We start from the raw sequence: 72,089 nt of genomic DNA on the forward strand, positions 1-72,089 counted from the left end.
ACATCCTGCTATATCTCCCACATGGAAAGTGCCAGGAGGGAGAAGTGGGGATTATGTTTAGACTTTCTCGGAACTGCTTCAAATCAACTAGATATCTTTGTGCTGTAAATCTCCCAACAGCCAAACGCAAAAGCAGCAAACATCTCGCTGTATGTCCCACATCCAAAGTGCCAAGAGAGAGCTTGCTCTCCCTGTCTTTGAGTACTGTTTTCACTGTCCCGGTTACCTCTTTGCTAACGTTCTCTTCAGAGCCGCAGTGAAACCAGGAACCACGTGGAGAAGGCACCCACACTGAAAGTGCCTGGAGGGAACATTGGGGCTTCTTCTCAGTGTCTCTGACATAGGGTTTCACTGTCCCGGGAAAGTCTCTGCTAACACCGTGCAGAGCGCTGTGCCCAATGTACAGAAACGTCTTGCGGTATCTCCTACAGGGAAAGTGCCAGGAGGGAATTGTGGAGCTTGTTCTCAGTGTCTCTGAGAATTGCTCTGATTATCCCTGTGACCTCTTTGCTAAGACTCTCCAGAGAGACGTCCTCAAAACAAACACACATCTTGACATATCTCCCACATTGATCGCAGTGTCTCCAGAAACGGCATTCAAGGAGCCAGGACCTTTTCTCCCTACACTGTCCATTGAGTTGTCCTCAAAACCAATATACATCCTGCTATATCTCCCACATGGAAAGTGCCAGGAGGGAGAAGTGGGGATTATGTTTAGACTTTCTGGGAACTGCTTCAAATCAACTAGATATCTTTGTGCTGTAAATCTCCCAACAGCCAAACGCAAAAGCAGCAAACATCTCGCTGTATGTCCCACATCCAAAGTGCCAAGAGAGACCTTGCTCTCCCTGTCTTTGAGTACTGTTTTCACTGTCCTGGTTACCTCTTTGCTAACGTTCTCTTCAGAGCCGCAGTGAAACCAGGAACCACGTGGAGAAGGCACCCACACTGAAAGTGCCTGGAGGGAACATTGGGGCTTCTTCTCAGTGTCTCTGACATAGGGTTTCACTGTCCCGGGAAAGTCTCTGCTAACACCGTGCAGAGCGCTGTGCCCAATGTACAGAAACGTCTTGCGGTATCTCCTACAGGGAAAGTGCCAGGAGGGAATTGTGGAGCTTGTTCTCAGTGTCTCTGAGAATTGCTCTGATTATCTGTGTGACCTCTTTGCTAAGACTCTCCAGAGAGCCGTCCTCAAAACAAACACACATCTTGACATATCTCCCACATTGATCGCAGTGTCTCCAGAAACGGCATTCAAGGAGCCAGGACCTTTTCTCCCTACACTGTCCATTGAGTTGTCCTCAAAACCAATATACATCCTGCTATATCTCCCACATGGAAAGTGCCAGGAGGGAGAAGTGGGGATTATGTTTAGACTTTCTCGGAACTGCTTCAAATCAACTAGATATCTTTGTGCTGTAAATCTCCCAACAGCCAAACGCAAAAGCAGCAAACATCTCGCTGTATGTCCCACATCCAAAGTGCCAAGAGAGAGCTTGCTCTCCCTGTCTTTGAGTACTGTTTTCACTGTCCCGGTTACCTCTTTGCTAACGTTCTCTTCAGAGCCGCAGTGAAACCAGGAACCACGTGGAGAAGGCACCCACACTGAAAGTGCCTGGAGGGAACATTGGGGCTTCTTCTCAGTGTCTCTGACATAGGGTTTCACTGTCCCGGGAAAGTCTCTGCTAACACCGTGCAGAGCGCTGTGCCCAATGTACAGAAACGTCTTGCGGTATCTCCTACAGGGAAAGTGCCAGGAGGGAATTGTGGAGCTTGTTCTCAGTGTCTCTGAGAATTGCTCTGATTATCTGTGTGACCTCTTTGCTAAGACTCTCCAGAGAGCCGTCCTCAAAACAAACACACATCTTGACATATCTCCCACATTGATCGCAGTGTCTCCAGAAACGGCATTCAAGGAGCCAGGACCTTTTCTCCCTACACTGTCCATTGAGTTGTCCTCAAAACCAATATACATCCTGCTATATCTCCCACATGGAAAGTGCCAGGAGGGAGAAGTGGGGATTATGTTTAGACTTTCTCGGAACTGCTTCAAATCAACTAGATATCTTTGTGCTGTAAATCTCCCAACAGCCAAACGCAAAAGCAGCAAACATCTCGCTGTATGTCCCACATCCAAAGTGCCAAGAGAGAGCTTGCTCTCCCTGTCTTTGAGTACTGTTTTCACTGTCCCGGTTACCTCTTTGCTAACGTTCTCTTCAGAGCCGCAGTGAAACCAGGAACCACGTGGAGAAGGCACCCACACTGAAAGTGCCTGGAGGGAACATTGGGGCTTCTTCTCAGTGTCTCTGACATAGGGTTTCACTGTCCCGGGAAAGTCTCTGCTAACACCGTGCAGAGCGCTGTGCCCAATGTACAGAAACGTCTTGCGGTATCTCCTACAGGGAAAGTGCCAGGAGGGAATTGTGGAGCTTGTTCTCAGTGTCTCTGAGAATTGCTCTGATTATCTGTGTGACCTCTTTGCTAAGACTCTCCAGAGAGCCGTCCTCAAAACAAACACACATCTTGACGTATGTCCCACATTGATCGCAGTGTCTCCAGAAACGGCATTCAAGGAGCCAGGACCTTTTCTCCCTACACTGTCCATTGAGTTGTCCTCAAAACCAATATACATCCTGCTATATCTCCCACATGGAAAGTGCCAGGAGGGAGAAGTGGGGATTATGTTTAGACTTTCTCGGAACTGCTTCAAATCAACTAGATACCTTTGTGCTGTAAATCTCCCAACAGCCAAACGCAAAAGCAGCAAACATCTCGCTGTATGTCCCACATCCAAAGTGCCAAGAGAGAGCTTGCTCTCCCTGTCTTTGAGTACTGTTTTCACTGTCCCGGTTACCTCTTTGCTAACGTTCTCTTCAGAGCCGCAGTGAAACCAGGAACCACGTGGAGAAGGCACCCACACTGAAAGTGCCTGGAGGGAACATTGGGGCTTCTTCTCAGTGTCTCTGACATAGGGTTTCACTGTCCCGGGAAAGTCTCTGCTAACACCGTGCAGAGCGCTGTGCCCAATGTACAGAAACGTCTTGCGGTATCTCCTACAGGGAAAGTGCCAGGAGGGAATTGTGGAGCTTGTTCTCAGTGTCTCTGAGAATTGCTCTGATTATCTGTGTGACCTCTTTGCTAAGACTCTCCAGAGAGCCGTCCTCAAAACAAACACACATCTTGACATATCTCCCACATTGATCGCAGTGTCTCCAGAAACGGCATTCAAGGAGCCAGGACCTTTTCTCCCTACACTGTCCATTGAGTTGTCCTCAAAACCAATATACATCCTGCTATATCTCCCACATGGAAAGTGCCAGGAGGGAGAAGTGGGGATTATGTTTAGACTTTCTCGGAACTGCTTCAAATCAACTAGATATCTTTGTGCTGTAAATCTCCCAACAGCCAAACGCAAAAGCAGCAAACATCTCGCTGTATGTCCCACATCCAAAGTGCCAAGAGAGACCTTGCTCTCCCTGTCTTTGAGTACTGTTTTCACTGTCCCGGTTACCTCTTTGCTAACGTTCTCTTCAGAGCCGCAGTGAAACCAGGAACCACGTGGAGAAGGCACCCACACTGAAAGTGCCTGGAGGGAACATTGGGGCTTCTTCTCAGTGTCTCTGACATAGGGTTTCACTGTCCCGGGAAAGTCTCTGCTAACACCGTGCAGAGCGCTGTGCCCAATGTACAGAAACGTCTTGCGGTATCTCCTACAGGGAAAGTGCCAGGAGGGAATTGTGGAGCTTGTTCTCAGTGTCTCTGAGAATTGCTCTGATTATCTGTGTGACCTCTTTGCTAAGACTCTCCAGAGAGCCGTCCTCAAAACAAACACACATCTTGACATATCTCCCACATTGATCGCAGTGTCTCCAGAAACGGCATTCAAGGAGCCAGGACCTTTTCTCCCTACACTGTCCATTGAGTTGTCCTCAAAACCAATATACATCCTGCTATATCTCCCACATGGAAAGTGCCAGGAGGGAGAAGTGGGGATTATGTTTAGACTTTCTCGGAACTGCTTCAAATCAACTAGATACCTTTGTGCTGTAAATCTCCCAACAGCCAAACGCAAAAGCAGCAAACATCTCGCTGTATGTCCCACATCCAAAGTGCCAAGAGAGAGCTTGCTCTCCCTGTCTTTGAGTACTGTTTTCACTGTCCCGGTTACCTCTTTGCTAACGTTCTCTTCAGAGCCGCAGTGAAACCAGGAACCACGTGGAGAAGGCACCCACACTGAAAGTGCCTGGAGGGAACATTGGGGCTTCTTCTCAGTGTCTCTGACATAGGGTTTCACTGTCCCGGGAAAGTCTCTGCTAACACCGTGCAGAGCGCTGTGCCCAATGTACAGAAACGTCTTGCGGTATCTCCTACAGGGAAAGTGCCAGGAGGGAATTGTGGAGCTTGTTCTCAGTGTCTCTGAGAATTGCTCTGATTATCTGTGTGACCTCTTTGCTAAGACTCTCCAGAGAGCCGTCCTCAAAACAAACACACATCTTGACGTATGTCCCACATTGATCGCAGTGTCTCCAGAATCGGCATTCAAGGAGCCAGGACCTTTTCTCCCTACACTGTCCATTGAGTTGTCCTCAAAACCAATATACATCCTGCTATATCTCCCACATGGAAAGTGCCAGGAGGGAGAAGTGGGGATTATGTTTAGACTTTCTCGGAACTGCTTCAAATCAACTAGATATCTTTGTGCTGTAAATCTCCCAACAGCCAAACGCAAAAGCAGCAAACATCTCGCTGTATGTCCCACATCCAAAGTGCCAAGAGAGAGCTTGCTCTCCCTGTCTTTGAGTACTGTTTTCACTGTCCCGGTTACCTCTTTGCTAACATTCTCTTCAGAGCCGCAGTGAAACCAGGAACCACGTGGAGAAGGCACCCACACTGAAAGTGCCTGGAGGGAACATTGGGGCTTCTTCTCAGTGTCTCTGACATAGGGTTTCACTGTCCCGGGAAAGTCTCTGCTAACACCGTGCAGAGCGCTGTGCCCAATGTACAGAAACGTCTTGAGGTATCTCCTACAGGGAAAGTGCCAGGAGGGAATTGTGGAGCTTGTTCTCAGTGTCTCTGAGAATTGCTCTGATTATCTGTGTGACCTCTTTGCTAAGACTCTCCAGAGAGCCGTCCTCAAAACAAACACACATCTTGACATATCTCCCACATTGATCGCAGTGTCTCCAGAAACGGCATTCAAGGAGCCAGGACCTTTTCTCCCTACACTGTCCATTGAGTTGTCCTCAAAACCAATATACATCCTGCTATATCTCCCACATGGAAAGTGCCAGGAGGGAGAAGTGGGGATTATGTTTAGACTTTCTCGGAACTGCTTCAAATCAACTAGATATCTTTGTGCTGTAAATCTCCCAACAGCCAAACGCAAAAGCAGCAAACATCTCGCTGTATGTCCCACATCCAAAGTGCCGAGAGAGCTTGCTCTCCCTGTCTTTGAGTACTGTTTTCACTGTCCCGGTTACCTCTTTGCTAACATTCTCTTCAGAGCCGCAGTGAAACCAGGAACCACGTGGAGAAGGCACCCACACTGAAAGTGCCTGGAGGGAACATTGGGGCTTCTTCTCAGTGTCTCTGACATAGGGTTTCACTGTCCCGGGAAAGTCTCTGCTAACACCGTGCAGAGCGCTGTGCCCAATGTACAGAAACGTCTTGCGGTATCTCCTACAGGGAAAGTGCCAGGAGGGAATTGTGGAGCTTGTTCTCAGTGTCTCTGAGAATTGCTCTGATTATCTGTGTGACCTCTTTGCTAAGACTCTCCAGAGAGCCGTCCTCAAAACAAACACACATCTTGACATATCTCCCACATTGATCGCAGTGTCTCCAGAAACGGCATTCAAGGAGCCAGGACCTTTTCTCCCTACACTGTCCATTGAGTTGTCCTCAAAACCAATATACATCCTGCTATATCTCCCACATGGAAAGTGCCAGGAGGGAGAAGTGGGGATTATGTTTAGACTTTCTCGGAACTGCTTCAAATCAACTAGATATCTTTGTGCTGTAAATCTCCCAACAGCCAAACGCAAAAGCAGCAAACATCTCGCTGTATGTCCCACATCCAAAGTGCCAAGAGAGAGCTTGCTCTCCCTGTCTTTGAGTACTGTTTTCACTGTCCCGGTTACCTCTTTGCTAACGTTCTCTTCAGAGCCGCAGTGAAACCAGGAACCACGTGGAGAAGGCACCCACACTGAAAGTGCCTGGAGGGAACATTGGGGCTTCTTCTCAGTGTCTCTGACATAGGGTTTCACTGTCCCGGGAAAGTCTCTGCTAACACCGTGCAGAGCGCTGTGCCCAATGTACAGAAACGTCTTGCGGTATCTCCTACAGGGAAAGTGCCAGGAGGGAATTGTGGAGCTTGTTCTCAGTGTCTCTGAGAATTGCTCTGATTATCTGTGTGACCTCTTTGCTAAGACTCTCCAGAGAGCCGTCCTCAAAACAAACACACATCTTGACATATCTCCCACATTGATCGCAGTGTCTCCAGAAACGGCATTCAAGGAGCCAGGACCTTTTCTCCCTACACTGTCCATTGAGTTGTCCTCAAAACCAATATACATCCTGCTATATCTCCCACATGGAAAGTGCCAGGAGGGAGAAGTGGGGATTATGTTTAGACTTTCTCGGAACTGCTTCAAATCAACTAGATATCTTTGTGCTGTAAATCTCCCAACAGCCAAACGCAAAAGCAGCAAACATCTCGCTGTATGTCCCACATCCAAAGTGCCAAGAGAGAGCTTGCTCTCCCTGTCTTTGAGTACTGTTTTCACTGTCCCGGTTACCTCTTTGCTAACGTTCTCTTCAGAGCCGCAGTGAAACCAGGAACCACGTGGAGAAGGCACCCACACTGAAAGTGCCTGGAGGGAACATTGGGGCTTCTTCTCAGTGTCTCTGACATAGGGTTTCACTGTCCCGGGAAAGTCTCTGCTAACACCGTGCAGAGCGCTGTGCCCAATGTACAGAAACGTCTTGCGGTATCTCCTACAGGGAAAGTGCCAGGAGGGAATTGTGGAGCTTGTTCTCAGTGTCTCTGAGAATTGCTCTGATTATCTGTGTGACCTCTTTGCTAAGACTCTCCAGAGAGCCGTCCTCAAAACAAACACACATCTTGACATATCTCCCACATTGATCGCAGTGTCTCCAGAAACGGCATTCAAGGAGCCAGGACCTTTTCTCCCTACACTGTCCATTGAGTTGTCCTCAAAACCAATATACATCCTGCTATATCTCCCACATGGAAAGTGCCAGGAGGGAGAAGTGGGGATTATGTTTAGACTTTCTCGGAACTGCTTCAAATCAACTAGATATCTTTGTGCTGTAAATCTCCCAACAGCCAAACGCAAAAGCAGCAAACATCTCGCTGTATGTCCCACATCCAAAGTGCCAAGAGAGAGCTTGCTCTCCCTGTCTTTGAGTACTGTTTTCACTGTCCCGGTTACCTCTTTGCTAACGTTCTCTTCAGAGCCGCAGTGAAACCAGGAACCACGTGGAGAAGGCACCCACACTGAAAGTGCCTGGAGGGAACATTGGGGCTTCTTCTCAGTGTCTCTGACATAGGGTTTCACTGTCCCGGGAAAGTCTCTGCTAACACCGTGCAGAGCGCTGTGCCCAATGTACAGAAACGTCTTGCGGTATCTCCTACAGGGAAAGTGCCAGGAGGGAATTGTGGAGCTTGTTCTCAGTGTCTCTGAGAATTGCTCTGATTATCTGTGTGACCTCTTTGCTAAGACTCTCCAGAGAGCCGTCCTCAAAACAAACACACATCTTGACATATCTCCCACATTGATCGCAGTGTCTCCAGAAACGGCATTCAAGGAGCCAGGACCTTTTCTCCCTACACTGTCCATTGAGTTGTCCTCAAAACCAATATACATCCTGCTATATCTCCCACATGGAAAGTGCCAGGAGGGAGAAGTGGGGATTATGTTTAGACTTTCTCGGAACTGCTTCAAATCAACTAGATATCTTTGTGCTGTAAATCTCCCAACAGCCAAACGCAAAAGCAGCAAACATCTCGCTGTATGTCCCACATCCAAAGTGCCAAGAGAGAGCTTGCTCTCCCTGTCTTTGAGTACTGTTTTCACTGTCCCGGTTACCTCTTTGCTAACGTTCTCTTCAGAGCCGCAGTGAAACCAGGAACCACGTGGAGAAGGCACCCACACTGAAAGTGCCTGGAGGGAACATTGGGGCTTCTTCTCAGTGTCTCTGACATAGGGTTTCACTGTCCCGGGAAAGTCTCTGCTAACACCGTGCAGAGCGCTGTGCCCAATGTACAGAAACGTCTTGCGGTATCTCCTACAGGGAAAGTGCCAGGAGGGAATTGTGGAGCTTGTTCTCAGTGTCTCTGAGAATTGCTCTGATTATCTGTGTGACCTCTTTGCTAAGACTCTCCAGAGAGCCGTCCTCAAAACAAACACACATCTTGACATATCTCCCACATTGATCGCAGTGTCTCCAGAAACGGCATTCAAGGAGCCAGGACCTTTTCTCCCTACACTGTCCATTGAGTTGTCCTCAAAACCAATATACATCCTGCTATATCTCCCACATGGAAAGTGCCAGGAGGGAGAAGTGGGGATTATGTTTAGACTTTCTCGGAACTGCTTCAAATCAACTAGATACCTTTGTGCTGTAAATCTCCCAACAGCCAAACGCAAAAGCAGCAAACATCTCGCTGTATGTCCCACATCCAAAGTGCCAAGAGAGAGCTTGCTCTCCCTGTCTTTGAGTACTGTTTTCACTGTCCCGGTTACCTCTTTGCTAACGTTCTCTTCAGAGCCGCAGTGAAACCAGGAACCACGTGGAGAAGGCACCCACACTGAAAGTGCCTGGAGGGAACATTGGGGCTTCTTCTCAGTGTCTCTGACATAGGGTTTCACTGTCCCGGGAAAGTCTCTGCTAACACCGTGCAGAGCGCTGTGCCCAATGTACAGAAACGTCTTGCGGTATCTCCTACAGGGAAAGTGCCAGGAGGGAATTGTGGAGCTTGTTCTCAGTGTCTCTGAGAATTGCTCTGATTATCCCTGTGACCTCTTTGCTAAGACTCTCCAGAGAGCCGTCCTCAAAACAAACACACATCTTGACGTATGTCCCACATTGATCGCAGTGTCTCCAGAATCGGCATTCAAGGAGCCAGGACCTTTTCTCCCTACACTGTCCATTGAGTTGTCCTCAAAACCAATATACATCCTGCTATATCTCCCACATGGAAAGTGCCAGGAGGGAGAAGTGGGGATTATGTTTAGACTTTCTCGGAACTGCTTCAAATCAACTAGATATCTTTGTGCTGTAAATCTCCCAACAGCCAAACGCAAAAGCAGCAAACATCTCGCTGTATGTCCCACATCCAAAGTGCCAAGAGAGAGCTTGCTCTCCCTGTCTTTGAGTACTGTTTTCACTGTCCCGGTTACCTCTTTGCTAACATTCTCTTCAGAGCCGCAGTGAAACCAGGAACCACGTGGAGAAGGCACCCACACTGAAAGTGCCTGGAGGGAACATTGGGGCTTCTTCTCAGTGTCTCTGACATAGGGTTTCACTGTCCCGGGAAAGTCTCTGCTAACACCGTGCAGAGCGCTGTGCCCAATGTACAGAAACGTCTTGAGGTATCTCCTACAGGGAAAGTGCCAGGAGGGAATTGTGGAGCTTGTTCTCAGTGTCTCTGAGAATTGCTCTGATTATCTGTGTGACCTCTTTGCTAAGACTCTCCAGAGAGCCGTCCTCAAAACAAACACACATCTTGACATATCTCCCACATTGATCGCAGTGTCTCCAGAAACGGCATTCAAGGAGCCAGGACCTTTTCTCCCTACACTGTCCATTGAGTTGTCCTCAAAACCAATATACATCCTGCTATATCTCCCACATGGAAAGTGCCAGGAGGGAGAAGTGGGGATTATGTTTAGACTTTCTCGGAACTGCTTCAAATCAACTAGATATCTTTGTGCTGTAAATCTCCCAACAGCCAAACGCAAAAGCAGCAAACATCTCGCTGTATGTCCCACATCCAAAGTGCCGAGAGAGCTTGCTCTCCCTGTCTTTGAGTACTGTTTTCACTGTCCCGGTTACCTCTTTGCTAACATTCTCTTCAGAGCCGCAGTGAAACCAGGAACCACGTGGAGAAGGCACCCACACTGAAAGTGCCTGGAGGGAACATTGGGGCTTCTTCTCAGTGTCTCTGACATAGGGTTTCACTGTCCCGGGAAAGTCTCTGCTAACACCGTGCAGAGCGCTGTGCCCAATGTACAGAAACGTCTTGCGGTATCTCCTACAGGGAAAGTGCCAGGAGGGAATTGTGGAGCTTGTTCTCAGTGTCTCTGAGAATTGCTCTGATTATCTGTGTGACCTCTTTGCTAAGACTCTCCAGAGAGCCGTCCTCAAAACAAACACACATCTTGACATATCTCCCACATTGATCGCAGTGTCTCCAGAAACGGCATTCAAGGAGCCAGGACCTTTTCTCCCTACACTGTCCATTGAGTTGTCCTCAAAACCAATATACATCCTGCTATATCTCCCACATGGAAAGTGCCAGGAGGGAGAAGTGGGGATTATGTTTAGACTTTCTCGGAACTGCTTCAAATCAACTAGATATCTTTGTGCTGTAAATCTCCCAACAGCCAAACGCAAAAGCAGCAAACATCTCGCTGTATGTCCCACATCCAAAGTGCCAAGAGAGAGCTTGCTCTCCCTGTCTTTGAGTACTGTTTTCACTGTCCCGGTTACCTCTTTGCTAACATTCTCTTCAGAGCCGCAGTGAAACCAGGAACCACGTGGAGAAGGCACCCACACTGAAAGTGCCTGGAGGGAACATTGGGGCTTCTTCTCAGTGTCTCTGACATAGGGTTTCACTGTCCCGGGAAAGTCTCTGCTAACACCGTGCAGAGCGCTGTGCCCAATGTACAGAAACGTCTTGCGGTATCTCCTACAGGGAAAGTGCCAGGAGGGAATTGTGGAGCTTGTTCTCAGTGTCTCTGAGAATTGCTCTGATTATCTGTGTGACCTCTTTGCTAAGACTCTCCAGAGAGCCGTCCTCAAAACAAACACACATCTTGACATATCTCCCACATTGATCGCAGTGTCTCCAGAAACGGCATTCAAGGAGCCAGGACCTTTTCTCCCTACACTGTCCATTGAGTTGTCCTCAAAACCAATATACATCCTGCTATATCTCCCACATGGAAAGTGCCAGGAGGGAGAAGTGGGGATTATGTTTAGACTTTCTCGGAACTGCTTCAAATCAACTAGATATCTTTGTGCTGTAAATCTCCCAACAGCCAAACGCAAAAGCAGCAAACATCTCGCTGTATGTCCCACATCCAAAGTGCCAAGAGAGAGCTTGCTCTCCCTGTCTTTGAGTACTGTTTTCACTGTCCCGGTTACCTCTTTGCTAACGTTCTCTTCAGAGCCGCAGTGAAACCAGGAACCACGTGGAGAAGGCACCCACACTGAAAGTGCCTGGAGGGAACATTGGGGCTTCTTCTCAGTGTCTCTGACATAGGGTTTCACTGTCCCGGGAAAGTCTCTGCTAACACCGTGCAGAGCGCTGTGCCCAATGTACAGAAACGTCTTGCGGTATCTCCTACAGGGAAAGTGCCAGGAGGGAATTGTGGAGCTTGTTCTCAGTGTCTCTGAGAATTGCTCTGATTATCTGTGTGACCTCTTTGCTAAGACTCTCCAGAGAGCCGTCCTCAAAACAAACACACATCTTGACATATCTCCCACATTGATCGCAGTGTCTCCAGAAACGGCATTCAAGGAGCCAGGACCTTTTCTCCCTACACTGTCCATTGAGTTGTCCTCAAAACCAATATACATCCTGCTATATCTCCCACATGGAAAGTGCCAGGAGGGAGAAGTGGGGATTATGTTTAGACTTTCTCGGAACTGCTTCAAATCAACTAGATATCTTTGTGCTGTAAATCTCCCAACAGCCAAACGCAAAAGCAGCAAACATCTCGCTGTATGTCCCACATCCAAAGTGCCAAGAGAGAGCTTGCTCTCCCTGTCTTTGAGTACTGTTTTCACTGTCCCGGTTACCTCTTTGCTAACGTTCTCTTCAGAGCCGCAGTGAAACCAGGAACCACGTGGAGAAGGCACCCACACTGAAAGTGCCTGGAGGGAACATTGGGGCTTCTTCTCAGTGTCTCTGACATAGGGTTTCACTGTCCCGGGAAAGTCTCTGCTAACACCGTGCAGAGCGCTGTGCCCAATGTACAGAAACGTCTTGCGGTATCTCCTACAGGGAAAGTGCCAGGAGGGAATTGTGGAGCTTGTTCTCAGTGTCTCTGAGAATTGCTCTGATTATCTGTGTGACCTCTTTGCTAAGACTCTCCAGAGAGCCGTCCTCAAAACAAACACACATCTTGACATATCTCCCACATTGATCGCAGTGTCTCCAGAAACGGCATTCAAGGAGCCAGGACCTTTTCTCCCTACACTGTCCATTGAGTTGTCCTCAAAACCAATATACATCCTGCTATATCTCCCACATGGAAAGTGCCAGGAGGGAGAAGTGGGGATTATGTTTAGACTTTCTCGGAACTGCTTCAAATCAACTAGATATCTTTGTGCTGTAAATCTCCCAACAGCCAAACGCAAAAGCAGCAAACATCTCGCTGTATGTCCCACATCCAAAGTGCCAAGAGAGAGCTTGCTCTCCCTGTCTTTGAGTACTGTTTTCACTGTCCCGGTTACCTCTTTGCTAACGTTCTCTTCAGAGCCGCAGTGAAACCAGGAACCACGTGGAGAAGGCACCCACACTGAAAGTGCCTGGAGGGAACATTGGGGCTTCTTCTCAGTGTCTCTGACATAGGGTTTCACTGTCCCGGGAAAGTCTCTGCTAACACCGTGCAGAGCGCTGTGCCCAATGTACAGAAACGTCTTGCGGTATCTCCTACAGGGAAAGTGCCAGGAGGGAATTGTGGAGCTTGTTCTCAGTGTCTCTGAGAATTGCTCTGATTATCTGTGTGACCTCTTTGCTAAGACTCTCCAGAGAGCCGTCCTCAAAACAAACACACATCTTGACATATCTCCCACATTGATCGCAGTGTCTCCAGAAACGGCATTCAAGGAGCCAGGACCTTTTCTCCCTACACTGTCCATTGAGTTGTCCTCAAAACCAATATACATCCTGCTATATCTCCCACATGGAAAGTGCCAGGAGGGAGAAGTGGGGATTATGTTTAGACTTTCTCGGAACTGCTTCAAATCAACTAGATATCTTTGTGCTGTAAATCTCCCAACAGCCAAACGCAAAAGCAGCAAACATCTCGCTGTATGTCCCACATCCAAAGTGCCAAGAGAGACCTTGCTCTCCCTGTCTTTGAGTACTGTTTTCACTGTCCCGGTTACCTCTTTGCTAACGTTCTCTTCAGAGCCGCAGTGAAACCAGGAACCACGTGGAGAAGGCACCCACACTGAAAGTGCCTGGAGGGAACATTGGGGCTTCTTCTCAGTGTCTCTGACATAGGGTTTCACTGTCCCGGGAAAGTCTCTGCTAACACCGTGCAGAGCGCTGTGCCCAATGTACAGAAACGTCTTGCGGTATCTCCTACAGGGAAAGTGCCAGGAGGGAATTGTGGAGCTTGTTCTCAGTGTCTCTGAGAATTGCTCTGATTATCCCTGTGACCTCTTTGCTAAGACTCTCCAGAGAGCCGTCCTCAAAACAAACACACATCTTGACATATCTCCCACATTGATCGCAGTGTCTCCAGAAACGGCATTCAAGGAGCCAGGACCTTTTCTCCCTACACTGTCCATTGAGTTGTCCTCAAAACCAATATACATCCTGCTATATCTCCCACATGGAAAGTGCCAGGAGGGAGAAGTGGGGATTATGTTTAGACTTTCTCGGAACTGCTTCAAATCAACTAGATACCTTTGTGCTGTAAATCTCCCAACAGCCAAACGCAAAAGCAGCAAACATCTCGCTGTATGTCCCACATCCAAAGTGCCAAGAGAGAGCTTGCTCTCCCTGTCTTTGAGTACTGTTTTCACTGTCCCGGTTACCTCTTTGCTAACGTTCTCTTCAGAGCCGCAGTGAAACCAGGAACCACGTGGAGAAGGCACCACACTGAAAGTGCCTGGAGGGAACATTGGGGCTTCTTCTCAGTGTCTCTGACATAGGGTTTCACTGTCCCGGGAAAGTCTCTGCTAACACCGTGCAGAGCGCTGTGCCCAATGTACAGAAACGTCTTGCGGTATCTCCTACAGGGAAAGTGCCAGGAGGGAATTGTGGAGCTTGTTCTCAGTGTCTCTGAGAATTGCTCTGATTATCTGTGTGACCTCTTTGCTAAGACTCTCCAGAGAGACGTCCTCAAAACAAACACACATCTTGACATATCTCCCACATTGATCGCAGTGTCTCCAGAAACGGCATTCAAGGAGCCAGGACCTTTTCTCCCTACACTGTCCATTGAGTTGTCCTCAAAACCAATATACATCCTGCTATATCTCCCACATGGAAAGTGCCAGGAGGGAGAAGTGGGGATTATGTTTAGACTTTCTCGGAACTGCTTCAAATCAACTAGATATCTTTGTGCTGTAAATCTCCCAACAGCCAAACGCAAAAGCAGCAAACATCTCGCTGTATGTCCCACATCCAAAGTGCCAAGAGAGAGCTTGCTCTCCCTGTCTTTGAGTACTGTTTTCACTGTCCCGGTTACCTCTTTGCTAACGTTCTCTTCAGAGCCGCAGTGAAACCAGGAACCACGTGGAGAAGGCACCCACACTGAAAGTGCCTGGAGGGAACATTGGGGCTTCTTCTCAGTGTCTCTGACATAGGGTTTCACTGTCCCGGGAAAGTCTCTGCTAACACCGTGCAGAGCGCTGTGCCCAATGTACAGAAACGTCTTGCGGTATCTCCTACAGGGAAAGTGCCAGGAGGGAATTGTGGAGCTTGTTCTCAGTGTCTCTGAGAATTGCTCTGATTATCTGTGTGACCTCTTTGCTAAGACTCTCCAGAGAGCCGTCCTCAAAACAAACACACATCTTGACATATCTCCCACATTGATCGCAGTGTCTCCAGAAACGGCATTCAAGGAGCCAGGACCTTTTCTCCCTACACTGTCCATTGAGTTGTCCTCAAAACCAATATACATCCTGCTATATCTCCCACATGGAAAGTGCCAGGAGGGAGAAGTGGGGATTATGTTTAGACTTTCTCGGAACTGCTTCAAATCAACTAGATATCTTTGTGCTGTAAATCTCCCAACAGCCAAACGCAAAAGCAGCAAACATCTCGCTGTATGTCCCACATCCAAAGTGCCAAGAGAGAGCTTGCTCTCCCTGTCTTTGAGTACTGTTTTCACTGTCCCGGTTACCTCTTTGCTAACGTTCTCTTCAGAGCCGCAGTGAAACCAGGAACCACGTGGAGAAGGCACCCACACTGAAAGTGCCTGGAGGGAACATTGGGGCTTCTTCTCAGTGTCTCTGACATAGGGTTTCACTGTCCCGGGAAAGTCTCTGCTAACACCGTGCAGAGCGCTGTGCCCAATGTACAGAAACGTCTTGCGGTATCTCCTACAGGGAAAGTGCCAGGAGGGAATTGTGGAGCTTGTTCTCAGTGTCTCTGAGAATTGCTCTGATTATCTGTGTGACCTCTTTGCTAAGACTCTCCAGAGAGCCGTCCTCAAAACAAACACACATCTTGACATATCTCCCACATTGATCGCAGTGTCTCCAGAAACGGCATTCAAGGAGCCAGGACCTTTTCTCCCTACACTGTCCATTGAGTTGTCCTCAAAACCAATATACATCCTGCTATATCTCCCACATGGAAAGTGCCAGGAGGGAGAAGTGGGGATTATGTTTAGACTTTCTCGGAACTGCTTCAAATCAACTAGATATCTTTGTGCTGTAAATCTCCCAACAGCCAAACGCAAAAGCAGCAAACATCTCGCTGTATGTCCCACATCCAAAGTGCCAAGAGAGAGCTTGCTCTCCCTGTCTTTGAGTACTGTTTTCACTGTCCCGGTTACCTCTTTGCTAACGTTCTCTTCAGAGCCGCAGTGAAACCAGGAACCACGTGGAGAAGGCACCCACACTGAAAGTGCCTGGAGGGAACATTGGGGCTTCTTCTCAGTGTCTCTGACATAGGGTTTCACTGTCCCGGGAAAGTCTCTGCTAACACCGTGCAGAGCGCTGTGCCCAATGTACAGAAACGTCTTGCGGTATCTCCTACAGGGAAAGTGCCAGGAGGGAATTGTGGAGCTTGTTCTCAGTGTCTCTGAGAATTGCTCTGATTATCTGTGTGACCTCTTTGCTAAGACTCTCCAGAGAGCCGTCCTCAAAACAAACACACATCTTGACATATCTCCCACATTGATCGCAGTGTCTCCAGAAACGGCATTCAAGGAGCCAGGACCTTTTCTCCCTACACTGTCCATTGAGTTGTCCTCAAAACCAATATACATCCTGCTATATCTCCCACATGGAAAGTGCCAGGAGGGAGAAGTGGGGATTATGTTTAGACTTTCTCGGAACTGCTTCAAATCAACTAGATATCTTTGTGCTGTAAATCTCCCAACAGCCAAACGCAAAAGCAGCAAACATCTCGCTGTATGTCCCACATCCAAAGTGCCAAGAGAGACCTTGCTCTCCCTGTCTTTGAGTACTGTTTTCACTGTCCCGGTTACCTCTTTGCTAACGTTCTCTTCAGAGCCGCAGTGAAACCAGGAACCACGTGGAGAAGGCACCCACACTGAAAGTGCCTGGAGGGAACATTGGGGCTTCTTCTCAGTGTCTCTGACATAGGGTTTCACTGTCCCGGGAAAGTCTCTGCTAACACCGTGCAGAGCGCTGTGCCCAATGTACAGAAACGTCTTGCGGTATCTCCTACAGGGAAAGTGCCAGGAGGGAATTGTGGAGCTTGTTCTCAGTGTCTCTGAGAATTGCTCTGATTATCTGTGTGACCTCTTTGCTAAGACTCTCCAGAGAGCCGTCCTCAAAACAAACACACATCTTGACATATCTCCCACATTGATCGCAGTGTCTCCAGAAACGGCATTCAAGGAGCCAGGACCTTTTCTCCCTACACTGTCCATTGAGTTGTCCTCAAAACCAATATACATCCTGCTATATCTCCCACATGGAAAGTGCCAGGAGGGAGAAGTGGGGATTATGTTTAGACTTTCTCGGAACTGCTTCAAATCAACTAGATATCTTTGTGCTGTAAATCTCCCAACAGCCAAACGCAAAAGCAGCAAACATCTCGCTGTATGTCCCACATCCAAAGTGCCAAGAGAGAGCTTGCTCTCCCTGTCTTTGAGTACTGTTTTCACTGTCCCGGTTACCTCTTTGCTAACGTTCTCTTCAGAGCCGCAGTGAAACCAGGAACCACGTGGAGAAGGCACCCACACTGAAAGTGCCTGGAGGGAACATTGGGGCTTCTTCTCAGTGTCTCTGACATAGGGTTTCACTGTCCCGGGAAAGTCTCTGCTAACACCGTGCAGAGCGCTGTGCCCAATGTACAGAAACGTCTTGCGGTATCTCCTACAGGGAAAGTGCCAGGAGGGAATTGTGGAGCTTGTTCTCAGTGTCTCTGAGAATTGCTCTGATTATCTGTGTGACCTCTTTGCTAAGACTCTCCAGAGAGCCGTCCTCAAAACAAACACACATCTTGACATATCTCCCACATTGATCGCAGTGTCTCCAGAAACGGCATTCAAGGAGCCAGGACCTTTTCTCCCTACACTGTCCATTGAGTTGTCCTCAAAACCAATATACATCCTGCTATATCTCCCACATGGAAAGTGCCAGGAGGGAGAAGTGGGGATTATGTTTAGACTTTCTCGGAACTGCTTCAAATCAACTAGATATCTTTGTGCTGTAAATCTCCCAACAGCCAAACGCAAAAGCAGCAAACATCTCGCTGTATGTCCCACATCCAAAGTGCCAAGAGAGAGCTTGCTCTCCCTGTCTTTGAGTACTGTTTTCACTGTCCCGGTTACCTCTTTGCTAACGTTCTCTTCAGAGCCGCAGTGAAACCAGGAACCACGTGGAGAAGGCACCCACACTGAAAGTGCCTGGAGGGAACATTGGGGCTTCTTCTCAGTGTCTCTGACATAGGGTTTCACTGTCCCGGGAAAGTCTCTGCTAACACCGTGCAGAGCGCTGTGCCCAATGTACAGAAACGTCTTGCGGTATCTCCTACAGGGAAAGTGCCAGGAGGGAATTGTGGAGCTTGTTCTCAGTGTCTCTGAGAATTGCTCTGATTATCTGTGTGACCTCTTTGCTAAGACTCTCCAGAGAGCCGTCCTCAAAACAAACACACATCTTGACATATCTCCCACATTGATCGCAGTGTCTCCAGAAACGGCATTCAAGGAGCCAGGACCTTTTCTCCCTACACTGTCCATTGAGTTGTCCTCAAAACCAATATACATCCTGCTATATCTCCCACATGGAAAGTGCCAGGAGGGAGAAGTGGGGATTATGTTTAGACTTTCTCGGAACTGCTTCAAATCAACTAGATACCTTTGTGCTGTAAATCTCCCAACAGCCAAACGCAAAAGCAGCAAACATCTCGCTGTATGTCCCACATCCAAAGTGCCAAGAGAGAGCTTGCTCTCCCTGTCTTTGAGTACTGTTTTCACTGTCCCGGTTACCTCTTTGCTAACGTTCTCTTCAGAGCCGCAGTGAAACCAGGAACCACGTGGAGAAGGCACCCACACTGAAAGTGCCTGGAGGGAACATTGGGGCTTCTTCTCAGTGTCTCTGACATAGGGTTTCACTGTCCCGGGAAAGTCTCTGCTAACACCGTGCAGAGCGCTGTGCCCAATGTACAGAAACGTCTTGCGGTATCTCCTACAGGGAAAGTGCCAGGAGGGAATTGTGGAGCTTGTTCTCAGTGTCTCTGAGAATTGCTCTGATTATCCCTGTGACCTCTTTGCTAAGACTCTCCAGAGAGCCGTCCTCAAAACAAACACACATCTTGACATATCTCCCACATTGATCGCAGTGTCTCCAGAAACGGCATTCAAGGAGCCAGGACCTTTTCTCCCTACACTGTCCATTGAGTTGTCCTCAAAACCAATATACATCCTGCTATATCTCCCACATGGAAAGTGCCAGGAGGGAGAAGTGGGGATTATGTTTAGACTTTCTCGGAACTGCTTCAAATCAACTAGATACCTTTGTGCTGTAAATCTCCCAACAGCCAAACGCAAAAGCAGCAAACATCTCGCTGTATGTCCCACATCCAAAGTGCCAAGAGAGAGCTTGCTCTCCCTGTCTTTGAGTACTGTTTTCACTGTCCCGGTTACCTCTTTGCTAACGTTCTCTTCAGAGCCGCAGTGAAACCAGGAACCACGTGGAGAAGGCACCACACTGAAAGTGCCTGGAGGGAACATTGGGGCTTCTTCTCAGTGTCTCTGACATAGGGTTTCACTGTCCCGGGAAAGTCTCTGCTAACACCGTGCAGAGCGCTGTGCCCAATGTACAGAAACGTCTTGCGGTATCTCCTACAGGGAAAGTGCCAGGAGGGAATTGTGGAGCTTGTTCTCAGTGTCTCTGAGAATTGCTCTGATTATCTGTGTGACCTCTTTGCTAAGACTCTCCAGAGAGCCGTCCTCAAAACAAACACACATCTTGACATATCTCCCACATTGATCGCAGTGTCTCCAGAAACGGCATTCAAGGAGCCAGGACCTTTTCTCCCTACACTGTCCATTGAGTTGTCCTCAAAACCAATATACATCCTGCTATATCTCCCACATGGAAAGTGCCAGGAGGGAGAAGTGGGGATTATGTTTAGACTTTCTCGGAACTGCTTCAAATCAACTAGATATCTTTGTGCTGTAAATCTCCCAACAGCCAAACGCAAAAGCAGCAAACATCTCGCTGTATGTCCCACATCCAAAGTGCCAAGAGAGAGCTTGCTCTCCCTGTCTTTGAGTACTGTTTTCACTGTCCCGGTTACCTCTTTGCTAACGTTCTCTTCAGAGCCGCAGTGAAACCAGGAACCACGTGGAGAAGGCACCCACACTGAAAGTGCCTGGAGGGAACATTGGGGCTTCTTCTCAGTGTCTCTGACATAGGGTTTCACTGTCCCGGGAAAGTCTCTGCTAACACCGTGCAGAGCGCTGTGCCCAATGTACAGAAACGTCTTGCGGTATCTCCTACAGGGAAAGTGCCAGGAGGGAATTGTGGAGCTTGTTCTCAGTGTCTCTGAGAATTGCTCTGATTATCCCTGTGACCTCTTTGCTAAGACTCTCCAGAGAGCCGTCCTCAAAACAAACACACATCTTGACATATCTCCCACATTGATCGCAGTGTCTCCAGAAACGGCATTCAAGGAGCCAGGACCTTTTCTCCCTACACTGTCCATTGAGTTGTCCTCAAAACCAATATACATCCTGCTATATCTCCCACATGGAAAGTGCCAGGAGGGAGAAGTGGGGATTATGTTTAGACTTTCTCGGAACTGCTTCAAATCAACTAGATATCTTTGTGCTGTAAATCTCCCAACAGCCAAACGCAAAAGCAGCAAACATCTCGCTGTATGTCCCACATCCAAAGTGCCAAGAGAGAGCTTGCTCTCCCTGTCTTTGAGTACTGTTTTCACTGTCCCGGTTACCTCTTTGCTAACGTTCTCTTCAGAGCCGCAGTGAAACCAGGAACCACGTGGAGAAGGCACCCACACTGAAAGTGCCTGGAGGGAACATTGGGGCTTCTTCTCAGTGTCTCTGACATAGGGTTTCACTGTCCCGGGAAAGTCTCTGCTAACACCGTGCAGAGCGCTGTGCCCAATGTACAGAAACGTCTTGCGGTATCTCCTACAGGGAAAGTGCCAGGAGGGAATTGTGGAGCTTGTTCTCAGTGTCTCTGAGAATTGCTCTGATTATCTGTGTGACCTCTTTGCTAAGACTCTCCAGAGAGCCGTCCTCAAAACAAACACACATCTTGACATATCTCCCACATTGATCGCAGTGTCTCCAGAAACGGCATTCAAGGAGCCAGGACCTTTTCTCCCTACACTGTCCATTGAGTTGTCCTCAAAACCAATATACATCCTGCTATATCTCCCACATGGAAAGTGCCAGGAGGGAGAAGTGGGGATTATGTTTAGACTTTCTCGGAACTGCTTCAAATCAACTAGATACCTTTGTGCTGTAAATCTCCCAACAGCCAAACGCAAAAGCAGCAAACATCTCGCTGTATGTCCCACATCCAAAGTGCCAAGAGAGAGCTTGCTCTCCCTGTCTTTGAGTACTGTTTTCACTGTCCCGGTTACCTCTTTGCTAACGTTCTCTTCAGAGCCGCAGTGAAACCAGGAACCACGTGGAGAAGGCACCCACACTGAAAGTGCCTGGAGGGAACATTGGGGCTTCTTCTCAGTGTCTCTGACATAGGGTTTCACTGTCCCGGGAAAGTCTCTGCTAACACCGTGCAGAGCGCTGTGCCCAATGTACAGAAACGTCTTGCGGTATCTCCTACAGGGAAAGTGCCAGGAGGGAATTGTGGAGCTTGTTCTCAGTGTCTCTGAGAATTGCTCTGATTATCTGTGTGACCTCTTTGCTAAGACTCTCCAGAGAGCCGTCCTCAAAACAAACACACATCTTGACATATCTCCCACATTGATCGCAGTGTCTCCAGAAACGGCATTCAAGGAGCCAGGACCTTTTCTCCCTACACTGTCCATTGAGTTGTCCTCAAAACCAATATACATCCTGCTATATCTCCCACATGGAAAGTGCCAGGAGGGAGAAGTGGGGATTATGTTTAGACTTTCTCGGAACTGCTTCAAATCAACTAGATACCTTTGTGCTGTAAATCTCCCAACAGCCAAACGCAAAAGCAGCAAACATCTCGCTGTATGTCCCACATCCAAAGTGCCAAGAGAGAGCTTGCTCTCCCTGTCTTTGAGTACTGTTTTCACTGTCCCGGTTACCTCTTTGCTAACGTTCTCTTCAGAGCCGCAGTGAAACCAGGAACCACGTGGAGAAGGCACCCACACTGAAAGTGCCTGGAGGGAACATTGGGGCTTCTTCTCAGTGTCTCTGACATAGGGTTTCACTGTCCCGGGAAAGTCTCTGCTAACACCGTGCAGAGCGCTGTGCCCAATGTACAGAAACGTCTTGCGGTATCTCCTACAGGGAAAGTGCCAGGAGGGAATTGTGGAGCTTGTTCTCAGTGTCTCTGAGAATTGCTCTGATTATCTGTGTGACCTCTTTGCTAAGACTCTCCAGAGAGACGTCCTCAAAACAAACACACATCTTGACATATCTCCCACATTGATCGCAGTGTCTCCAGAAACGGCATTCAAGGAGCCAGGACCTTTTCTCCCTACACTGTCCATTGAGTTGTCCTCAAAACCAATATACATCCTGCTATATCTCCCACATGGAAAGTGCCAGGAGGGAGAAGTGGGGATTATGTTTAGACTTTCTCGGAACTGCTTCAAATCAACTAGATACCTTTGTGCTGTAAATCTCCCAACAGCCAAACGCAAAAGCAGCAAACATCTCGCTGTATGTCCCACATCCAAAGTGCCAAGAGAGAGCTTGCTCTCCCTGTCTTTGAGTACTGTTTTCACTGTCCCGGTTACCTCTTTGCTAACGTTCTCTTCAGAGCCGCAGTGAAACCAGGAACCACGTGGAGAAGGCACCCACACTGAAAGTGCCTGGAGGGAACATTGGGGCTTCTTCTCAGTGTCTCTGACATAGGGTTTCACTGTCCCGGGAAAGTCTCTGCTAACACCGTGCAGAGCGCTGTGCCCAATGTACAGAAACGTCTTGCGGTATCTCCTACAGGGAAAGTGCCAGGAGGGAATTGTGGAGCTTGTTCTCAGTGTCTCTGAGAATTGCTCTGATTATCTGTGTGACCTCTTTGCTAAGACTCTCCAGAGAGCCGTCCTCAAAACAAACACACATCTTGACATATCTCCCACATTGATCGCAGTGTCTCCAGAAACGGCATTCAAGGAGCCAGGACCTTTTCTCCCTACACTGTCCATTGAGTTGTCCTCAAAACCAATATACATCCTGCTATATCTCCCACATGGAAAGTGCCAGGAGGGAGAAGTGGGGATTATGTTTAGACTTTCTCGGAACTGCTTCAAATCAACTAGATATCTTTGTGCTGTAAATCTCCCAACAGCCAAACGCAAAAGCAGCAAACATCTCGCTGTATGTCCCACATCCAAAGTGCCAAGAGAGAGCTTGCTCTCCCTGTCTTTGAGTACTGTTTTCACTGTCCCGGTTACCTCTTTGCTAACGTTCTCTTCAGAGCCGCAGTGAAACCAGGAACCACGTGGAGAAGGCACCCACACTGAAAGTGCCTGGAGGGAACATTGGGGCTTCTTCTCAGTGTCTCTGACATAGGGTTTCACTGTCCCGGGAAAGTCTCTGCTAACACCGTGCAGAGCGCTGTGCCCAATGTACAGAAACGTCTTGCGGTATCTCCTACAGGGAAAGTGCCAGGAGGGAATTGTGGAGCTTGTTCTCAGTGTCTCTGAGAATTGCTCTGATTATCTGTGTGACCTCTTTGCTAAGACTCTCCAGAGAGCCGTCCTCAAAACAAACACACATCTTGACATATCTCCCACATTGATCGCAGTGTCTCCAGAAACGGCATTCAAGGAGCCAGGACCTTTTCTCCCTACACTGTCCATTGAGTTGTCCTCAAAACCAATATACATCCTGCTATATCTCCCACATGGAAAGTGCCAGGAGGGAGAAGTGGGGATTATGTTTAGACTTTCTCGGAACTGCTTCAAATCAACTAGATATCTTTGTGCTGTAAATCTCCCAACAGCCAAACGCAAAAGCAGCAAACATCTCGCTGTATGTCCCACATCCAAAGTGCCAAGAGAGAGCTTGCTCTCCCTGTCTTTGAGTACTGTTTTCACTGTCCCGGTTACCTCTTTGCTAACGTTCTCTTCAGAGCCGCAGTGAAACCAGGAACCACGTGGAGAAGGCACCCACACTGAAAGTGCCTGGAGGGAACATTGGGGCTTCTTCTCAGTGTCTCTGACATAGGGTTTCACTGTCCCGGGAAAGTCTCTGCTAACACCGTGCAGAGCGCTGTGCCCAATGTACAGAAACGTCTTGCGGTATCTCCTACAGGGAAAGTGCCAGGAGGGAATTGTGGAGCTTGTTCTCAGTGTCTCTGAGAATTGCTCTGATTATCTGTGTGACCTCTTTGCTAAGACTCTCCAGAGAGCCGTCCTCAAAACAAACACACATCTTGACATATCTCCCACATTGATCGCAGTGTCTCCAGAAACGGCATTCAAGGAGCCAGGACCTTTTCTCCCTACACTGTCCATTGAGTTGTCCTCAAAACCAATATACATCCTGCTATATCTCCCACATGGAAAGTGCCAGGAGGGAGAAGTGGGGATTATGTTTAGACTTTCTCGGAACTGCTTCAAATCAACTAGATACCTTTGTGCTGTAAATCTCCCAACAGCCAAACGCAAAAGCAGCAAACATCTCGCTGTATGTCCCACATCCAAAGTGCCAAGAGAGAGCTTGCTCTCCCTGTCTTTGAGTACTGTTTTCACTGTCCCGGTTACCTCTTTGCTAACGTTCTCTTCAGAGCCGCAGTGAAACCAGGAACCACGTGGAGAAGGCACCACACTGAAAGTGCCTGGAGGGAACATTGGGGCTTCTTCTCAGTGTCTCTGACATAGGGTTTCACTGTCCCGGGAAAGTCTCTGCTAACACCGTGCAGAGCGCTGTGCCCAATGTACAGAAACGTCTTGCGGTATCTCCTACAGGGAAAGTGCCAGGAGGGAATTGTGGAGCTTGTTCTCAGTGTCTCTGAGAATTGCTCTGATTATCTGTGTGACCTCTTTGCTAAGACTCTCCAGAGAGCCGTCCTCAAAACAAACACACATCTTGACATATCTCCCACATTGATCGCAGTGTCTCCAGAATCGGCATTCAAGGAGCCAGGACCTTTTCTCCCTACACTGTCCATTGAGTTGTCCTCAAAACCAATATACATCCTGCTATATCTCCCACATGGAAAGTGCCAGGAGGGAGAAGTGGGGATTATGTTTAGACTTTCTCGGAACTGCTTCAAATCAACTAGATATCTTTGTGCTGTAAATCTCCCAACAGCCAAACGCAAAAGCAGCAAACATCTCGCTGTATGTCCCACATCCAAAGTGCCGAGAGAGCTTGCTCTCCCTGTCTTTGAGTACTGTTTTCACTGTCCCGGTTACCTCTTTGCTAACGTTCTCTTCAGAGCCGCAGTGAAACCAGGAACCACGTGGAGAAGGCACCCACACTGAAAGTGCCTGGAGGGAACATTGGGGCTTCTTCTCAGTGTCTCTGACATAGGGTTTCACTGTCCCGGGAAAGTCTCTGCTAACACCGTGCAGAGCGCTGTGCCCAATGTACAGAAACGTCTTGCGGTATCTCCTACAGGGAAAGTGCCAGGAGGGAATTGTGGAGCTTGTTCTCAGTGTCTCTGAGAATTGCTCTGATTATCTGTGTGACCTCTTTGCTAAGACTCTCCAGAGAGACGTCCTCAAAACAAACACACATCTTGACATATCTCCCACATTGATCGCAGTGTCTCCAGAAACGGCATTCAAGGAGCCAGGACCTTTTCTCCCTACACTGTCCATTGAGTTGTCCTCAAAACCAATATACATCCTGCTATATCTCCCACATGGAAAGTGCCAGGAGGGAGAAGTGGGGATTATGTTTAGACTTTCTCGGAACTGCTTCAAATCAACTAGATATCTTTGTGCTGTAAATCTCCCAACAGCCAAACGCAAAAGCAGCAAACATCTCGCTGTATGTCCCACATCCAAAGTGCCGAGAGAGCTTGCTCTCCCTGTCTTTGAGTACTGTTTTCACTGTCCCGGTTACCTCTTTGCTAACATTCTCTTCAGAGCCGCAGTGAAACCAGGAACCACGTGGAGAAGGCACCCACACTGAAAGTGCCTGGAGGGAACATTGGGGCTTCTTCTCAGTGTCTCTGCCATAGGGTTTCACTGTCCCGGGAAAGTCTCTGCTAACACCGTGCAGAGCGCTGTGCCCAATGTACAGAAACGTCTTGCGGTATCTCCTACAGGGAAAGTGCCAGGAGGGAATTGTGGAGCTTGTTCTCAGTGTCTCTGAGAATTGCTCTGATTATCTGTGTGACCTCTTTGCTAAGACTCTCCAGAGAGCCGTCCTCAAAACAAACACACATCTTGACATATCTCCCACATTGATCGCAGTGTCTCCAGAAACGGCATTCAAGGAGCCAGGACCTTTTCTCCCTACACTGTCCATTGAGTTGTCCTCAAAACCAATATACATCCTGCTATATCTCCCACATGGAAAGTGCCAGGAGGGAGAAGTGGGGATTATGTTTAGACTTTCTCGGAACTGCTTCAAATCAACTAGATATCTTTGTGCTGTAAATCTCCCAACAGCCAAACGCAAAAGCAGCAAACATCTCGCTGTATGTCCCACATCCAAAGTGCCAAGAGAGAGCTTGCTCTCCCTGTCTTTGAGTACTGTTTTCACTGTCCCGGTTACCTCTTTGCTAACGTTCTCTTCAGAGCCGCAGTGAAACCAGGAACCACGTGGAGAAGGCACCCACACTGAAAGTGCCTGGAGGGAACATTGGGGCTTCTTCTCAGTGTCTCTGACATAGGGTTTCACTGTCCCGGGAAAGTCTCTGCTAACACCGTGCAGAGCGCTGTGCCCAATGTACAGAAACGTCTTGCGGTATCTCCTACAGGGAAAGTGCCAGGAGGGAATTGTGGAGCTTGTTCTCAGTGTCTCTGAGAATTGCTCTGATTATCTGTGTGACCTCTTTGCTAAGACTCTCCAGAGAGCCGTCCTCAAAACAAACACACATCTTGACATATCTCCCACATTGATCGCAGTGTCTCCAGAAACGGCATTCAAGGAGCCAGGACCTTTTCTCCCTACACTGTCCATTGAGTTGTCCTCAAAACCAATATACATCCTGCTATATCTCCCACATGGAAAGTGCCAGGAGGGAGAAGTGGGGATTATGTTTAGACTTTCTCGGAACTGCTTCAAATCAACTAGATATCTTTGTGCTGTAAATCTCCCAACAGCCAAACGCAAAAGCAGCAAACATCTCGCTGTATGTCCCACATCCAAAGTGCCAAGAGAGAGCTTGCTCTCCCTGTCTTTGAGTACTGTTTTCACTGTCCCGGTTACCTCTTTGCTAACGTTCTCTTCAGAGCCGCAGTGAAACCAGGAACCACGTGGAGAAGGCACCCACACTGAAAGTGCCTGGAGGGAACATTGGGGCTTCTTCTCAGTGTCTCTGACATAGGGTTTCACTGTCCCGGGAAAGTCTCTGCTAACACCGTGCAGAGCGCTGTGCCCAATGTACAGAAACGTCTTGCGGTATCTCCTACAGGGAAAGTGCCAGGAGGGAATTGTGGAGCTTGTTCTCAGTGTCTCTGAGAATTGCTCTGATTATCTGTGTGACCTCTTTGCTAAGACTCTCCAGAGAGACGTCCTCAAAACAAACACACATCTTGACATATCTCCCACATTGATCGCAGTGTCTCCAGAAACGGCATTCAAGGAGCCAGGACCTTTTCTCCCTACACTGTCCATTGAGTTGTCCTCAAAACCAATATACATCCTGCTATATCTCCCACATGGAAAGTGCCAGGAGGGAGAAGTGGGGATTATGTTTAGACTTTCTCGGAACTGCTTCAAATCAACTAGATACCTTTGTGCTGTAAATCTCCCAACAGCCAAACGCAAAAGCAGCAAACATCTCGCTGTATGTCCCACATCCAAAGTGCCAAGAGAGAGCTTGCTCTCCCTGTCTTTGAGTACTGTTTTCACTGTCCCGGTTACCTCTTTGCTAACGTTCTCTTCAGAGCCGCAGTGAAACCAGGAACCACGTGGAGAAGGCACCCACACTGAAAGTGCCTGGAGGGAACATTGGGGCTTCTTCTCAGTGTCTCTGACATAGGGTTTCACTGTCCCGGGAAAGTCTCTGCTAACACCGTGCAGAGCGCTGTGCCCAATGTACAGAAACGTCTTGCGGTATCTCCTACAGGGAAAGTGCCAGGAGGGAATTGTGGAGCTTGTTCTCAGTGTCTCTGAGAATTGCTCTGATTATCTGTGTGACCTCTTTGCTAAGACTCTCCAGAGAGCCGTCCTCAAAACAAACACACATCTTGACATATCTCCCACATTGATCGCAGTGTCTCCAGAAACGGCATTCAAGGAGCCAGGACCTTTTCTCCCTACACTGTCCATTGAGTTGTCCTCAAAACCAATATACATCCTGCTATATCTCCCACATGGAAAGTGCCAGGAGGGAGAAGTGGGGATTATGTTTAGACTTTCTCGGAACTGCTTCAAATCAACTAGATACCTTTGTGCTGTAAATCTCCCAACAGCCAAACGCAAAAGCAGCAAACATCTCGCTGTATGTCCCACATCCAAAGTGCCAAGAGAGAGCTTGCTCTCCCTGTCTTTGAGTACTGTTTTCACTGTCCCGGTTACCTCTTTGCTAACGTTCTCTTCAGAGCCGCAGTGAAACCAGGAACCACGTGGAGAAGGCACCCACACTGAAAGTGCCTGGAGGGAACATTGGGGCTTCTTCTCAGTGTCTCTGACATAGGGTTTCACTGTCCCGGGAAAGTCTCTGCTAACACCGTGCAGAGCGCTGTGCCCAATGTACAGAAACGTCTTGCGGTATCTCCTACAGGGAAAGTGCCAGGAGGGAATTGTGGAGCTTGTTCTCAGTGTCTCTGAGAATTGCTCTGATTATCCCTGTGACCTCTTTGCTAAGACTCTCCAGAGAGCCGTCCTCAAAACAAACACACATCTTGACATATCTCCCACATTGATCGCAGTGTCTCCAGAAACGGCATTCAAGGAGCCAGGACCTTTTCTCCCTACACTGTCCATTGAGTTGTCCTCAAAACCAATATACATCCTGCTATATCTCCCACATGGAAAGTGCCAGGAGGGAGAAGTGGGGATTATGTTTAGACTTTCTCGGAACTGCTTCAAATCAACTAGATATCTTTGTGCTGTAAATCTCCCAACAGCCAAACGCAAAAGCAGCAAACATCTCGCTGTATGGTCCCACATCCAAAGTGCCAAGAGAGAGCTTGCTCTCCCTGTCTTTGAGTACTGTTTTCACTGTCCCGGTTACCTCTTTGCTAACGTTCTCTTCGGAGCCGCAGTGAAACCAGGAACCACGTGGAGAAGGCACCCACACTGAAAGTGCCTGGAGGGAACATTGGGGCTTCTTCTCAGTGTCTCTGACATAGGGTTTCACTGTCCCGGGAAAGTCTCTGCTAACACCGTGCAGAGCGCTGTGCCCAATGTACAGAAACATCTTGCGGTATCTCCTACAGGGAAAGTGCCAGGAGGGAATTGTGGAGCTTGTTCTCAGTGTCTCTGAGAATTGCTCTGATTATCTGTGTGACCTCTTTGCTAAGACTCTCCAGAGAGCCGTCCTCAAAACAAACACACATCTTGACATATCTCCCACATTGATCGCAGTGTCTCCAGAAACGGCATTCAAGGAGCCAGGACCTTTTCTCCCTACACTGTCCATTGAGTTGTCCTCAAAACCAATATACATCCTGCTATATCTCCCACATGGAAAGTGCCAGGAGGGAGAAGTGGGGATTATGTTTAGACTTTCTCGGAACTGCTTCAAATCAACTAGATATCTTTGTGCTGTAAATCTCCCAACAGCCAAATGCAAAAGCAGCAAACATCTCGCTGTATGTCCCACATCCAAAGTGCCAAGAGAGAGCTTGCTCTCCCTGTCTTTGAGTACTGTTTTCACTGTCCCGGTTACCTCTTTGCTAACGTTCTCTTCAGAGCCGCAGTGAAACCAGGAACCACGTGGAGAAGGCACCCACACTGAAAGTGCCTGGAGGGAACATTGGGGCTTCTTCTCAGTGTCTCTGACATAGGGTTTCACTGTCCCGGGAAAGTCTCTGCTAACACCCTGCAGAGCGCTGTGCCCAATGTACAGAAACGTCTTGCGGTATCTCCTACAGGGAAAGTGCCAGGAGGGAATTGTCGAGCTTGTTCTCAGTGTCTCTGAGAATTGCTCTGATTATCCGTGTGACCTCTTTGCTAAGACTCTCCAGAGAGACGTCCTCAAAACAAACACACATCTTGACATATCTCCCACATTGATCGCAGTGTCTCCAGAAACGGCATTCAAGGAGCCAGGACCTTTTCTCCCTACACTGTCCATTGAGTTGTCCTCAAAACCAATATACATCCTGCTATATCTCCCACATGGAAAGTGCCAGGAGGGAGAAGTGGGGATTATGTTTAGACTTTCTCGGAACTGCTTCAAATCAACTAGATATCTTTGTGCTGTAAATCTCCCAACAGCCAAACGCAAAAGCAGCAAACATCTCGCTGTATGTCCCACATCCAAAGTGCCAAGAGAGAGCTTGCTCTCCCTGTCTTTGAGTACTGTTTTCACTGTCCCGGTTACCTCTTTGCTAACGTTCTCTTCAGAGCCGCAGTGAAACCAGGAACCACGTGGAGAAGGCACCCACACTGAAAGTGCCTGGAGGGAACATTGGGGCTTCTTCTCAGTGTCTCTGACATAGGGTTTCACTGTCCCGGGAAAGTCTCTGCTAACACCCTGCAGAGCGCTGTGCCCAATATACAGAAACGTCTTGCGGTATCTCCTACAGGGAAAGTGCCAGGAGGGAATTGTCGAGCTTGTTCTCAGTGTCTCTGAGAATTGCTCTGATTATCCCTGTGACCTCTTTGCTAAGACTCTCCAGAGAGCCGTCCTCAAAACAAACACACATCTTGACATATCTCCCACATTGATCGCAGTGTCTCCAGAAACGGCATTCAAGGAGCCAGGACCTTTTCTCCCTACACTGTCCATTGAGTTGTCCTCAAAACCAATATACATCCTGCTATATCTCCCACATGGAAAGTGCCAGGAGGGAGAAGTGGGGATTATGTTTAGACTTTCTCGGAACTGCTTCAAATCAACTAGATATCTTTGTGCTGTAAATCTCCCAACAGCCAAACGCAAAAGCAGCAAACATCTCGCTGTATGTCCCACATCCAAAGTGCCAAGAGAGAGCTTGCTCTCCCTGTCTTTGAGTACTGTTTTCACTGTCCCGGTTACCTCTTTGCTAACGTTCTCTTCAGAGCCGCAGTGAAACCAGGAACCACATGGAGAAGGCACCCACACTGAAAGTGCCTGGAGGGAACACTGGGGCTTCTTCTCAGTGTCTCTGACATAGGGTTTCACTGTCCCGGGAAAGTCTCTGCTAACACCGTGCAGAGCGCTGTGCCCAATGTACAGAAACGTCTTGCGGTATCTCCTACAGGGAAAGTGCCAGGAGGGAATTGTCGAGCTTGTTCTCAGTGTCTCTGAGAATTGCTCTGATTATCTGTGTGACCTCTTTGCTAAGACTCTCCAGAGAGACGTCCTCAAAACAAACACACATCTTGACATATCTCCCACATTGATCGCAGTGTCTCCAGAAACGGCATTCAAGGAGCCAGGACCTTTTCTCCCTACACTGTCCATTGAGTTGTCCTCAAAACCAATATACATCCTGCTATATCTCCCACATGGAAAGTGCCAGGAGGGAGAAGTGGGGATTATGTTTAGACTTTCTCGGAACTGCTTCAAATCAACTAGATATCTTTGTGCTGTAAATCTCCCAACAGCCAAACGCAAAAGCAGCAAACATCTCGCTGTATGTCCCACATCCAAAGTGCCAAGAGAGAGCTTGCTCTCCCTGTCTTTGAGTACTGTTTTCACTGTCCCGGTTACCTCTTTGCTAACGTTCTCTTCAGAGCCGCAGTGAAACCAGGAACCACGTGGAGAAGGCACCCACACTGAAAGTGCCTGGAGGGAACATTGGGGCTTCTTCTCAGTGTCTCTGACATAGGGTTTCACTGTCCCGGGAAAGTCTCTGCTAACACCGTGCAGAGCGCTGTGCCCAATGTACAGAAACATCTTGCGGTATCTCCTACAGGGAAAGTGCCAGGAGGGAATTGTGGAGCTTGTTCTCAGTGTCTCTGAGAATTGCTCTGATTATCTGTGTGACCTCTTTGCTAAGACTCTCCAGAGAGCCGTCCTCAAAACAAACACACATCTTGACATATCTCCCACATTGATCGCAGTGTCTCCAGAAACGGCATTCAAGGAGCCAGGACCTTTTCTCCCTACACTGTCCATTGAGTTGTCCTCAAAACCAATATACATCCTGCTATATCTCCCACATGGAAAGTGCCAGGAGGGAGAAGTGGGGATTATGTTTAGACTTTCTCGGAACTGCTTCAAATCAACTAGATATCTTTGTGCTGTAAATCTCCCAACAGCCAAACGCAAAAGCAGCAAACATCTCGCTGTATGTCCCACATCCAAAGTGCCAAGAGAGAGCTTGCTCTCCCTGTCTTTGAGTACTGTTTTCACTGTCCCGGTTACCTCTTTGCTAACGTTCTCTTCAGAGCCGCAGTGAAACCAGGAACCACGTGGAGAAGGCACCCACACTGAAAGTGCCTGGAGGGAACATTGGGGCTTCTTCTCAGTGTCTCTGACATAGGGTTTCACTGTCCCGGGAAAGTCTCTGCTAACACCGTGCAGAGCGCTGTGCCCAATGTACAGAAACGTCTTGCGGTATCTCCTACAGGGAAAGTGCCAGGAGGGAATTGTGGAGCTTGTTCTCAGTGTCTCTGAGAATTGCTCTGATTATCTGTGTGACCTCTTTGCTAAGACTCTCCAGAGAGCCGTCCTCAAAACAAACACACATCTTGACATATCTCCCACATTGATCGCAGTGTCTCCAGAAACGGCATTCAAGGAGCCAGGACCTTTTCTCCCTACACTGTCCATTGAGTTGTCCTCAAAACCAATATACATCCTGCTATATCTCCCACATGGAAAGTGCCAGGAGGGAGAAGTGGGGATTATGTTTAGACTTTCTCGGAACTGCTTCAAATCAACTAGATATCTTTGTGCTGTAAATCTCCCAACAGCCAAACGCAAAAGCAGCAAACATCTCGCTGTATGTCCCACATCCAAAGTGCCAAGAGAGAGCTTGCTCTCCCTGTCTTTGAGTACTGTTTTCACTGTCCCGGTTACCTCTTTGCTAACGTTCTCTTCAGAGCCGCAGTGAAACCAGGAACCACGTGGAGAAGGCACCCACACTGAAAGTGCCTGGAGGGAACATTGGGGCTTCTTCTCAGTGTCTCTGACATAGGGTTTCACTGTCCCGGGAAAGTCTCTGCTAACACCCTGCAGAGCGCTGTGCCCAATGTACAGAAACGTCTTGCGGTATCTCCTACAGGGAAAGTGCCAGGAGGGAATTGTCGAGCTTGTTCTCAGTGTCTCTGAGAATTGCTCTGATTATCCGTGTGACCTCTTTGCTAAGACTCTCCAGAGAGACGTCCTCAAAACAAACACACATCTTGACATATCTCCCACATTGATCGCAGTGTCTCCAGAAACGGCATTCAAGGAGCCAGGACCTTTTCTCCCTACACTGTCCATTGAGTTGTCCTCAAAACCAATATACATCCTGCTATATCTCCCACATGGAAAGTGCCAGGAGGGAGAAGTGGGGATTATGTTTAGACTTTCTCGGAACTGCTTCAAATCAACTAGATATCTTTGTGCTGTAAATCTCCCAACAGCCAAACGCAAAAGCAGCAAACATCTCGCTGTATGTCCCACATCCAAAGTGCCAAGAGAGAGCTTGCTCTCCCTGTCTTTGAGTACTGTTTTCACTGTCCCGGTTACCTCTTTGCTAACGTTCTCTTCAGAGCCGCAGTGAAACCAGGAACCACGTGGAGAAGGCACCCACACTGAAAGTGCCTGGAGGGAACATTGGGGCTTCTTCTCAGTGTCTCTGACATAGGGTTTCACTGTCCCGGGAAAGTCTCTGCTAACACCCTGCAGAGCGCTGTGCCCAATGTACAGAAACGTCTTGCGGTATCTCCTACAGGGAAAGTGCCAGGAGGGAATTGTCGAGCTTGTTCTCAGTGTCTCTGAGAATTGCTCTGATTATCCCTGTGACCTCTTTGCTAAGACTCTCCAGAGAGCCGTCCTCAAAACAAACACACATCTTGACATATCTCCCACATTGATCGCAGTGTCTCCAGAAACGGCATTCAAGGAGCCAGGACCTTTTCTCCCTACACTGTCCATTGAGTTGTCCTCAAAACCAATATACATCCTGCTATATCTCCCACATGGAAAGTGCCAGGAGGGAGAAGTGGGGATTATGTTTAGACTTTCTCGGAACTGCTTCAAATCAACTAGATATCTTTGTGCTGTAAATCTCCCAACAGCCAAACGCAAAAGCAGCAAACATCTCGCTGTATGTCCCACATCCAAAGTGCCAAGAGAGAGCTTGCTCTCCCTGTCTTTGAGTACTGTTTTCACTGTCCCGGTTACCTCTTTGCTAACGTTCTCTTCAGAGCCGCAGTGAAACCAGGAACCACGTGGAGAAGGCACCCACACTGAAAGTGCCTGGAGGGAACATTGGGGCTTCTTCTCAGTGTCTCTGACATAGGGTTTCACTGTCCCGGGAAAGTCTCTGCTAACACCGTGCAGAGCGCTGTGCCCAATGTACAGAAACGTCTTGCGGTATCTCCTACAGGGAAAGTGCCAGGAGGGAATTGTGGAGCTTGTTCTCAGTGTCTCTGAGAATTGCTCTGATTATCTGTGTGACCTCTTTGCTAAGACTCTCCAGAGAGACGTCCTCAAAACAAACACACATCTTGACATATCTCCCACATTGATCGCAGTGTCTCCAGAAACGGCATTCAAGGAGCCAGGACCTTTTCTCCCTACACTGTCCATTGAGTTGTCCTCAAAACCAATATACATCCTGCTATATCTCCCACATGGAAAGTGCCAGGAGGGAGAAGTGGGGATTATGTTTAGACTTTCTCGGAACTGCTTCAAATCAACTAGATATCTTTGTGCTGTAAATCTCCCAACAGCCAAACGCAAAAGCAGCAAACATCTCGCTGTATGTCCCACATCCAAAGTGCCAAGAGAGAGCTTGCTCTCCCTGTCTTTGAGTACTGTTTTCACTGTCCCGGTTACCTCTTTGCTAACGTTCTCTTCAGAGCCGCAGTGAAACCAGGAACCACGTGGAGAAGGCACCCACACTGAAAGTGCCTGGAGGGAACATTGGGGCTTCTTCTCAGTGTCTCTGACATAGGGTTTCACTGTCCCGGGAAAGTCTCTGCTAACACCGTGCAGAGCGCTGTGCCCAATGTACAGAAACATCTTGCGGTATCTCCTACAGGGAAAGTGCCAGGAGGGAATTGTGGAGCTTGTTCTCAGTGTCTCTGAGAATTGCTCTGATTATCTGTGTGACCTCTTTGCTAAGACTCTCCAGAGAGCCGTCCTCAAAACAAACACACATCTTGACATATCTCCCACATTGATCGCAGTGTCTCCAGAAACGGCATTCAAGGAGCCAGGACCTTTTCTCCCTACACTGTCCATTGAGTTGTCCTCAAAACCAATATACATCCTGCTATATCTCCCACATGGAAAGTGCCAGGAGGGAGAAGTGGGGATTATGTTTAGACTTTCTCGGAACTGCTTCAAATCAACTAGATATCTTTGTGCTGTAAATCTCCCAACAGCCAAACGCAAAAGCAGCAAACATCTCGCTGTATGTCCCACATCCAAAGTGCCAAGAGAGAGCTTGCTCTCCCTGTCTTTGAGTACTGTTTTCACTGTCCCGGTTACCTCTTTGCTAACATTCTCTTCAGAGCCGCAGTGAAACCAGGAACCACGTGGAGAAGGCACCCACACTGAAAGTGCCTGGAGGGAACATTGGGGCTTCTTCTCAGTGTCTCTGACATAGGGTTTCACTGTCCCGGGAAAGTCTCTGCTAACACCGTGCAGAGCGCTGTGCCCAATGTACAGAAACGTCTTGCGGTATCTCCTACAGGGAAAGTGCCAGGAGGGAATTGTCGAGCTTGTTCTCAGTGTCTCTGAGAATTGCTCTGATTATCCGTGTGACCTCTTTGCTAAGACCTCCAGAGAGCCGTCCTCAAAACAAACACACATCTTGACATATCTCCCACATTGATCGCAGTGTCTCCAGAAACGGCATTCAAGGAGCCAGGACCTTTTCTCCCTACACTGTCCATTGAGTTGTCCTCAAAACCAATATACATCCTGCTATATCTCCCACATGGAAAGTGCCAGGAGGGAGAAGTGGGGATTATGTTTAGACTTTCTCGGAACTGCTTCAAATCAACTAGATATCTTTGTGCTGTAAATCTCCCAACAGCCAAACGCAAAAGCAGCAAACATCTCGCTGTATGTCCCACATCCAAAGTGCCGAGAGAGCTTGCTCTCCCTGTCTTTGAGTACTGTTTTCACTGTCCCGGTTACCTCTTTGCTAACGTTCTCTTCAGAGCCGCAGTGAAACCAGGAACCACGTGGAGAAGGCACCCACACTGAAAGTGCCTGGAGGGAACATTGGGGCTTCTTCTCAGTGTCTCTGACATAGGGTTTCACTGTCCCGGGAAAGTCTCTGCTAACACCCTGCAGAGCGCTGTGCCCAATGTACAGAAACGTCTTGCGGTATCTCCTACAGGGAAAGTGCCAGGAGGGAATTGTGGAGCTTGTTCTCAGTGTCTCTGAGAATTGCTCTGATTATCCCTGTGACCTCTTTGCTAAGACTCTCCAGAGAGACGTCCTCAAAACAAACACACATCTTGACATATCTCCCACATTGATCGCAGTGTCTCCAGAAACGGCATTCAAGGAGCCAGGACCTTTTCTCCCTACACTGTCCATTGAGTTGTCCTCAAAACCAATATACATCCTGCTATATCTCCCACATGGAAAGTGCCAGGAGGGAGAAGTGGGGATTATGTTTAGACTTTCTCGGAACTGCTTCAAATCAACTAGATATCTTTGTGCTGTAAATCTCCCAACAGCCAAACGCAAAAGCAGCAAACATCTCGCTGTATGTCCCACATCCAAAGTGCCAAGAGAGAGCTTGCTCTCCCTGTCTTTGAGTACTGTTTTCACTGTCCCGGTTACCTCTTTGCTAACGTTCTCTTCAGAGCCGCAGTGAAACCAGGAACCACGTGGAGAAGGCACCCACACTGAAAGTGCCTGGAGGGAACATTGGGGCTTCTTCTCAGTGTCTCTGACATAGGGTTTCACTGTCCCGGGAAAGTCTCTGCTAACACCGTGCAGAGCGCTGTGCCCAATGTACAGAAACATCTTGCGGTATCTCCTACAGGGAAAGTGCCAGGAGGGAATTGTGGAGCTTGTTCTCAGTGTCTCTGAGAATTGCTCTGATTATCTGTGTGACCTCTTTGCTAAGACTCTCCAGAGAGCCGTCCTCAAAACAAACACACATCTTGACATATCTCCCACATTGATCGCAGTGTCTCCAGAAACGGCATTCAAGGAGCCAGGACCTTTTCTCCCTACACTGTCCATTGAGTTGTCCTCAAAACCAATATACATCCTGCTATATCTCCCACATGGAAAGTGCCAGGAGGGAGAAGTGGGGATTATGTTTAGACTTTCTCGGAACTGCTTCAAATCAACTAGATATCTTTGTGCTGTAAATCTCCCAACAGCCAAACGCAAAAGCAGCAAACATCTCGCTGTATGTCCCACATCCAAAGTGCCAAGAGAGAGCTTGCTCTCCCTGTCTTTGAGTACTGTTTTCACTGTCCCGGTTACCTCTTTGCTAACGTTCTCTTCAGAGCCGCAGTGAAACCAGGAACCACGTGGAGAAGGCACCCACACTGAAAGTGCCTGGAGGGAACATTGGGGCTTCTTCTCAGTGTCTCTGACATAGGGTTTCACTGTCCCGGGAAAGTCTCTGCTAACACCGTGCAGAGCGCTGTGCCCAATGTACAGAAACGTCTTGCGGTATCTCCTACAGGGAAAGTGCCAGGAGGGAATTGTCGAGCTTGTTCTCAGTGTCTCTGAGAATTGCTCTGATTATCCGTGTGACCTCTTTGCTAAGACTCTCCAGAGAGACGTCCTCAAAACAAACACACATCTTGACATATCTCCCACATTGATCGCAGTGTCTCCAGAAACGGCATTCAAGGAGCCAGGACCTTTTCTCCCTACACTGTCCATTGAGTTGTCCTCAAAACCAATATACATCCTGCTATATCTCCCACATGGAAAGTGCCAGGAGGGAGAAGTGGGGATTATGTTTAGACTTTCTCGGAACTGCTTCAAATCAACTAGATATCTTTGTGCTGTAAATCTCCCAACAGCCAAACGCAAAAGCAGCAAACATCTCGCTGTATGTCCCACATCCAAAGTGCCAAGAGAGAGCTTGCTCTCCCTGTCTTTGAGTACTGTTTTCACTGTCCCGGTTACCTCTTTGCTAACGTTCTCTTCAGAGCCGCAGTGAAACCAGGAACCACGTGGAGAAGGCACCCACACTGAAAGTGCCTGGAGGGAACATTGGGGCTTCTTCTCAGTGTCTCTGACATAGGGTTTCACTGTCCCGGGAAAGTCTCTGCTAACACCCTGCAGAGCGCTGTGCCCAATGTACAGAAACGTCTTGCGGTATCTCCTACAGGGAAAGTGCCAGGAGGGAATTGTGGAGCTTGTTCTCAGTGTCTCTGAGAATTGCTCTGATTATCCCTGTGACCTCTTTGCTAAGACTCTCCAGAGAGCCGTCCTCAAAACAAACACACATCTTGACATATCTCCCACATTGATCGCAGTGTCTCCAGAAACGGCATTCAAGGAGCCAGGACCTTTTCTCCCTACACTGTCCATTGAGTTGTCCTCAAAACCAATATACATCCTGCTATATCTCCCACATGGAAAGTGCCAGGAGGGAGAAGTGGGGATTATGTTTAGACTTTCTCGGAACTGCTTCAAATCAACTAGATATCTTTGTGCTGTAAATCTCCCAACAGCCAAACGCAAAAGCAGCAAACATCTCGCTGTATGTCCCACATCCAAAGTGCCAAGAGAGAGCTTGCTCTCCCTGTCTTTGAGTACTGTTTTCACTGTCCCGGTTACCTCTTTGCTAACGTTCTCTTCAGAGCCGCAGTGAAACCAGGAACCACGTGGAGAAGGCACCCACACTGAAAGTGCCTGGAGGGAACATTGGGCTTCTTCTCAGTGTCTCTGACATAGGGTTTCACTGTCCCGGGAAAGTCTCTGCTAACACCGTGCAGAGCGCTGTGCCCAATGTACAGAAACATCTTGCAGTATCTCCTACAGGGAAAGTGCCAGGAGGGAATTGTGGAGCTTGTTCTCAGTGTCTCTGAGAATTGCTCTGATTATCTGTGTGACCTCTTTGCTAAGACTCTCCAGAGAGCCGTCCTCAAAACAAACACACATCTTGACATATCTCCCACATTGATCGCAGTGTCTCCAGAAACGGCATTCAAGGAGCCAGGAGGTTTTCTCCCTACACTGTCCATTGAGTTGTCCTCAAAACCAATATACATCCTGCTATATCTCCCACATGGAAAGTGCCAGGAGGGAGAAGTGGGGATTATGTTTAGACTTTCTCGGAACTGCTTCAAATCAACTAGATATCTTTGTGCTGTAAATCTCCCAACAGCCAAACGCAAAAGCAGCAAACATCTCGCTGTATGTCCCACATCCAAAGTGCCAAGAGAGAGCTTGCTCTCCCTGTCTTTGAGTACTGTTTTCACTGTCCCGGTTACCTCTTTGCTAACGTTCTCTTCAGAGCCGCAGTGAAACCAGGAACCACGTGGAGAAGGCACCCACACTGAAAGTGCCTGGAGGGAACATTGGGGCTTCTTCTCAGTGTCTCTGACATAGGGTTTCACTGTCCCGGGAAAGTCTCTGCTAACACCGTGCAGAGCGCTGTGCCCAATGTACAGAAACGTCTTGCGGTATCTCCTACAGGGAAAGTGCCAGGAGGGAATTGTGGAGCTTGTTCTCAGTGTCTCTGAGAATTGCTCTGATTATCCGTGTGACCTCTTTGCTAAGACTCTCCAGAGAGACGTCCTCAAAACAAACACACATCTTGACATATCTCCCACATTGATCGCAGTGTCTCCAGAAACGGCATTCAAGGAGCCAGGACCTTTTCTCCCTACACTGTCCATTGAGTTGTCCTCAAAACCAATATACATCCTGCTATATCTCCCACATGGAAAGTGCCAGGAGGGAGAAGTGGGGATTATGTTTAGACTTTCTCGGAACTGCTTCAAATCAACTAGATATCTTTGTGCTGTAAATCTCCCAACAGCCAAACGCAAAAGCAGCAAACATCTCGCTGTATGTCCCACATCCAAAGTGCCAAGAGAGAGCTTGCTCTCCCTGTCTTTGAGTACTGTTTTCACTGTCCCGGTTACCTCTTTGCTAACGTTCTCTTCAGAGCCGCAGTGAAACCAGGAACCACGTGGAGAAGGCACCCACACTGAAAGTGCCTGGAGGGAACATTGGGGCTTCTTCTCAGTGTCTCTGACATAGGGTTTCACTGTCCCGGGAAAGTCTCTGCTAACACCGTGCAGAGCGCTGTGCCCAATGTACAGAAACGTCTTGTGGTATCTCCTACAGGGAAAGTGCCAGGAGGGAATTGTGGAGCTTGTTCTCAGTGTCTCTGAGAATTGCTCTGATTATCCGTGTGACCTCTTTGCTAAGACTCTCCAGAGAGCCGTCCTCAAAACAAACACACATCTTGACATATCTCCCACATTGATCGCAGTGTCTCCAGAAACGGCATTCAAGGAGCCAGGACCTTTTCTCCCTACACTGTCCATTGAGTTGTCCTCAAAACCAATATACATCCTGCTATATCTCCCACATGGAAAGTGCCAGGAGGGAGAAGTGGGGATTATGTTTAGACTTTCTCGGAACTGCTTCAAATCAACTAGATATCTTTGTGCTGTAAATCTCCCAACAGCCAAACGCAAAAGCAGCAAACATCTCGCTGTATGTCCCACATCCAAAGTGCCAAGAGAGAGCTTGCTCTCCCTGTCTTTGAGTACTGTTTTCACTGTCCCGGTTACCTCTTTGCTAACGTTCTCTTCAGAGCCGCAGTGAAACCAGGAACCACGTGGAGAAGGCACCCACACTGAAAGTGCCTGGAGGGAACATTGGGGCTTCTTCTCAGTGTCTCTGACATAGGGTTTCACTGTCCCGGGAAAGTCTCTGCTAACACCCTGCAGAGCGCTGTGCCCAATGTACAGAAACGTCTTGCGGTATCTCCTACAGGGAAAGTGCCAGGAGGGAATTGTGGAGCTTGTTCTCAGTGTCTCTGAGAATTGCTCTGATTATCTGTGTGACCTCTTTGCTAAGACTCTCCAGAGAGACGTCCTCAAAACAAACACACATCTTGACATATCTCCCACATTGATCGCAGTGTCTCCAGAAACGGCATTCAAGGAGCCAGGACCTTTTCTCCCTACACTGTCCATTGAGTTGTCCTCAAAACCAATATACATCCTGCTATATCTCCCACATGGAAAGTGCTAGGAGGGAGAAGTGGGGATTATGTTTAGACTTTCTCGGAACTGCTTCAAATCAACTAGATATCTTTGTGCTGTAAATCTCCCAACAGCCAAACGCAAAAGCAGCAAACATCTCGCTGTATGTCCCACATCCAAAGTGCCAAGAGAGAGCTTGCTCTCCCTGTCTTTGAGTACTGTTTTCACTGTCCCGGTTACCTCTTTGCTAACGTTCTCTTCGGAGCCGCAGTGAAACCAGGAACCACGTGGAGAAGGCACCCACACTGAAAGTGCCTGGAGGGAACATTGGGGCTTCTTCTCAGTGTCTCTGACATAGGGTTTCACTGTCCCGGGAAAGTCTCTGCTAACACCGTGCAGAGCGCTGTGCCCAATGTACAGAAACATCTTGCGGTATCTCCTACAGGGAAAGTGCCAGGAGGGAATTGTGGAGCTTGTTCTCAGTGTCTCTGAGAATTGCTCTGATTATCTGTGTGACCTCTTTGCTAAGACTCTCCAGAGAGCCGTCCTCAAAACAAACACACATCTTGACATATCTCCCACATTGATCGCAGTGTCTCCAGAAACGGCATTCAAGGAGCCAGGACCTTTTCTCCCTACACTGTCCATTGAGTTGTCCTCAAAACCAATATACATCCTGCTATATCTCCCACATGGAAAGTGCCAGGAGGGAGAAGTGGGGATTATGTTTAGACTTTCTCGGAACTGCTTCAAATCAACTAGATATCTTTGTGCTGTAAATCTCCCAACAGCCAAACGCAAAAGCAGCAAACATCTCGCTGTATGTCCCACATCCAAAGTGCCAAGAGAGAGCTTGCTCTCCCTGTCTTTGAGTACTGTTTTCACTGTCCCGGTTACCTCTTTGCTAACGTTCTCTTCAGAGCCGCAGTGAAACCAGGAACCACGTGGAGAAGGCACCCACACTGAAAGTGCCTGGAGGGAACATTGGGGCTTCTTCTCAGTGTCTCTGACATAGGGTTTCACTGTCCCGGGAAAGTCTCTGCTAACACCCTGCAGAGCGCTGTGCCCAATGTACAGAAACGTCTTGCGGTATCTCCTACAGGGAAAGTGCCAGGAGGGAATTGTCGAGCTTGTTCTCAGTGTCTCTGAGAATTGCTCTGATTATCCGTGTGACCTCTTTGCTAAGACTCTCCAGAGAGCCGTCCTCAAAACAAACACACATCTTGACATATCTCCCACATTGATCGCAGTGTCTCCAGAAACGGCATTCAAGGAGCCAGGACCTTTTCTCCCTACACTGTCCATTGAGTTGTCCTCAAAACCAATATACATCCTGCTATATCTCCCACATGGAAAGTGCCAGGAGGGAGAAGTGGGGATTATGTTTAGACTTTCTCGGAACTGCTTCAAATCAACTAGATATCTTTGTGCTGTAAATCTCCCAACAGCCAAACGCAAAAGCAGCAAACATCTCGCTGTATGTCCCACATCCAAAGTGCCAAGAGAGAGCTTGCTCTCCCTGTCTTTGAGTACTGTTTTCACTGTCCCGGTTACCTCTTTGCTAACGTTCTCTTCAGAGCCGCAGTGAAACCAGGAACCACGTGGAGAAGGCACCCACACTGAAAGTGCCTGGAGGGAACATTGGGGCTTCTTCTCAGTGTCTCTGACATAGGGTTTCACTGTCCCGGGAAAGTCTCTGCTAACACCCTGCAGAGCGCTGTGCCCAATGTACAGAAACGTCTTGCGGTATCTCCTACAGGGAAAGTGCCAGGAGGGAATTGTGGAGCTTGTTCTCAGTGTCTCTGAGAATTGCTCTGATTATCTGTGTGACCTCTTTGCTAAGACTCTCCAGAGAGACGTCCTCAAAACAAACACACATCTTGACATATCTCCCACATTGATCGCAGTGTCTCCAGAAACGGCATTCAAGGAGCCAGGACCTTTTCTCCCTACACTGTCCATTGAGTTGTCCTCAAAACCAATATACATCCTGCTATATCTCCCACATGGAAAGTGCCAGGAGGGAGAAGTGGGGATTATGTTTAGACTTTCTCGGAACTGCTTCAAATCAACTAGATATCTTTGTGCTGTAAATCTCCCAACAGCCAAACGCAAAAGCAGCAAACATCTCGCTGTATGTCCCACATCCAAAGTGCCAAGAGAGAGCTTGCTCTCCCTGTCTTTGAGTACTGTTTTCACTGTCCCGGTTACCTCTTTGCTAACGTTCTCTTCGGAGCCGCAGTGAAACCAGGAACCACGTGGAGAAGGCACCCACACTGAAAGTGCCTGGAGGGAACATTGGGGCTTCTTCTCAGTGTCTCTGACATAGGGTTTCACTGTCCCGGGAAAGTCTCTGCTAACACCGTGCAGAGCGCTGTGCCCAATGTACAGAAACATCTTGCGGTATCTCCTACAGGGAAAGTGCCAGGAGGGAATTGTGGAGCTTGTTCTCAGTGTCTCTGAGAATTGCTCTGATTATCTGCGTGACCTCTTTGCTAAGACTCTCCAGAGAGCCGTCCTCAAAACAAACACACATCTTGACATATCTCCCACATTGATCGCAGTGTCTCCAGAAACGGCATTCAAGGAGCCAGGACCTTTTCTCCCTACACTGTCCATTGAGTTGTCCTCAAAACCAATATACATCCTGCTATATCTCCCACATGGAAAGTGCCAGGAGGGAGAAGTGGGGATTATGTTTAGACTTTCTCGGAACTGCTTCAAATCAACTAGATATCTTTGTGCTGTAAATCTCCCAACAGCCAAACGCAAAAGCAGCAAACATCTCGCTGTATGTCCCACATCCAAAGTGCCAAGAGAGAGCTTGCTCTCCCTGTCTTTGAGTACTGTTTTCACTGTCCCGGTTACCTCTTTGCTAACGTTCTCTTCAGAGCCGCAGTGAAACCAGGAACCACGTGGAGAAGGCACCCACACTGAAAGTGCCTGGAGGGAACATTGGGGCTTCTTCTCAGTGTCTCTGACATAGGGTTTCACTGTCCCGGGAAAGTCTCTGCTAACACCCTGCAGAGCGCTGTGCCCAATGTACAGAAACGTCTTGCGGTATCTCCTACAGGGAAAGTGCCAGGAGGGAATTGTCGAGCTTGTTCTCAGTGTCTCTGAGAATTGCTCTGATTATCCGTGTGACCTCTTTGCTAAGACTCTCCAGAGAGACGTCCTCAAAACAAACACACATCTTGACATATCTCCCACATTGATCGCAGTGTCTCCAGAAACGGCATTCAAGGAGCCAGGACCTTTTCTCCCTACACTGTCCATTGAGTTGTCCTCAAAACCAATATACATCCTGCTATATCTCCCACATGGAAAGTGCCAGGAGGGAGAAGTGGGGATTATGTTTAGACTTTCTCGGAACTGCTTCAAATCAACTAGATATCTTTGTGCTGTAAATCTCCCAACAGCCAAACGCAAAAGCAGCAAACATCTCGCTGTATGTCCCACATCCAAAGTGCCAAGAGAGAGCTTGCTCTCCCTGTCTTTGAGTACTGTTTTCACTGTCCCGGTTACCTCTTTGCTAACGTTCTCTTCAGAGCCGCAGTGAAACCAGGAACCACGTGGAGAAGGCACCCACACTGAAAGTGCCTGGAGGGAACATTGGGGCTTCTTCTCAGTGTCTCTGACATAGGGTTTCACTGTCCCGGGAAAGTCTCTGCTAACACCCTGCAGAGCGCTGTGCCCAATATACAGAAACGTCTTGCGGTATCTCCTACAGGGAAAGTGCCAGGAGGGAATTGTCGAGCTTGTTCTCAGTGTCTCTGAGAATTGCTCTGATTATCCCTGTGACCTCTTTGCTAAGACTCTCCAGAGAGCCGTCCTCAAAACAAACACACATCTTGACATATCTCCCACATTGATCGCAGTGTCTCCAGAAACGGCATTCAAGGAGCCAGGAGGTTTTCTCCCTACACTGTCCATTGAGTTGTCCTCAAAACCAATATACATCCTGCTATATCTCCCACATGGAAAGTGCCAGGAGGGAGAAGTGGGGATTATGTTTAGACTTTCTCGGAACTGCTTCAAATCAACTAGATATCTTTGTGCTGTAAATCTCCCAACAGCCAAACGCAAAAGCAGCAAACATCTCGCTGTATGTCCCACATCCAAAGTGCCAAGAGAGAGCTTGCTCTCCCTGTCTTTGAGTACTGTTTTCACTGTCCCGGTTACCTCTTTGCTAACGTTCTCTTCAGAGCCGCAGTGAAACCAGGAACCACATGGAGAAGGCACCCACACTGAAAGTGCCTGGAGGGAACACTGGGGCTTCTTCTCAGTGTCTCTGACATAGGGTTTCACTGTCCCGGGAAAGTCTCTGCTAACACCGTGCAGAGCGCTGTGCCCAATGTACAGAAACGTCTTGCGGTATCTCCTACAGGGAAAGTGCCAGGAGGGAATTGTCGAGCTTGTTCTCAGTGTCTCTGAGAATTGCTCTGATTATCTGTGTGACCTCTTTGCTAAGACTCTCCAGAGAGACGTCCTCAAAACAAACACACATCTTGACATATCTCCCACATTGATCGCAGTGTCTCCAGAAACGGCATTCAAGGAGCCAGGACCTTTTCTCCCTACACTGTCCATTGAGTTGTCCTCAAAACCAATATACATCCTGCTATATCTCCCACATGGAAAGTGCCAGGAGGGAGAAGTGGGGATTATGTTTAGACTTTCTCGGAACTGCTTCAAATCAACTAGATATCTTTGTGCTGTAAATCTCCCAACAGCCAAACGCAAAAGCAGCAAACATCTCGCTGTATGTCCCACATCCAAAGTGCCAAGAGAGAGCTTGCTCTCCCTGTCTTTGAGTACTGTTTTCACTGTCCCGGTTACCTCTTTGCTAACGTTCTCTTCAGAGCCGCAGTGAAACCAGGAACCACGTGGAGAAGGCACCCACACTGAAAGTGCCTGGAGGGAACATTGGGGCTTCTTCTCAGTGTCTCTGACATAGGGTTTCACTGTCCCGGGAAAGTCTCTGCTAACACCGTGCAGAGCGCTGTGCCCAATGTACAGAAACGTCTTGCGGTATCTCCTACAGGGAAAGTGCCAGGAGGGAATTGTGGAGCTTGTTCTCAGTGTCTCTGAGAATTGCTCTGATTATCCGTGTGACCTCTTTGCTAAGACTCTCCAGAGAGACGTCCTCAAAACAAACACACATCTTGACATATCTCCCACATTGATCGCAGTGTCTCCAGAAACGGCATTCAAGGAGCCAGGACCTTTTCTCCCTACACTGTCCATTGAGTTGTCCTCAAAACCAATATACATCCTGCTATATCTCCCACATGGAAAGTGCCAGGAGGGAGAAGTGGGGATTATGTTTAGACTTTCTCGGAACTGCTTCAAATCAACTAGATATCTTTGTGCTGTAAATCTCCCAACAGCCAAACGCAAAAGCAGCAAACATCTCGCTGTATGTCCCACATCCAAAGTGCCAAGAGAGAGCTTGCTCTCCCTGTCTTTGAGTACTGTTTTCACTGTCCCGGTTACCTCTTTGCTAACGTTCTCTTCAGAGCCGCAGTGAAACCAGGAACCACGTGGAGAAGGCACCCACACTGAAAGTGCCTGGAGGGAACATTGGGGCTTCTTCTCAGTGTCTCTGACATAGGGTTTCACTGTCCCGGGAAAGTCTCTGCTAACACCCTGCAGAGCGCTGTGCCCAATATACAGAAACGTCTTGCGGTATCTCCTACAGGGAAAGTGCCAGGAGGGAATTGTCGAGCTTGTTCTCAGTGTCTCTGAGAATTGCTCTGATTATCCCTGTGACCTCTTTGCTAAGACTCTCCAGAGAGCCGTCCTCAAAACAAACACACATCTTGACATATCTCCCACATTGATCGCAGTGTCTCCAGAAACGGCATTCAAGGAGCCAGGACCTTTTCTCCCTACACTGTCCATTGAGTTGTCCTCAAAACCAATATACATCCTGCTATATCTCCCACATGGAAAGTGCCAGGAGGGAGAAGTGGGGATTATGTTTAGACTTTCTCGGAACTGCTTCAAATCAACTAGATATCTTTGTGCTGTAAATCTCCCAACAGCCAAACGCAAAAGCAGCAAACATCTCGCTGTATGTCCCACATCCAAAGTGCCAAGAGAGAGCTTGCTCTCCCTGTCTTTGAGTACTGTTTTCACTGTCCCGGTTACCTCTTTGCTAACGTTCTCTTCAGAGCCGCAGTGAAACCAGGAACCACATGGAGAAGGCACCCACACTGAAAGTGCCTGGAGGGAACACTGGGGCTTCTTCTCAGTGTCTCTGACATAGGGTTTCACTGTCCCGGGAAAGTCTCTGCTAACACCGTGCAGAGCGCTGTGCCCAATGTACAGAAACGTCTTGCGGTATCTCCTACAGGGAAAGTGCCAGGAGGGAATTGTCGAGCTTGTTCTCAGTGTCTCTGAGAATTGCTCTGATTATCTGTGTGACCTCTTTGCTAAGACTCTCCAGAGAGACGTCCTCAAAACAAACACACATCTTGACATATCTCCCACATTGATCGCAGTGTCTCCAGAAACGGCATTCAAGGAGCCAGGACCTTTTCTCCCTACACTGTCCATTGAGTTGTCCTCAAAACCAATATACATCCTGCTATATCTCCCACATGGAAAGTGCCAGGAGGGAGAAGTGGGGATTATGTTTAGACTTTCTCGGAACTGCTTCAAATCAACTAGATATCTTTGTGCTGTAAATCTCCCAACAGCCAAACGCAAAAGCAGCAAACATCTCGCTGTATGTCCCACATCCAAAGTGCCAAGAGAGAGCTTGCTCTCCCTGTCTTTGAGTACTGTTTTCACTGTCCCGGTTACCTCTTTGCTAACGTTCTCTTCAGAGCCGCAGTGAAACCAGGAACCACGTGGAGAAGGCACCCACACTGAAAGTGCCTGGAGGGAACATTGGGGCTTCTTCTCAGTGTCTCTGACATAGGGTTTCACTGTCCCGGGAAAGTCTCTGCTAACACCGTGCAGAGCGCTGTGCCCAATGTACAGAAACGTCTTGCGGTATCTCCTACAGGGAAAGTGCCAGGAGGGAATTGTGGAGCTTGTTCTCAGTGTCTCTGAGAATTGCTCTGATTATCCGTGTGACCTCTTTGCTAAGACTCTCCAGAGAGACGTCCTCAAAACAAACACACATCTTGACATATCTCCCACATTGATCGCAGTGTCTCCAGAAACGGCATTCAAGGAGCCAGGACCTTTTCTCCCTACACTGTCCATTGAGTTGTCCTCAAAACCAATATACATCCTGCTATATCTCCCACATGGAAAGTGCCAGGAGGGAGAAGTGGGGATTATGTTTAGACTTTCTCGGAACTGCTTCAAATCAACTAGATATCTTTGTGCTGTAAATCTCCCAACAGCCAAACGCAAAAGCAGCAAACATCTCGCTGTATGTCCCACATCCAAAGTGCCAAGAGAGAGCTTGCTCTCCCTGTCTTTGAGTACTGTTTTCACTGTCCCGGTTACCTCTTTGCTAACGTTCTCTTCGGAGCCGCAGTGAAACCAGGAACCACGTGGAGAAGGCACCCACACTGAAAGTGCCTGGAGGGAACATTGGGGCTTCTTCTCAGTGTCTCTGACATAGGGTTTCACTGTCCCGGGAAAGTCTCTGCTAACACCGTGCAGAGCGCTGTGCCCAATGTACAGAAACGTCTTGTGGTATCTCCTACAGGGAAAGTGCCAGGAGGGAATTGTGGAGCTTGTTCTCAGTGTCTCTGAGAATTGCTCTGATTATCCGTGTGACCTCTTTGCTAAGACTCTCCAGAGAGCCGTCCTCAAAACAAACACACATCTTGACATATCTCCCACATTGATCGCAGTGTCTCCAGAAACGGCATTCAAGGAGCCAGGACCTTTTCTCCCTACACTGTCCATTGAGTTGTCCTCAAAACCAATATACATCCTGCTATATCTCCCACATGGAAAGTGCCAGGAGGGAGAAGTGGGGATTATGTTTAGACTTTCTCGGAACTGCTTCAAATCAACTAGATATCTTTGTGCTGTAAATCTCCCAACAGCCAAACGCAAAAGCAGCAAACATCTCGCTGTATGTCCCACATCCAAAGTGCCAAGAGAGAGCTTGCTCTCCCTGTCTTTGAGTACTGTTTTCACTGTCCCGGTTACCTCTTTGCTAACGTTCTCTTCAGAGCCGCAGTGAAACCAGGAACCACGTGGAGAAGGCACCCACACTGAAAGTGCCTGGAGGGAACATTGGGGCTTCTTCTCAGTGTCTCTGACATAGGGTTTCACTGTCCCGGGAAAGTCTCTGCTAACACCCTGCAGAGCGCTGTGCCCAATGTACAGAAACGTCTTGCGGTATCTCCTACAGGGAAAGTGCCAGGAGGGAATTGTGGAGCTTGTTCTCAGTGTCTCTGAGAATTGCTCTGATTATCTGTGTGACCTCTTTGCTAAGACTCTCCAGAGAGCCGTCCTCAAAACAAACACACATCTTGACATATCTCCCACATTGATCGCAGTGTCTCCAGAAACGGCATTCAAGGAGCCAGGACCTTTTCTCCCTACACTGTCCATTGAGTTGTCCTCAAAACCAATATACATCCTGCTATATCTCCCACATGGAAAGTGCCAGGAGGGAGAAGTGGGGATTATGTTTAGACTTTCTCGGAACTGCTTCAAATCAACTAGATATCTTTGTGCTGTAAATCTCCCAACAGCCAAACGCAAAAGCAGCAAACATCTCGCTGTATGTCCCACATCCAAAGTGCCAAGAGAGAGCTTGCTCTCCCTGTCTTTGAGTACTGTTTTCACTGTCCCGGTTACCTCTTTGCTAACGTTCTCTTCGGAGCCGCAGTGAAACCAGGAACCACGTGGAGAAGGCACCCACACTGAAAGTGCCTGGAGGGAACATTGGGGCTTCTTCTCAGTGTCTCTGACATAGGGTTTCACTGTCCCGGGAAAGTCTCTGCTAACACCGTGCAGAGCGCTGTGCCCAATGTACAGAAACATCTTGCGGTATCTCCTACAGGGAAAGTGCCAGGAGGGAATTGTGGAGCTTGTTCTCAGTGTCTCTGAGAATTGCTCTGATTATCTGTGTGACCTCTTTGCTAAGACTCTCCAGAGAGCCGTCCTCAAAACAAACACACATCTTGACATATCTCCCACATTGATCGCAGTGTCTCCAGAAACGGCATTCAAGGAGCCAGGACCTTTTCTCCCTACACTGTCCATTGAGTTGTCCTCAAAACCAATATACATCCTGCTATATCTCCCACATGGAAAGTGCCAGGAGGGAGAAGTGGGGATTATGTTTAGACTTTCTCGGAACTGCTTCAAATCAACTAGATATCTTTGTGCTGTAAATCTCCCAACAGCCAAACGCAAAAGCAGCAAACATCTCGCTGTATGTCCCACATCCAAAGTGCCAAGAGAGAGCTTGCTCTCCCTGTCTTTGAGTACTGTTTTCACTGTCCCGGTTACCTCTTTGCTAACGTTCTCTTCAGAGCCGCAGTGAAACCAGGAACCACGTGGAGAAGGCACCCACACTGAAAGTGCCTGGAGGGAACATTGGGGCTTCTTCTCAGTGTCTCTGACATAGGGTTTCACTGTCCCGGGAAAGTCTCTGCTAACACCCTGCAGAGCGCTGTGCCCAATGTACAGAAACGTCTTGCGGTATCTCCTACAGGGAAAGTGCCAGGAGGGAATTGTCGAGCTTGTTCTCAGTGTCTCTGAGAATTGCTCTGATTATCCGTGTGACCTCTTTGCTAAGACTCTCCAGAGAGACGTCCTCAAAACAAACACACATCTTGACATATCTCCCACATTGATCGCAGTGTCTCCAGAAACGGCATTCAAGGAGCCAGGACCTTTTCTCCCTACACTGTCCATTGAGTTGTCCTCAAAACCAATATACATCCTGCTATATCTCCCACATGGAAAGTGCCAGGAGGGAGAAGTGGGGATTATGTTTAGACTTTCTCGGAACTGCTTCAAATCAACTAGATATCTTTGTGCTGTAAATCTCCCAACAGCCAAACGCAAAAGCAGCAAACATCTCGCTGTATGTCCCACATCCAAAGTGCCAAGAGAGAGCTTGCTCTCCCTGTCTTTGAGTACTGTTTTCACTGTCCCGGTTACCTCTTTGCTAACGTTCTCTTCAGAGCCGCAGTGAAACCAGGAACCACGTGGAGAAGGCACCCACACTGAAAGTGCCTGGAGGGAACATTGGGGCTTCTTCTCAGTGTCTCTGACATAGGGTTTCACTGTCCCGGGAAAGTCTCTGCTAACACCCTGCAGAGCGCTGTGCCCAATATACAGAAACGTCTTGCGGTATCTCCTACAGGGAAAGTGCCAGGAGGGAATTGTCGAGCTTGTTCTCAGTGTCTCTGAGAATTGCTCTGATTATCCCTGTGACCTCTTTGCTAAGACTCTCCAGAGAGCCGTCCTCAAAACAAACACACATCTTGACATATCTCCCACATTGATCGCAGTGTCTCCAGAAACGGCATTCAAGGAGCCAGGACCTTTTCTCCCTACACTGTCCATTGAGTTGTCCTCAAAACCAATATACATCCTGCTATATCTCCCACATGGAAAGTGCCAGGAGGGAGAAGTGGGGATTATGTTTAGACTTTCTCGGAACTGCTTCAAATCAACTAGATATCTTTGTGCTGTAAATCTCCCAACAGCCAAACGCAAAAGCAGCAAACATCTCGCTGTATGTCCCACATCCAAAGTGCCAAGAGAGAGCTTGCTCTCCCTGTCTTTGAGTACTGTTTTCACTGTCCCGGTTACCTCTTTGCTAACGTTCTCTTCAGAGCCGCAGTGAAACCAGGAACCACATGGAGAAGGCACCCACACTGAAAGTGCCTGGAGGGAACACTGGGGCTTCTTCTCAGTGTCTCTGACATAGGGTTTCACTGTCCCGGGAAAGTCTCTGCTAACACCGTGCAGAGCGCTGTGCCCAATGTACAGAAACGTCTTGCGGTATCTCCTACAGGGAAAGTGCCAGGAGGGAATTGTCGAGCTTGTTCTCAGTGTCTCTGAGAATTGCTCTGATTATCTGTGTGACCTCTTTGCTAAGACTCTCCAGAGAGACGTCCTCAAAACAAACACACATCTTGACATATCTCCCACATTGATCGCAGTGTCTCCAGAAACGGCATTCAAGGAGCCAGGACCTTTTCTCCCTACACTGTCCATTGAGTTGTCCTCAAAACCAATATACATCCTGCTATATCTCCCACATGGAAAGTGCCAGGAGGGAGAAGTGGGGATTATGTTTAGACTTTCTCGGAACTGCTTCAAATCAACTAGATATCTTTGTGCTGTAAATCTCCCAACAGCCAAACGCAAAAGCAGCAAACATCTCGCTGTATGTCCCACATCCAAAGTGCCAAGAGAGAGCTTGCTCTCCCTGTCTTTGAGTACTGTTTTCACTGTCCCGGTTACCTCTTTGCTAACGTTCTCTTCAGAGCCGCAGTGAAACCAGGAACCACGTGGAGAAGGCACCCACACTGAAAGTGCCTGGAGGGAACATTGGGGCTTCTTCTCAGTGTCTCTGACATAGGGTTTCACTGTCCCGGGAAAGTCTCTGCTAACACCGTGCAGAGCGCTGTGCCCAATGTACAGAAACATCTTGCGGTATCTCCTACAGGGAAAGTGCCAGGAGGGAATTGTGGAGCTTGTTCTCAGTGTCTCTGAGAATTGCTCTGATTATCTGTGTGACCTCTTTGCTAAGACTCTCCAGAGAGACGTCCTCAAAACAAACACACATCTTGACATATCTCCCACATTGATCGCAGTGTCTCCAGAAACGGCATTCAAGGAGCCAGGACCTTTTCTCCCTACACTGTCCATTGAGTTGTCCTCAAAACCAATATACATCCTGCTATATCTCCCACATGGAAAGTGCCAGGAGGGAGAAGTGGGGATTATGTTTAGACTTTCTCGGAACTGCTTCAAATCAACTAGATATCTTTGTGCTGTAAATCTCCCAACAGCCAAATGCAAAAGCAGCAAACATCTCGCTGTATGTCCCACATCCAAAGTGCCAAGAGAGAGCTTGCTCTCCCTGTCTTTGAGTACTGTTTTCACTGTCCCGGTTACCTCTTTGCTAACGTTCTCTTCAGAGCCGCAGTGAAACCAGGAACCACGTGGAGAAGGCACCCACACTGAAAGTGCCTGGAGGGAACACTGGGGCTTCTTCTCAGTGTCTCTGACATAGGGTTTCACTGTCCCGGGAAAGTCTCTGCTAACACCGTGCAGAGCGCTGTGCCCAATGTACAGAAACGTCTTGCGGTATCTCCTACAGGGAAAGTGCCAGGAGGGAATTGTCGAGCTTGTTCTCAGTGTCTCTGAGAATTGCTCTGATTATCCGTGTGACCTCTTTGCTAAGACTCTCCAGAGAGCCGTCCTCAAAACAAACACACATCTTGACATATCTCCCACATTGATCGCAGTGTCTCCAGAATCGGCATTCAAGGAGCCAGGACCTTTTCTCCCTACACTGTCCATTGAGTTGTCCTCAAAACCAATATACATCCTGCTATATCTCCCACATGGAAAGTGCCAGGAGGGAGAAGTGGGGATTATGTTTAGACTTTCTCGGAACTGCTTCAAATCAACTAGATATCTTTGTGCTGTAAATCTCCCAACAGCCAAACGCAAAAGCAGCAAACATCTCGCTGTATGTCCCACATCCAAAGTGCCAAGAGAGAGCTTGCTCTCCCTGTCTTTGAGTACTGTTTTCACTGTCCCGGTTACCTCTTTGCTAACGTTCTCTTCAGAGCCGCAGTGAAACCAGGAACCACGTGGAGAAGGCACCCACACTGAAAGTGCCTGGAGGGAACATTGGGGCTTCTTCTCAGTGTCTCTGACATAGGGTTTCACTGTCCCGGGAAAGTCTCTGCTAACACCGTGCAGAGCGCTGTGCCCAATGTACAGAAACGTCTTGCGGTATCTCCTACAGGGAAAGTGCCAGGAGGGAATTGTGGAGCTTGTTCTCAGTGTCTCTGAGAATTGCTCTGATTATCTGTGTGACCTCTTTGCTAAGACTCTCCAGAGAGACGTCCTCAAAACAAACACACATCTTGACATATCTCCCACATTGATCGCAGTGTCTCCAGAAACGGCATTCAAGGAGCCAGGACCTTTTCTCCCTACACTGTCCATTGAGTTGTCCTCAAAACCAATATACATCCTGCTATATCTCCCACATGGAAAGTGCCAGGAGGGAGAAGTGGGGATTATGTTTAGACTTTCTCGGAACTGCTTCAAATCAACTAGATATCTTTGTGCTGTAAATCTCCCAACAGCCAAATGCAAAAGCAGCAAACATCTCGCTGTATGTCCCACATCCAAAGTGCCAAGAGAGAGCTTGCTCTCCCTGTCTTTGAGTACTGTTTTCACTGTCCCGGTTACCTCTTTGCTAACGTTCTCTTCAGAGCCGCAGTGAAACCAGGAACCACGTGGAGAAGGCACCCACACTGAAAGTGCCTGGAGGGAACATTGGGGCTTCTTCTCAGTGTCTCTGACATAGGGTTTCACTGTCCCGGGAAAGTCTCTGCTAACACCCTGCAGAGCGCTGTGCCCAATGTACAGAAACGTCTTGCGGTATCTCCTACAGGGAAAGTGCCAGGAGGGAATTGTGGAGCTTGTTCTCAGTGTCTCTGAGAATTGCTCTGATTATCCCTGTGACCTCTTTGCTAAGACTCTCCAGAGAGACGTCCTCAAAACAAACACACATCTTGACATATCTCCCACATTGATCGCAGTGTCTCCAGAAACGGCATTCAAGGAGCCAGGACCTTTTCTCCCTACACTGTCCATTGAGTTGTCCTCAAAACCAATATACATCCTGCTATATCTCCCACATGGAAAGTGCCAGGAGGGAGAAGTGGGGATTATGTTTAGACTTTCTCGGAACTGCTTCAAATCAACTAGATATCTTTGTGCTGTAAATCTCCCAACAGCCAAACGCAAAAGCAGCAAACATCTCGCTGTATGTCCCACATCCAAAGTGCCAAGAGAGAGCTTGCTCTCCCTGTCTTTGAGTACTGTTTTCACTGTCCCGGTTACCTCTTTGCTAACGTTCTCTTCAGAGCCGCAGTGAAACCAGGAACCACGTGGAGAAGGCACCCACACTGAAAGTGCCTGGAGGGAACATTGGGGCTTCTTCTCAGTGTCTCTGACATAGGGTTTCACTGTCCCGGGAAAGTCTCTGCTAACACCGTGCAGAGCGCTGTGCCCAATGTACAGAAACGTCTTGCGGTATCTCCTACAGGGAAAGTGCCAGGAGGGAATTGTCGAGCTTGTTCTCAGTGTCTCTGAGAATTGCTCTGATTATCCGTGTGACCTCTTTGCTAAGACTCTCCAGAGAGACGTCCTCAAAACAAACACACATCTTGACATATCTCCCACATTGATCGCAGTGTCTCCAGAAACGGCATTCAAGGAGCCAGGACCTTTTCTCCCTACACTGTCCATTGAGTTGTCCTCAAAACCAATATACATCCTGCTATATCTCCCACATGGAAAGTGCCAGGAGGGAGAAGTGGGGATTATGTTTAGACTTTCTCGGAACTGCTTCAAATCAACTAGATATCTTTGTGCTGTAAATCTCCCAACAGCCAAACGCAAAAGCAGCAAACATCTCGCTGTATGTCCCACATCCAAAGTGCCAAGAGAGAGCTTGCTCTCCCTGTCTTTGAGTACTGTTTTCACTGTCCCGGTTACCTCTTTGCTAACGTTCTCTTCAGAGCCGCAGTGAAACCAGGAACCACGTGGAGAAGGCACCCACACTGAAAGTGCCTGGAGGGAACATTGGGGCTTCTTCTCAGTGTCTCTGACATAGGGTTTCACTGTCCCGGGAAAGTCTCTGCTAACACCCTGCAGAGCGCTGTGCCCAATGTACAGAAACGTCTTGCGGTATCTCCTACAGGGAAAGTGCCAGGAGGGAATTGTCGAGCTTGTTCTCAGTGTCTCTGAGAATTGCTCTGATTATCCGTGTGACCTCTTTGCTAAGACTCTCCAGAGAGCCGTCCTCAAAACAAACACACATCTTGACATATCTCCCACATTGATCGCAGTGTCTCCAGAATCGGCATTCAAGGAGCCAGGACCTTTTCTCCCTACACTGTCCATTGAGTTGTCCTCAAAACCAATATACATCCTGCTATATCTCCCACATGGAAAGTGCCAGGAGGGAGAAGTGGGGATTATGTTTAGACTTTCTCGGAACTGCTTCAAATCAACTAGATATCTTTGTGCTGTAAATCTCCCAACAGCCAAACGCAAAAGCAGCAAACATCTCGCTGTATGTCCCACATCCAAAGTGCCAAGAGAGAGCTTGCTCTCCCTGTCTTTGAGTACTGTTTTCACTGTCCCGGTTACCTCTTTGCTAACGTTCTCTTCAGAGCCGCAGTGAAACCAGGAACCACGTGGAGAAGGCACCCACACTGAAAGTGCCTGGAGGGAACATTGGGGCTTCTTCTCAGTGTCTCTGACATAGGGTTTCACTGTCCCGGGAAAGTCTCTGCTAACACCGTGCAGAGCGCTGTGCCCAATGTACAGAAACGTCTTGCGGTATCTCCTACAGGGAAAGTGCCAGGAGGGAATTGTGGAGCTTGTTCTCAGTGTCTCTGAGAATTGCTCTGATTATCTGTGTGACCTCTTTGCTAAGACTCTCCAGAGAGACGTCCTCAAAACAAACACACATCTTGACATATCTCCCACATTGATCGCAGTGTCTCCAGAAACGGCATTCAAGGAGCCAGGACCTTTTCTCCCTACACTGTCCATTGAGTTGTCCTCAAAACCAATATACATCCTGCTATATCTCCCACATGGAAAGTGCCAGGAGGGAGAAGTGGGGATTATGTTTAGACTTTCTCGGAACTGCTTCAAATCAACTAGATATCTTTGTGCTGTAAATCTCCCAACAGCCAAATGCAAAAGCAGCAAACATCTCGCTGTATGTCCCACATCCAAAGTGCCAAGAGAGAGCTTGCTCTCCCTGTCTTTGAGTACTGTTTTCACTGTCCCGGTTACCTCTTTGCTAACGTTCTCTTCAGAGCCGCAGTGAAACCAGGAACCACGTGGAGAAGGCACCCACACTGAAAGTGCCTGGAGGGAACACTGGGGCTTCTTCTCAGTGTCTCTGACATAGGGTTTCACTGTCCCGGGAAAGTCTCTGCTAACACCGTGCAGAGCGCTGTGCCCAATGTACAGAAACGTCTTGCGGTATCTCCTACAGGGAAAGTGCCAGGAGGGAATTGTCGAGCTTGTTCTCAGTGTCTCTGAGAATTGCTCTGATTATCCGTGTGACCTCTTTGCTAAGACTCTCCAGAGAGACGTCCTCAAAACAAACACACATCTTGACATATCTCCCACATTGATCGCAGTGTCTCCAGAAACGGCATTCAAGGAGCCAGGACCTTTTCTCCCTACACTGTCCATTGAGTTGTCCTCAAAACCAATATACATCCTGCTATATCTCCCACATGGAAAGTGCCAGGAGGGAGAAGTGGGGATTATGTTTAGACTTTCTCGGAACTGCTTCAAATCAACTAGATATCTTTGTGCTGTAAATCTCCCAACAGCCAAACGCAAAAGCAGCAAACATCTCGCTGTATGTCCCACATCCAAAGTGCCAAGAGAGAGCTTGCTCTCCCTGTCTTTGAGTACTGTTTTCACTGTCCCGGTTACCTCTTTGCTAACGTTCTCTTCAGAGCCGCAGTGAAACCAGGAACCACGTGGAGAAGGCACCCACACTGAAAGTGCCTGGAGGGAACATTGGGGCTTCTTCTCAGTGTCTCTGACATAGGGTTTCACTGTCCCGGGAAAGTCTCTGCTAACACCGTGCAGAGCGCTGTGCCCAATGTACAGAAACGTCTTGCGGTATCTCCTACAGGGAAAGTGCCAGGAGGGAATTGTGGAGCTTGTTCTCAGTGTCTCTGAGAATTGCTCTGATTATCTGTGTGACCTCTTTGCTAAGACTCTCCAGAGAGACGTCCTCAAAACAAACACACATCTTGACATATCTCCCACATTGATCGCAGTGTCTCCAGAAACGGCATTCAAGGAGCCAGGACCTTTTCTCCCTACACTGTCCATTGAGTTGTCCTCAAAACCAATATACATCCTGCTATATCTCCCACATGGAAAGTGCCAGGAGGGAGAAGTGGGGATTATGTTTAGACTTTCTCGGAACTGCTTCAAATCAACTAGATATCTTTGTGCTGTAAATCTCCCAACAGCCAAACGCAAAAGCAGCAAACATCTCGCTGTATGTCCCACATCCAAAGTGCCAAGAGAGAGCTTGCTCTCCCTGTCTTTGAGTACTGTTTTCACTGTCCCGGTTACCTCTTTGCTAACATTCTCTTCAGAGCCGCAGTGAAACCAGGAACCACGTGGAGAAGGCAGCCACACTGAAAGTGCCTGGAGGGAACATTGGGGCTTCTTCTCAGTGTCTCTGACATAGGGTTTCACTGTCCCAGGAAAGTCTCTGCTAACACCGTGCAGAGCGCTGTGCCCAATGTACAGAAACGTCTTGCGGTATCTCCTACAGGGAAAGTGCCAGGAGGGAATTGTCGAGCTTGTTCTCAGTGTCTCTGAGAATTGCTCTGATTATCTGTGTGACCTCTTTGCTAAGACTCTCCAGAGAGCCGTCCTCAAAACAAACACACATCTTGACATATCTCCCACATTGATCGCAGTGTCTCCAGAAACGGCATTCAAGGAGCCAGGACCTTTTCTCCCTACACTGTCCATTGAGTTGTCCTCAAAACCAATATACATCCTGCTATATCTCCCACATGGAAAGTGCCAGGAGGGAGAAGTGGGGATTATGTTTAGACTTTCTCGGAACTGCTTCAAATCAACTAGATATCTTTGTGCTGTAAATCTCCCAACAGCCAAACGCAAAAGCAGCAAACATCTCGCTGTATGTCCCACATCCAAAGTGCCAAGAGAGAGCTTGCTCTCCCTGTCTTTGAGTACTGTTTTCACTGTCCCGGTTACCTCTTTGCTAACGTTCTCTTCAGAGCCGCAGTGAAACCAGGAACCACGTGGAGAAGGCACCCACACTGAAAGTGCCTGGAGGGAACATTGGGGCTTCTTCTCAGTGTCTCTGACATAGGGTTTCACTGTCCCGGGAAAGTCTCTGCTAACACCGTGCAGAGCGCTGTGCCCAATGTACAGAAACGTCTTGCGGTATCTCCTACAGGGAAAGTGCCAGGAGGGAATTGTGGAGCTTGTTCTCAGTGTCTCTGAGAATTGCTCTGATTATCTGTGTGACCTCTTTGCTAAGACTCTCCAGAGAGACGTCCTCAAAACAAACACACATCTTGACATATCTCCCACATTGATCGCAGTGTCTCCAGAAACGGCATTCAAGGAGCCAGGACCTTTTCTCCCTACACTGTCCATTGAGTTGTCCTCAAAACCAATATACATCCTGCTATATCTCCCACATGGAAAGTGCCAGGAGGGAGAAGTGGGGATTATGTTTAGACTTTCTCGGAACTGCTTCAAATCAACTAGATATCTTTGTGCTGTAAATCTCCCAACAGCCAAACGCAAAAGCAGCAAACATCTCGCTGTATGTCCCACATCCAAAGTGCCAAGAGAGAGCTTGCTCTCCCTGTCTTTGAGTACTGTTTTCACTGTCCCGGTTACCTCTTTGCTAACGTTCTCTTCAGAGCCGCAGTGAAACCAGGAACCACGTGGAGAAGGCACCCACACTGAAAGTGCCTGGAGGGAACATTGGGGCTTCTTCTCAGTGTCTCTGACATAGGGTTTCACTGTCCCGGGAAAGTCTCTGCTAACACCGTGCAGAGCGCTGTGCCCAATGTACAGAAACATCTTGCGGTATCTCCTACAGGGAAAGTGCCAGGAGGGAATTGTGGAGCTTGTTCTCAGTGTCTCTGAGAATTGCTCTGATTATCTGTGTGACCTCTTTGCTAAGACTCTCCAGAGAGCCGTCCTCAAAACAAACACACATCTTGACATATCTCCCACATTGATCGCAGTGTCTCCAGAAACGGCATTCAAGGAGCCAGGACCTTTTCTCCCTACACTGTCCATTGAGTTGTCCTCAAAACCAATATACATCCTGCTATATCTCCCACATGGAAAGTGCCAGGAGGGAGAAGTGGGGATTATGTTTAGACTTTCTCGGAACTGCTTCAAATCAACTAGATATCTTTGTGCTGTAAATCTCCCAACAGCCAAACGCAAAAGCAGCAAACATCTCGCTGTATGTCCCACATCCAAAGTGCCAAGAGAGAGCTTGCTCTCCCTGTCTTTGAGTACTGTTTTCACTGTCCCGGTTACCTCTTTGCTAACGTTCTCTTCAGAGCCGCAGTGAAACCAGGAACCACGTGGAGAAGGCACCCACACTGAAAGTGCCTGGAGGGAACATTGGGGCTTCTTCTCAGTGTCTCTGACATAGGGTTTCACTGTCCCGGGAAAGTCTCTGCTAACACCGTGCAGAGCGCTGTGCCCAATGTACAGAAACGTCTTGCGGTATCTCCTACAGGGAAAGTGCCAGGAGGGAATTGTGGAGCTTGTTCTCAGTGTCTCTGAGAATTGCTCTGATTATCTGTGTGACCTCTTTGCTAAGACTCTCCAGAGAGCCGTCCTCAAAACAAACACACATCTTGACATATCTCCCACATTGATCGCAGTGTCTCCAGAAACGGCATTCAAGGAGACAGGACCTTTTCTCCCTACACTGTCCATTGAGTTGTCCTCAAAACCAATATACATCCTGCTATATCTCCCACATGGAAAGTGCCAGGAGGGAGAAGTGGGGATTATGTTTAGACTTTCTCGGAACTGCTTCAAATCAACTAGATATCTTTGTGCTGTAAATCTCCCAACAGCCAAACGCAAAAGCAGCAAACATCTCGCTGTATGTCCCACATCCAAAGTGCCAAGAGAGAGCTTGCTCTCCCTGTCTTTGAGTACTGTTTTCACTGTCCCGGTTACCTCTTTGCTAACATTCTCTTCAGAGCCGCAGTGAAACCAGGAACCACGTGGAGAAGGCAGCCACACTGAAAGTGCCTGGAGGGAACATTGGGGCTTCTTCTCAGTGTCTCTGACATAGGGTTTCACTGTCCCAGGAAAGTCTCTGCTAACACCGTGCAGAGCGCTGTGCCCAATGTACAGAAACGTCTTGCGGTATCTCCTACAGGGAAAGTGCCAGGAGGGAATTGCGGAGCTTGTTCTCAGTGTCTCTGAGAATTGCTCTGATTATCTGTGTGACCTCTTTGCTAAGACTCTCCAGAGAGACGTCCTCAAAACAAACACACATCTTGACATATCTCCCACATTGATCGCAGTGTCTCCAGAAACGGCATTCAAGGAGCCAGGACCTTTTCTCCCTACACTGTCCATTGAGTTGTCCTCAAAACCAATATACATCCTGCTATATCTCCCACATGGAAAGTGCCAGGAGGGAGAAGTGGGGATTATGTTTAGACTTTCTCGGAACTGCTTCAAATCAACTAGATATCTTTGTGCTGTAAATCTCCCAACAGCCAAACGCAAAAGCAGCAAACATCTCGCTGTATGTCCCACATCCAAAGTGCCAAGAGAGAGCTTGCTCTCCCTGTCTTTGAGTACTGTTTTCACTGTCCCGGTTACCTCTTTGCTAACGTTCTCTTCAGAGCCGCAGTGAAACCAGGAACCACATGGAGAAGGCACCCACACTGAAAGTGCCTGGAGGGAACATTGGGGCTTCTTCTCAGTGTCTCTGACATAGGGTTTCACTGTCCCGGGAAAGTCTCTGCTAACACCGTGCAGAGCGCTGTGCCCAATGTACAGAAACGTCTTGCGGTATCTCCTACAGGGAAAGTGCCAGGAGGGAATTGTGGAGCTTGTTCTCAGTGTCTCTGAGAATTGCTCTGATTATCCCTGTGACCTCTTTGCTAAGACTCTCCAGAGAGCCGTCCTCAAAACAAACACACATCTTGACATATCTCCCACATTGATCGCAGTGTCTCCAGAAACGGCATTCAAGGAGCCAGGACCTTTTCTCCCTACACTGTCCATTGAGTTGTCCTCAAAACCAATATACATCCTGCTATATCTCCCACATGGAAAGTGCCAGGAGGGAGAAGTGGGGATTATGTTTAGACTTTCTCGGAACTGCTTCAAATCAACTAGATATCTTTGTGCTGTAAATCTCCCAACAGCCAAACGCAAAAGCAGCAAACATCTCGCTGTATGTCCCACATCCAAAGTGCCAAGAGAGAGCTTGCTCTCCCTGTCTTTGAGTACTGTTTTCACTGTCCCGGTTACCTCTTTGCTAACATTCTCTTCAGAGCCGCAGTGAAACCAGGAACCACGTGGAGAAGGCACCCACACTGAAAGTGCCTGGAGGGAACATTGGGGCTTCTTCTCAGTGTCTCTGACATAGGGTTTCACTGTCCCGGGAAAGTCTCTGCTAACACCGTGCAGAGCGCTGTGCCCAATGTACAGAAACGTCTTGCGGTATCTCCTACAGGGAAAGTGCCAGGAGGGAATTGTGGAGCTTGTTCTCAGTGTCTCTGAGAATTGCTCTGATTATCTGTGTGACCTCTTTGCTAAGACTCTCCAGAGAGCCGTCCTCAAAACAAACACACATCTTGACATATCTCCCACATTGATCGCAGTGTCTCCAGAAACGGCATTCAAGGAGCCAGGACCTTTTCTCCCTACACTGTCCATTGAGTTGTCCTCAAAACCAATATACATCCTGCTATATCTCCCACATGGAAAGTGCCAGGAGGGAGAAGTGGGGATTATGTTTAGACTTTCTCGGAACTGCTTCAAATCAACTAGATATCTTTGTGCTGTAAATCTCCCAACAGCCAAACGCAAAAGCAGCAAACATCTCGCTGTATGTCCCACATCCAAAGTGCCAAGAGAGAGCTTGCTCTCCCTGTCTTTGAGTACTGTTTTCACTGTCCCGGTTACCTCTTTGCTAACGTTCTCTTCAGAGCCGCAGTGAAACCAGGAACCACGTGGAGAAGGCACCCACACTGAAAGTGCCTGGAGGGAACATTGGGGCTTCTTCTCAGTGTCTCTGACATAGGGTTTCACTGTCCCGGGAAAGTCTCTGCTAACACCGTGCAGAGCGCTGTGCCCAATGTACAGAAACGTCTTGCGGTATCTCCTACAGGGAAAGTGCCAGGAGGGAATTGTGGAGCTTGTTCTCAGTGTCTCTGAGAATTGCTCTGATTATCCCTGTGACCTCTTTGCTAAGACTCTCCAGAGAGACGTCCTCAAAACAAACACACATCTTGACATATCTCCCACATTGATCGCAGTGTCTCCAGAAACGGCATTCAAGGAGCCAGGACCTTTTCTCCCTACACTGTCCATTGAGTTGTCCTCAAAACCAATATACATCCTGCTATATCTCCCACATGGAAAGTGCCAGGAGGGAGAAGTGGGGATTATGTTTAGACTTTCTCGGAACTGCTTCAAATCAACTAGATATCTTTGTGCTGTAAATCTCCCAACAGCCAAACGCAAAAGCAGCAAACATCTCGCTGTATGTCCCACATCCAAAGTGCCAAGAGAGAGCTTGCTCTCCCTGTCTTTGAGTACTGTTTTCACTGTCCCGGTTACCTCTTTGCTAACGTTCTCTTCAGAGCCGCAGTGAAACCAGGAACCACATGGAGAAGGCACCCACACTGAAAGTGCCTGGAGGGAACATTGGGGCTTCTTCTCAGTGTCTCTGACATAGGGTTTCACTGTCCCGGGAAAGTCTCTGCTAACACCGTGCAGAGCGCTGTGCCCAATGTACAGAAACGTCTTGCGGTATCTCCTACAGGGAAAGTGCCAGGAGGGAATTGCGGAGCTTGTTCTCAGTGTCTCTGAGAATTGCTCTGATTATCTGTGTGACCTCTTTGCTAAGACTCTCCAGAGAGACGTCCTCAAAACAAACACACATCTTGACATATCTCCCACATTGATCGCAGTGTCTCCAGAAACGGCATTCAAGGAGCCAGGACCTTTTCTCCCTACACTGTCCATTGAGTTGTCCTCAAAACCAATATACATCCTGCTATATCTCCCACATGGAAAGTGCCAGGAGGGAGAAGTGGGGATTATGTTTAGACTTTCTCGGAACTGCTTCAAATCAACTAGATATCTTTGTGCTGTAAATCTCCCAACAGCCAAACGCAAAAGCAGCAAACATCTCGCTGTATGTCCCACATCCAAAGTGCCAAGAGAGAGCTTGCTCTCCCTGTCTTTGAGTACTGTTTTCACTGTCCCGGTTACCTCTTTGCTAACATTCTCTTCAGAGCCGTAGTGAAACCAGGAACCACGTGGAGAAGGCACCCACACTGAAAGTGCCTGGAGGGAACATTGGGGCTTCTTCTCAGTGTCTCTGACATAGGGTTTCACTGTCCCGGGAAAGTCTCTGCTAACACCGTGCAGAGCGCTGTGCCCAATGTACAGAAACGTCTTGCGGTATCTCCTACAGGGAAAGTGCCAGGAGGGAATTGTGGAGCTTGTTCTCAGTGTCTCTGAGAATTGCTCTGATTATCCCTGTGACCTCTTTGCTAAGACTCTCCAGAGAGACGTCCTCAAAACAAACACACATCTTGACATATCTCCCACATTGATCGCAGTGTCTCCAGAAACGGCATTCAAGGAGCCAGGACCTTTTCTCCCTACACTGTCCATTGAGTTGTCCTCAAAACCAATATACATCCTGCTATATCTCCCACATGGAAAGTGCCAGGAGGGAGAAGTGGGGATTATGTTTAGACTTTCTCGGAACTGCTTCAAATCAACTAGATATCTTTGTGCTGTAAATCTCCCAACAGCCAAACGCAAAAGCAGCAAACATCTCGCTGTATGTCCCACATCCAAAGTGCCAAGAGAGAGCTTGCTCTCCCTGTCTTTGAGTACTGTTTTCACTGTCCCGGTTACCTCTTTGCTAACGTTCTCTTCAGAGCCGCAGTGAAACCAGGAACCACGTGGAGAAGGCACCCACACTGAAAGTGCCTGGAGGGAACATTGGGGCTTCTTCTCAGTGTCTCTGACATAGGGTTTCACTGTCCCGGGAAAGTCTCTGCTAACACCGTGCAGAGCGCTGTGCCCAATGTACAGAAACGTCTTGCGGTATCTCCTACAGGGAAAGTGCCAGGAGGGAATTGTGGAGCTTGTTCTCAGTGTCTCTGAGAATTGCTCTGATTATCTGTGTGACCTCTTTGCTAAGACTCTCCAGAGAGCCGTCCTCAAAACAAACACACATCTTGACATATCTCCCACATTGATCGCAGTGTCTCCAGAAACGGCATTCAAGGAGCCAGGACCTTTTCTCCCTACACTGTCCATTGAGTTGTCCTCAAAACCAATATACATCCTGCTATATCTCCCACATGGAAAGTGCCAGGAGGGAGAAGTGGGGATTATGTTTAGACTTTCTCGGAACTGCTTCAAATCAACTAGATATCTTTGTGCTGTAAATCTCCCAACAGCCAAACGCAAAAGCAGCAAACATCTCGCTGTATGTCCCACATCCAAAGTGCCAAGAGAGAGCTTGCTCTCCCTGTCTTTGAGTACTGTTTTCACTGTCCCGGTTACCTCTTTGCTAACGTTCTCTTCAGAGCCGCAGTGAAACCAGGAACCACGTGGAGAAGGCACCCACACTGAAAGTGCCTGGAGGGAACATTGGGGCTTCTTCTCAGTGTCTCTGACATAGGGTTTCACTGTCCCGGGAAAGTCTCTGCTAACACCGTGCAGAGCGCTGTGCCCAATGTACAGAAACATCTTGCGGTATCTCCTACAGGGAAAGTGCCAGGAGGGAATTGTGGAGCTTGTTCTCAGTGTCTCTGAGAATTGCTCTGATTATCTGTGTGACCTCTTTGCTAAGACTCTCCAGAGAGCCGTCCTCAAAACAAACACACATCTTGACATATCTCCCACATTGATCGCAGTGTCTCCAGAAACGGCATTCAAGGAGCCAGGACCTTTTCTCCCTACACTGTCCATTGAGTTGTCCTCAAAACCAATATACATCCTGCTATATCTCCCACATGGAAAGTGCCAGGAGGGAGAAGTGGGGATTATGTTTAGACTTTCTCGGAACTGCTTCAAATCAACTAGATATCTTTGTGCTGTAAATCTCCCAACAGCCAAACGCAAAAGCAGCAAACATCTCGCTGTATGTCCCACATCCAAAGTGCCAAGAGAGAGCTTGCTCTCCCTGTCTTTGAGTACTGTTTTCACTGTCCCGGTTACCTCTTTGCTAACGTTCTCTTCAGAGCCGCAGTGAAACCAGGAACCACGTGGAGAAGGCACCCACACTGAAAGTGCCTGGAGGGAACATTGGGGCTTCTTCTCAGTGTCTCTGACATAGGGTTTCACTGTCCCGGGAAAGTCTCTGCTAACACCGTGCAGAGCGCTGTGCCCAATGTACAGAAACGTCTTGCGGTATCTCCTACAGGGAAAGTGCCAGGAGGGAATTGTGGAGCTTGTTCTCAGTGTCTCTGAGAATTGCTCTGATTATCCCTGTGACCTCTTTGCTAAGACTCTCCAGAGAGCCGTCCTCAAAACAAACACACATCTTGACATATCTCCCACATTGATCGCAGTGTCTCCAGAAACGGCATTCAAGGAGACAGGACCTTTTCTCCCTACACTGTCCATTGAGTTGTCCTCAAAACCAATATACATCCTGCTATATCTCCCACATGGAAAGTGCCAGGAGGGAGAAGTGGGGATTATGTTTAGACTTTCTCGGAACTGCTTCAAATCAACTAGATATCTTTGTGCTGTAAATCTCCCAACAGCCAAACGCAAAAGCAGCAAACATCTCGCTGTATGTCCCACATCCAAAGTGCCAAGAGAGAGCTTGCTCTCCCTGTCTTTGAGTACTGTTTTCACTGTCCCGGTTACCTCTTTGCTAACATTCTCTTCAGAGCCGCAGTGAAACCAGGAACCACGTGGAGAAGGCAGCCACACTGAAAGTGCCTGGAGGGAACATTGGGGCTTCTTCTCAGTGTCTCTGACATAGGGTTTCACTGTCCCAGGAAAGTCTCTGCTAACACCGTGCAGAGCGCTGTGCCCAATGTACAGAAACGTCTTGCGGTATCTCCTACAGGGAAAGTGCCAGGAGGGAATTGTGGAGCTTGTTCTCAGTGTCTCTGAGAATTGCTCTGATTATCCCTGTGACCTCTTTGCTAAGACTCTCCAGAGAGCCGTCCTCAAAACAAACACACATCTTGACATATCTCCCACATTGATCGCAGTGTCTCCAGAAACGGCATTCAAGGAGCCAGGACCTTTTCTCCCTACACTGTCCATTGAGTTGTCCTCAAAACCAATATACATCCTGCTATATCTCCCACATGGAAAGTGCCAGGAGGGAGAAGTGGGGATTATGTTTAGACTTTCTCGGAACTGCTTCAAATCAACTAGATATCTTTGTGCTGTAAATCTCCCAACAGCCAAACGCAAAAGCAGCAAACATCTCGCTGTATGTCCCACATCCAAAGTGCCAAGAGAGAGCTTGCTCTCCCTGTCTTTGAGTACTGTTTTCACTGTCCCGGTTACCTCTTTGCTAACGTTCTCTTCAGAGCCGCAGTGAAACCAGGAACCACATGGAGAAGGCACCCACACTGAAAGTGCCTGGAGGGAACATTGGGGCTTCTTCTCAGTGTCTCTGACATAGGGTTTCACTGTCCCGGGAAAGTCTCTGCTAACACCGTGCAGAGCGCTGTGCCCAATGTACAGAAACGTCTTGCGGTATCTCCTACAGGGAAAGTGCCAGGAGGGAATTGTGGAGCTTGTTCTCAGTGTCTCTGAGAATTGCTCTGATTATCCCTGTGACCTCTTTGCTAAGACTCTCCAGAGAGCCGTCCTCAAAACAAACACACATCTTGACATATCTCCCACATTGATCGCAGTGTCTCCAGAAACGGCATTCAAGGAGCCAGGACCTTTTCTCCCTACACTGTCCATTGAGTTGTCCTCAAAACCAATATACATCCTGCTATATCTCCCACATGGAAAGTGCCAGGAGGGAGAAGTGGGGATTATGTTTAGACTTTCTCGGAACTGCTTCAAATCAACTAGATATCTTTGTGCTGTAAATCTCCCAACAGCCAAACGCAAAAGCAGCAAACATCTCGCTGTATGTCCCACATCCAAAGTGCCAAGAGAGAGCTTGCTCTCCCTGTCTTTGAGTACTGTTTTCACTGTCCCGGTTACCTCTTTGCTAACATTCTCTTCAGAGCCGCAGTGAAACCAGGAACCACGTGGAGAAGGCACCCACACTGAAAGTGCCTGGAGGGAACATTGGGGCTTCTTCTCAGTGTCTCTGACATAGGGTTTCACTGTCCCGGGAAAGTCTCTGCTAACACCGTGCAGAGCGCTGTGCCCAATGTACAGAAACGTCTTGCGGTATCTCCTACAGGGAAAGTGCCAGGAGGGAATTGTGGAGCTTGTTCTCAGTGTCTCTGAGAATTGCTCTGATTATCTGTGTGACCTCTTTGCTAAGACTCTCCAGAGAGACGTCCTCAAAACAAACACACATCTTGACATATCTCCCACATTGATCGCAGTGTCTCCAGAAACGGCATTCAAGGAGCCAGGACCTTTTCTCCCTACACTGTCCATTGAGTTGTCCTCAAAACCAATATACATCCTGCTATATCTCCCACATGGAAAGTGCCAGGAGGGAGAAGTGGGGATTATGTTTAGACTTTCTCGGAACTGCTTCAAATCAACTAGATATCTTTGTGCTGTAAATCTCCCAACAGCCAAACGCAAAAGCAGCAAACATCTCGCTGTATGTCCCACATCCAAAGTGCCAAGAGAGAGCTTGCTCTCCCTGTCTTTGAGTACTGTTTTCACTGTCCCGGTTACCTCTTTGCTAACGTTCTCTTCAGAGCCGCAGTGAAACCAGGAACCACGTGGAGAAGGCACCCACACTGAAAGTGCCTGGAGGGAACATTGGGGCTTCTTCTCAGTGTCTCTGACATAGGGTTTCACTGTCCCGGGAAAGTCTCTGCTAACACCGTGCAGAGCGCTGTGCCCAATGTACAGAAACGTCTTGCGGTATCTCCTACAGGGAAAGTGCCAGGAGGGAATTGTGGAGCTTGTTCTCAGTGTCTCTGAGAATTGCTCTGATTATCCCTGTGACCTCTTTGCTAAGACTCTCCAGAGAGCCGTCCTCAAAACAAACACACATCTTGACATATCTCCCACATTGATCGCAGTGTCTCCAGAAACGGCATTCAAGGAGCCAGGACCTTTTCTCCCTACACTGTCCATTGAGTTGTCCTCAAAACCAATATACATCCTGCTATATCTCCCACATGGAAAGTGCCAGGAGGGAGAAGTGGGGATTATGTTTAGACTTTCTCGGAACTGCTTCAAATCAACTAGATATCTTTGTGCTGTAAATCTCCCAACAGCCAAACGCAAAAGCAGCAAACATCTCGCTGTATGTCCCACATCCAAAGTGCCAAGAGAGAGCTTGCTCTCCCTGTCTTTGAGTACTGTTTTCACTGTCCCGGTTACCTCTTTGCTAACGTTCTCTTCAGAGCCGCAGTGAAACCAGGAACCACGTGGAGAAGGCACCCACACTGAAAGTGCCTGGAGGGAACATTGGGGCTTCTTCTCAGTGTCTCTGACATAGGGTTTCACTGTCCCGGGAAAGTCTCTGCTAACACCGTGCAGAGCGCTGTGCCCAATGTACAGAAACGTCTTGCGGTATCTCCTACAGGGAAAGTGCCAGGAGGGAATTGTGGAGCTTGTTCTCAGTGTCTCTGAGAATTGCTCTGATTATCCCTGTGACCTCTTTGCTAAGACTCTCCAGAGAGACGTCCTCAAAACAAACACACATCTTGACATATCTCCCACATTGATCGCAGTGTCTCCAGAAACGGCATTCAAGGAGCCAGGACCTTTTCTCCCTACACTGTCCATTGAGTTGTCCTCAAAACCAATATACATCCTGCTATATCTCCCACATGGAAAGTGCCAGGAGGGAGAAGTGGGGATTATGTTTAGACTTTCTCGGAACTGCTTCAAATCAACTAGATATCTTTGTGCTGTAAATCTCCCAACAGCCAAACGCAAAAGCAGCAAACATCTCGCTGTATGTCCCACATCCAAAGTGCCAAGAGAGAGCTTGCTCTCCCTGTCTTTGAGTACTGTTTTCACTGTCCCGGTTACCTCTTTGCTAACGTTCTCTTCAGAGCCGCAGTGAAACCAGGAACCACATGGAGAAGGCACCCACACTGAAAGTGCCTGGAGGGAACATTGGGGCTTCTTCTCAGTGTCTCTGACATAGGGTTTCACTGTCCCGGGAAAGTCTCTGCTAACACCGTGCAGAGCGCTGTGCCCAATGTACAGAAACGTCTTGCGGTATCTCCTACAGGGAAAGTGCCAGGAGGGAATTGCGGAGCTTGTTCTCAGTGTCTCTGAGAATTGCTCTGATTATCCCTGTGACCTCTTTGCTAAGACTCTCCAGAGAGACGTCCTCAAAACAAACACACATCTTGACATATCTCCCACATTGATCGCAGTGTCTCCAGAAACGGCATTCAAGGAGCCAGGACCTTTTCTCCCTACACTGTCCATTGAGTTGTCCTCAAAACCAATATACATCCTGCTATATCTCCCACATGGAAAGTGCCAGGAGGGAGAAGTGGGGATTATGTTTAGACTTTCTCGGAACTGCTTCAAATCAACTAGATATCTTTGTGCTGTAAATCTCCCAACAGCCAAACGCAAAAGCAGCAAACATCTCGCTGTATGTCCCACATCCAAAGTGCCAAGAGAGAGCTTGCTCTCCCTGTCTTTGAGTACTGTTTTCACTGTCCCGGTTACCTCTTTGCTAACATTCTCTTCAGAGCCGTAGTGAAACCAGGAACCACGTGGAGAAGGCACCCACACTGAAAGTGCCTGGAGGGAACATTGGGGCTTCTTCTCAGTGTCTCTGACATAGGGTTTCACTGTCCCGGGAAAGTCTCTGCTAACACCGTGCAGAGCGCTGTGCCCAATGTACAGAAACGTCTTGCGGTATCTCCTACAGGGAAAGTGCCAGGAGGGAATTGTGGAGCTTGTTCTCAGTGTCTCTGAGAATTGCTCTGATTATCCGTGTGACCTCTTTGCTAAGACTCTCCAGAGAGACGTCCTCAAAACAAACACACATCTTGACATATCTCCCACATTGATCGCAGTGTCTCCAGAAACGGCATTCAAGGAGCCAGGACCTTTTCTCCCTACACTGTCCATTGAGTTGTCCTCAAAACCAATATACATCCTGCTATATCTCCCACATGGAAAGTGCCAGGAGGGAGAAGTGGGGATTATGTTTAGACTTTCTCGGAACTGCTTCAAATCAACTAGATATCTTTGTGCTGTAAATCTCCCAACAGCCAAACGCAAAAGCAGCAAACATCTCGCTGTATGTCCCACATCCAAAGTGCCAAGAGAGAGCTTGCTCTCCCTGTCTTTGAGTACTGTTTTCACTGTCCCGGTTACCTCTTTGCTAACGTTCTCTTCAGAGCCGCAGTGAAACCAGGAACCACATGGAGAAGGCACCCACACTGAAAGTGCCTGGAGGGAACATTGGGGCTTCTTCTCAGTGTCTCTGACATAGGGTTTCACTGTCCCGGGAAAGTCTCTGCTAACACCGTGCAGAGCGCTGTGCCCAATGTACAGAAACGTCTTGCGGTATCTCCTACAGGGAAAGTGCCAGGAGGGAATTGCGGAGCTTGTTCTCAGTGTCTCTGAGAATTGCTCTGA

Source organism: Larus michahellis, unplaced genomic scaffold (assembly GCF_964199755.1).
Source record: "Larus michahellis unplaced genomic scaffold, bLarMic1.1 SCAFFOLD_51, whole genome shotgun sequence".
Lineage (NCBI taxonomy): Eukaryota > Metazoa > Chordata > Aves > Charadriiformes > Laridae > Larus > Larus michahellis.